The 71,215-nt window shown below is 48.1% G+C and overlaps 1 protein-coding gene and 1 long non-coding RNA gene across 2 annotated transcripts; both read right to left on the reverse strand.

Annotated features, from left to right (window-relative positions):
* Positions 1 to 29,506: 29,506 nt before the first annotated feature.
* Positions 29,507 to 31,655, reverse strand: LOC136011046 (uncharacterized). Its single transcript, XR_010611167.1, has 2 exons — positions 31,468 to 31,655; positions 29,507 to 29,921 (listed from the first exon to the last, which is right to left on the reverse strand). It is a non-coding gene; the product is annotated as an uncharacterized LOC136011046 (long non-coding RNA).
* An 11,246-nt stretch (positions 31,656 to 42,901) lies between these two features.
* Positions 42,902 to 50,607, reverse strand: LOC136009988 (heat shock factor protein 5-like). Its single transcript, XM_065670555.1, has 6 exons — positions 50,028 to 50,607; positions 48,624 to 48,992; positions 46,670 to 46,764; positions 44,608 to 44,967; positions 43,568 to 43,707; positions 42,902 to 42,932 (listed from the first exon to the last, which is right to left on the reverse strand). The coding sequence occupies exons 1-6, from the start codon at positions 50,605 to 50,607 to the stop codon at positions 42,902 to 42,904; spliced, it is 1,575 nt and encodes a 524-aa protein (XP_065526627.1).
* Between the last annotated feature and the right edge of the window lie 20,608 nt (positions 50,608 to 71,215).

Raw genomic sequence — 71,215 nt, forward strand, 5'->3', positions numbered from 1 at the left:
GGACTTTAAGGTAGGAAAGTGAGGGGTGACAGCAAAGTGTGTGACACAGTTTGAAAGCTCACTCTGTCCTGAAGATGCCCAGCCGGAGCTCCCCCTCCTGGCCCTTCGGCTGTGGGAGCAGAGTCCAAGCGCTCGTGTTCACCTGTCACGGCTGCTCTTGAAACGACACAGGGCACCAGAAACGCTGGATTCAAATGCACTTTTAGGAGATAAGGTGAGGAGTGACAACAATGTGTGTGTCACAGTTGTAAAGTTCAGTGTGTGGTGAAGAAGCGCAACAGCAGCTTTCTGGACGGTCCCTTCCACTCTCTTAGTTTCCACACATTCCTGCTCTAACCACTGTGCTGCTCGCAGCAGAGAGCTGGAAACAGAGCTGTTGGATTCAAGTGAACTTTTAGGAGAAACAGTGAAAAGAGACAGCAATGTTTGTGTCACAGTTGCAAAGGTGACTGTGTGCTGTAGATGATCAGCAGGAGCTTTTTTGCATGGCTCTTCTGCTGTTTTAGCACAGTCTAAACGTTCCTGCTCTTCTGTCTCTGTTGCTGCTCAGCTGAGAGCGGGCACAGAGATGTTGGATTCAATTGGTCTTTCAGGCAGGCAAGGGGGGACTGACTGCAATGTGTGTTTCAGAGTTGCAAAGGTCGCTGTGCGCTGAAGATGATCAGCAGGAACATTTTGTTCTGGCACTTCTGCTCTTTTAGCAGAGTCTAAACGTTCCTGCTCTACTCTCTCTGCTGCTGCACAGCAGAGAATGGCACAGAGATTTTGGATTCAAGTGGTCTTTGAGGTAGGAAAGAGAGGAGCGACAGCAATATATGTTTCACAGTTGCAAAGCTGACTGCGTGCTGAAGATGCCCAGCCGGAGCTTACCCTGCTGGCTCTTCGGCTGTGGGAGCAGAGTCCAAGCGCTCGTGCTCGCCTGTCACGGCTGCTCTTGAAACGACAGAGGGCAGAAGAAACGTTGGATTCAAATGCACTTTTAGGAGATAAAGTGAGGAGTAACTACAATGTGTGTGTCACAGTTGTAAAGTTCAGTGTGTGGTATAGAAGCACAACAGCAGCTTTCTGGACTGTCTCTTCCACTGTCTTTGATTCCACACATTCCTGCTCTACTCAATGTGCTGCTCACAGCAGAGAGCTGGAAACAGAGTTGTTGGGTTCAAGTGAACTTTTAGGAGAAACAGCGAAAAGTGACAGCAATGTTTGTGTCACAGTTGCAAAGGAGACTGCGTGCTATAGATGATCAGCAGGAGCTTTTTTGCATGGCTCTTCTGCTGTTTTAGCACAGTCTAAACGTTCCTGCTCTACTCTGCTGCTGCTCAGAGAGAGCGGGCAGTGGAGAGGTTGCATTCAAATGGACTTTTAGGAGATAAAGTGACGAGTGACAGTAATGTGTGCGCCACAGTTGCTAAGCTCACTGTGTGCTGAAGATGATCAGTGGGAACTTTCTGGACTGTCTCTTCTGCCGTTTCAGCAGAGTCCAGACGTAAGTGCAGTATTCTGCTGCTGCTCACAAAGAGCAGGCACAGGAGATGTTGGATTCAATTGGACTTTCAGGTAGGAAAGTGAGGGGTGACAGCAAAGTGTGTGACACAGTTTGAAAGCTCACTCTGTCCTGAAGATGCCCAGCCGGAGCTCCCCCTCCTGGCCCTTCGGCTGTGGGAGCAGAGTCCAAGCGCTCGTGTTCACCTGTCACGGCTGCTCTTGAAACGACACAGGGCACCAGAAACGCTGGATTCAAATGCACTTTTAGGAGATAAGGTGAGGAGTGACAACAATGTGTGTGTCACAGTTGTAAAGTTCAGTGTGTGGTGAAGAAGCGCAACAGCAGCTTTCTGGACGGTCCCTTCCACTCTCTTAGATTCCACACATTCCTGCTCTAACCACTGTGCTGCTCGCAGCAGAGAGCTGGAAACAGAGCTGTTGGATTCAAGTGAACTTTTAGGAGAAACAGTGAAAAGAGACAGCAATGTTTGTGTCACAGTTGCAAAGGTGACTGTGTGCTGTAGATGATCAGCAGGAGCTTTTTTGCATGGCTCTTCTGCTGTTTTAGCACAGTCTAAACGTTCCTGCTCTTCTGTCTCTGTTGCTGCTCAGCTGAGAGCGGGCACAGAGATGTTGGATTCAATTGGTCTTTCAGGCAGGCAAGGGGGGACTGACTGCAGTGTGTGTTTCAGAGTTGCAAAGGTCGCTGTGCGCTGAAGATGATCAGCAGGAACATTTTGTTCTGGCACTTCTGCTCTTTTAGCAGAGTCTAAACGTTCCTGCTCTACTCTCTCTGCTGCTGCACAGCAGAGAATGGCACAGAGATTTTGGATTCAAGTGGTCTTTGAGGTAGGAAAGAGAGGAGCGACAGCAATATATGTTTCACAGTTGCAAAGCTGACTGCGTGCTGAAGATGCCCAGCCGGAGCTTACCCTGCTGGCTCTTCGGCTGTGGGAGCAGAGTCCAAGCGCTCGTGCTCGCCTGTCACGGCTGCTCTTGAAACGACAGAGGGCAGAAGAAACGTTGGATTCAAATGCACTTTTAGGAGATAAAGTGAGGAGTAACAACAATGTGTGTGTCACAGTTGTAAAGTTCAGTGTGTGGTATAGAAGCACAACAGCAGCTTTCTGGACTGTCTCTTCCACTGTCTTTGATGCCACACATTCCTGCTCTACTCAATGTGCTGCTCACAGCAGAGAGCTGGAAACAGAGTTGTTGGGTTCAAGTGAACTTTTAGGAGAAACAGTGAAAAGTGACAGCAATGTTTGTGTCACAGTTGCAAAGGAGACTGCGTGCTATAGATGATCAGCAGGAGCTTTTTTGAATGGCTCTTCTGCTGTTTTAGCACAGTCTAAACGTTCCTGCTCTTCTGTCTCTGTTGCTGCTCAGCTGAGAGCTGGCACAGAGATGTTGGATTCAATCGGTCTTTCAGGCAGGAAAGGGAGGAGTGGCAGCAATGCGTGTTTCAGAGTTGCAAAGCTCGCTGTGCGCTGCAGATTATCAGCAGAATGTTTTGGGCCTGGCTCTTCTGCTGTTTTAGCACAGTCTAAACGTTCCTGCTCTACTCTGCTGCTGCTCAGAGAGAGCGGGCAGTGGAGAGGTTGCATTCAAATGGACTTTTAGGAGATAAAGTGACGAGTGACAGTAATGTGTGCGCCACAGTTGCTAAGCTCACTGTGTGCTGAAGATGATCAGTGGGAACTTTCTGGACTGTCTCTTCTGCCGTTTCAGCAGAGTCCAGACGTAAGTGCACTATTCTGCTGCTGCTCACAAAGAGCAGGCACAGGAGATGTTGGATTCAATTGGACTTTCAGGTAGGAAAGTGAGGGGTGACAGCAAAGTGTGTGACACAGTTTGAAAGCTCACTCTGTCCTGAAGATGCCCAGCCGGAGCTCCCCCTCCTGGCCCTTCGGCTGTGGGAGCAGAGTCCAAGCGCTCGTGTTCACATGTCACGGCTGCTCTTGAAACGACACAGGGCACCAGAAACGCTGGATTCAAATGCACTTTTAGGAGATAAGGTGAGGAGTGACAACAATGTGTGTGTCACAGTTGTAAAGTTCAGTGTGTGGTGAAGAAGCGCAACAGCAGCTTTCTGGACGGTCCCTTCCACTCTCTTAGATTCCACACATTCCTGCTCTAACCACTGTGCTGCTCGCAGCAGAGAGCTGGAAACAGAGCTGTTGGATTCAAGTGAACTTTTAGGAGAAACAGTGAATAGAGACAGCAATGTTTGTGTCACAGTTGCAAAGGTGACTGTGTGCTGTAGATGATCAGCAGGAGCTTTTTTGCATGGCTCTTCTGCTGTTTTAGCACAGTCTAAACGTTCCTGCTCTTCTGTCTCTGTTGCTGCTCAGCTGAGAGCGGGCACAGAGATGTTGGATTCAATTGGTCTTTCAGGCAGGCAAGGGGGGACTGACTGCAATGTGTGTTTCAGAGTTGCAAAGGTCGCTGTGCGCTGAAGATGATCAGCAGGAACATTTTGTTCTGGCACTTCTGCTCTTTTAGCAGAGTCTAAACGTTCCTGCTCTACTCTCTCTGCTGCTGCACAGCAGAGAATGGCAGAGAGATTTTGGATTCAAGTGGTCTTTGAGGTAGGAAAGAGAGGAGCGACAGCAATATATGTTTCACAGTTGCAAAGCTGACTGCGTGCTGAAGATGCCCAGCCGGAGCTTACCCTGCTGGCTCTTCGGCTGTGGGAGCAGAGTCCAAGCGCTCGTGCTCGCCTGTCACGGCTGCTCTTGAAACGACAGAGGGCAGAAGAAACGTTGGATTCAAATGCACTTTTAGGAGATAAAGTGAGGAGTAACTACAATGTGTGTGTCACAGTTGTAAAGTTCAGTGTGTGGTATAGAAGCACAACAGCAGCTTTCTGGACTGTCTCTTCCACTGTCTTTGATTCCACACATTCCTGCTCTACTCAATGTGCTGCTCACAGCAGAGAGCTGGAAACAGAGTTGTTGGATTCAAGTGAACTTTTAGGAGAAACAGCGAAAAGTGACAGCAATGTTTGTGTCACAGTTGCGAAGGAGACTGTGTGCTATAGATGATCAGCAGGAGCTTTTTTGCATGGCTCTTCTGCTGTTTTAGCACAGTCTAAACGTTCCTGCTCTACTCTGCTGCTGCTCAGAGAGAGCGGGCAGTGGAGAGGTTGCATTCAAATGGACTTTTAGGAGATAAAGTGACGAGTGACAGTAATGTGTGCGCCACAGTTGCTAAGATCACTGTGTGCTGAAGATGATCAGTGGGAACTTTCTGGACTGTCTCTTCTGCCGTTTCAGCAGAGTCCAGACGTAAGTGCACTATTCTGCTGCTGCTCACAAAGAGCAGGCACAGGAGATATTGGATTCAATTGGACTTTCAGGTAGGAAAGTGAGGGGTGACAGCAAAGTGTGTGACACAGTTTGAAAGCTCACTCTGTCCTGAAGATGCCCAGCCGGAGCTCCCCCTCCTGGCCCTTCGGCTGTGGGAGCAGAGTCCAAGCGCTCGTGTTCACCTGTCACGGCTGCTCTTGAAACGACACAGGGCACCAGAAACGCTGGATTCAAATGCACTTTTAGGAGATAAGGTGAGGAGTGACAACAATGTGTGTGTCACAGTTGTAAAGTTCAGTGTGTGGTGAAGAAGCGCAACAGCAGCTTTCTGGACGGTCCCTTCCACTCTCTTAGATTCCACACATTCCTGCTCTAACCACTGTGCTGCTCGCAGCAGAGAGCTGGAAACAGAGCTGTTGGATTCAAGTGAACTTTTAGGAGAAACAGTGAAAAGAGACAGCAATGTTTGTGTCACAGTTGCAAAGGTGACTGTGTGCTGTAGATGATCAGCAGGAGCTTTTTTGCATGGCTCTTCTGCTGTTTTAGCACAGTCTAAACGTTCCTGCTCTTCTGTCTCTGTTGCTGCTCAGCTGAGAGCGGGCACAGAGATGTTGGATTCAATTGGTCTTTCAGGCAGGCAAGGGGGGACTGACTGCAGTGTGTGTTTCAGAGTTGCAAAGGTCGCTGTGCGCTGAAGATGATCAGCAGGAACATTTTGTTCTGGCACTTCTGCTCTTTTAGCAGAGTCTAAACGTTCCTGCTCTACTCTCTCTGCTGCTGCACAGCAGAGAATGGCACAGAGATTTTGGATTCAAGTGGTCTTTGAGGTAGGAAAGAGAGGAGCGACAGCAATATATGTTTCACAGTTGCAAAGCTGACTGCGTGCTGAAGATGCCCAGCCGGAGCTTACCCTGCTGGCTCTTCGGCTGTGGGAGCAGAGTCCAAGCGCTCGTGCTCGCCTGTCACGGCTGCTCTTGAAACGACAGAGGGCAGAAGAAACGTTGGATTCAAATGCACTTTTAGGAGATAAAGTGAGGAGTAACAACAATGTGTGTGTCACAGTTGTAAAGTTCAGTGTGTGGTATAGAAGCACAACAGCAGCTTTCTGGACTGTCTCTTCCACTGTCTTTGATGCCACACATTCCTGCTCTACTCAATGTGCTGCTCACAGCAGAGAGCTGGAAACAGAGTTGTTGGGTTCAAGTGAACTTTTAGGAGAAACAGTGAAAAGTGACAGCAATGTTTGTGTCACAGTTGCGAAGGAGACTGCGTGCTATAGATGATCAGCAGGAGCTTTTTTGAATGGCTCTTCTGCTGTTTTAGCACAGTCTAAACGTTCCTGCTCTTCTGTCTCTGTTGCTGCTCAGCTGAGAGCTGGCACAGAGATGTTGGATTCAATCGGTCTTTCAGGCAGGAAAGGGAGGAGTGGCAGCAATGCGTGTTTCAGAGTTGCAAAGCTCGCTGTGCGCTGCAGATTATCAGCAGAATGTTTTGGGCCTGGCTCTTCTGCTGTTTTAGCACAGTCTAAACGTTCCTGCTCTACTCTGCTGCTGCTCAGAGAGAGCGGGCAGTGGAGAGGTTGCATTCAAATGGACTTTTAGGAGATAAAGTGACGAGTGACAGTAATGTGTGCGCCACAGTTGCTAAGCTCACTGTGTGCTGAAGATGATCAGTGGGAACTTTCTGGACTGTCTCTTCTGCCGTTTCAGCAGAGTCCAGACGTAAGTGCACTATTCTGCTGCTGCTCACAAAGAGCAGGCACAGGAGATGTTGGATTCAATTGGACTTTCAGGTAGGAAAGTGAGGGGTGACAGCAAAGTGTGTGACACAGTTTGAAAGCTCACTCTGTCCTGAAGATGCCCAGCCGGAGCTCCCCCTCCTGGCCTTCGGCTGTGGGAGCAGAGTCCAAGCGCTCGTGTTCACATGTCACGGCTGCTCTTGAAACGACACAGGGCACCAGAAACGCTGGATTCAAATGCACTTTTAGGAGATAAGGTGAGGAGTGACAACAATGTGTGTGTCACAGTTGTAAAGTTCAGTGTGTGGTGAAGAAGCGCAACAGCAGCTTTCTGGACGGTCCCTTCCACTCTCTTAGATTCCACACATTCCTGCTCTAACCACTGTGCTGCTCGCAGCAGAGAGCTGGAAACAGAGCTGTTGGATTCAAGTGAACTTTTAGGAGAAACAGTGAATAGAGACAGCAATGTTTGTGTCACCGTTGCAAAGGTGACTGTGTGCTGTAGATGATCAGCAGGAGCTTTTTTGCATGGCTCTTCTGCTGTTTTAGCACAGTCTAAACGTTCCTGCTCTTCTGTCTCTGTTGCTGCTCAGCTGAGAGCGGGCACAGAGATGTTGGATTCAATTGGTCTTTCAGGCAGGCAAGGGGGGACTGACTGCAATGTGTGTTTCAGAGTTGCAAAGGTCGCTGTGCGCTGAAGATGATCAGCAGGAACATTTTGTTCTGGCACTTCTGCTCTTTTAGCAGAGTCTAAACGTTCCTGCTCTACTCTCTCTGCTGCTGCACAGCAGAGAATGGCAGAGAGATTTTGGATTCAAGTGGTCTTTGAGGTAGGAAAGAGAGGAGCGACAGCAATATATGTTTCACAGTTGCAAAGCTGACTGCGTGCTGAAGATGCCCAGCCGGAGCTTACCCTGCTGGCTCTTCGGCTGTGGGAGCAGAGTCCAAGCGCTCGTGCTCGCCTGTCACGGCTGCTCTTGAAACGACAGAGGGCAGAAGAAACGTTGGATTCAAATGCACTTTTAGGAGATAAAGTGAGGAGTAACTACAATGTGTGTGTCACAGTTGTAAAGTTCAGTGTGTGGTATAGAAGCACAACAGCAGCTTTCTGGACTGTCTCTTCCACTGTCTTTGATTCCACACATTCCTGCTCTACTCAATGTGCTGCTCACAGCAGAGAGCTGGAAACAGAGTTGTTGGATTCAAGTGAACTTTTAGGAGAAACAGCGAAAAGTGACAGCAATGTTTGTGTCACAGTTGCGAAGGAGACTGTGTGCTATAGATGATCAGCAGGAGCTTTTTTGCATGGCTCTTCTGCTGTTTTAGCACAGTCTAAACGTTCCTGCTCTACTCTGCTGCTGCTCAGAGAGAGCGGGCAGTGGAGAGGTTGCATTCAAATGGACTTTTAGGAGATAAAGTGACGAGTGACAGTAATGTGTGCGCCACAGTTGCTAAGATCACTGTGTGCTGAAGATGATCAGTGGGAACTTTCTGGACTGTCTCTTCTGCCGTTTCAGCAGAGTCCAGACGTAAGTGCACTATTCTGCTGCTGCTCACAAAGAGCAGGCACAGGAGATATTGGATTCAATTGGACTTTCAAGTAGGAAAGTGAGGCGTGACAGCAAAGTGTGTGACACAGTTTGAAAGCTCACTCTGTCCTGAAGATGCCCAGCCGGAGCTCCCCCTCCTGGCCCTTCGGCTGTGGGAGCAGAGTCCAAGCGCTCGTGTTCACCTGTCACGGCTGCTCTTGAAACGACACAGGGCACCAGAAACGCTGGATTCAAATGCACTTTTAGGAGATAAGGTGAGGAGTGACAACAATGTGTGTGTCACAGTTGTAAAGTTCAGTGTGTGGTGAAGAAGCGCAACAGCAGCTTTCTGGACGGTCCCTTCCACTCTCTTAGATTCCACACATTCCTGCTCTAACCACTGTGCTGCTCGCAGCAGAGAGCTGGAAACAGAGCTGTTGGATTCAAGTGAACTTTTAGGAGAAACAGTGAAAAGTGACAGCAATGTTTGTGTCACAGTTGCAAAGGTGACTGTGTGCTGTAGATGATCAGCAGGAGCTTTTTTGCATGGCTCTTCTGCTGTTTTAGCACAGTCTAAACGTTCCTGCTCTTCTGTCTCTGTTGCTGCTCAGCAGAGAGCGGGCACAGAGATGTTGGATTCCATTGGTCTTTCAGGCAGGCAAGGGGGGACTGACTGCAGTGTGTGTTTCAGAGTTGCAAAGGTCGCTGTGCGCTGAAGATGATCAGCAGGAACATTTTGTCCTGGCACTTCTGCTCTTTTAGCAGAGTCTAAACGTTCCTGCTCTACTCTCTCTGCTGCTGCACAGCAGGAATGGCGCAGACATTTTGGATTCAAGTGGTCTTTGAGGTAGGATAGAGAGGAGCGACAGCAATATATGTTTCACAGTTGCAAAGCTGACTGCGTGCTGAAGATGCCCAGCCGGAGCTTACCCTGCTGGCTCTTCGGCTGTGGGAGCAGAGTCCAAGCGCTCGTGCTCGCCTGTCACGGCTGCTCTTGAAACGACAGAGGGCAGAAGAAACGTTGGATTCAAATGCACTTTTAGGAGATAAAGTGAGGAGTAACAACAATGTGTGTGTCACAGTTGTAAAGTTCAGTGTGTGGTATAGAAGCACAACAGCAGCTTTCTGGACTGTCTCTTCCACTGTCTTTGATTCCACACATTCCTGCTCTACTCAATGTGCTGCTCACAGCAGAGAGCTGGAAACAGAGTTGTTGGGTTCAAGTGAACTTTTAGGAGAAACAGTGAAAAGTGACAGCAATGTTTGTGTCACAGTTGCGAAGGAGACTGTGTGCTATAGATGATCAGCAGGAGCTTTTTTGAATGGCTCTTCTGCTGTTTTAGCACAGTCTAAACGTTCCTGCTCTACTGTCTCTGTTGCTGCTCAGCTGAGAGCGGGCACAGACATGTTGGATTCCATTGGTCTTTCAGGCAGGAAAGGGAGGAGTGGCAGCAATGCGTGTTTCAGAGTTGCAAAGCTCGCTGTGCGCTGCAGATTATCAGCAGAATGTTTTGGGCCTGGCTCTTCTGCTGTTTTAGCACAGTCTAAATATTCCTGCTCTACTCTGCTGCTGCTCAGAGAGAGCGGGCAGTGGAGAGGTTGCATTCAAATGGACTTTTAGGAGATAAAGTGACGAGTGACAGTAATGTGTGAGCCACAGTTGCTAAGCTCACTGTGTGCTGAAGATGATCAGTGGGAACTTTCTGGACTGTCTCTTCTGCCGTTTCAGCAGAGTCCAGACGTAAGTGCACTATTCTGCTGCTGCTCACAAAGAGCAGGCACAGGAGATGTTGGATTCAATTGGACTTTCAGGTAGGAAAGTGAGGGGTGACAGCAAAGTGTGTGACACAGTTTGAAAGCTCACTCTGTCCTGAAGATGCCCAGCCGGAGCTCCCCCTCCTGGCCCTTCGGCTGTGGGAGCAGAGTCCAAACGCTCGTGTTCACCTGTCACGGCTGCTCTTGAAACGACACAGGGCACCAGAAACGCTGAATTCAAATGCACTTTTAGGAGATAAGGTGAGGAGTGACAATAATGTGTGTGTCACAGTTGTAAAGTTCAGTGTGTGGTGAAGAAGCGCAACAGCAGCTTTCTGGACGGTCTCTTCCACTCTCTTAGATTCCACACATTCCTGCTCTAACCACTGTGCTGCTCGCAGCAGAGAGCTGGAAACAGAGCTGTTGGATTCAAGTGAACTTTTAGGAGAAACAGTGAAAAGTGACAGCAATGTTTGTGTCACAGTTGCAAAGGTGACTGTGTGCTGTAGATGATCAGCAGGAGCTTTTTTGCATGGCTCTTCTGCTGTTTTAGCACAGTCTAAACGTTCCTGCTCTTCTGTCCCTGTTGCTGCTCAGCAGAGAGCGGGCACAGAGATGTTGGATTCAATTGGTCTTTCAGGCAGGCAAGGGGGGACTGACTGCAGTGTGTGTTTCAGAGTTGCAAAGGTCGCTGTGCGCTGAAGATGATCAGCAGGAACATTTTGTCCTGGCACTTCTGCTCTTTTAGCAGAGTCTAAACGTTCCTGCTCTACTCTCTCTGCTGCTGCACAGCAGAGAATGGCGCAGACATTTTGGATTCAAGTGGTCTTTGAGGTAGGAAAGAGAGGAGCGACAGCAATATATGTTTCACAGTTGCAAAGCTGACTGCGTGCTGAAGATGCCCAGCCGGAGCTTACCCTGCTGGCTCTTCGGCTGTGGGAGCAGAGTCCAAGCGCTCGTGCTCGCCTGTCATGGCTGCTCTTGAAACGACAGAGGGTAGAAGAAACGTTGGATTCAAATGCACTTTTAGGAGATAAAGTGAGGAGTAACAACAATGTGTGTGTCACAGTTGTAAAGTTCTGTGTGTGTTATAGAAGCACAACAGCAGCTTTCTGGACTGTCTCTTCCACTGTCTTTGATTCCACACATTCCTGCTCTACTCAATGTGCTGCTCACAGCAGAGAGCTGGAAACAGAGTTGTTGGGTTCAAGTGAACTTTTAGGAGAAACAGTGAAAAGTGACAGCAATGTTTGTGTCACAGTTGCAAAGGAGACTGCGTGCTATAGATGATCAGCAGGAGCTTTTTTGAATGGCTCTACTGCTGTTTTAGCACAGTCTAAACGTTCCTGCTCTACTGTCTCTGTTGCTGCTCAGCTGAGAGCGGGCACAGACATGTTGGATTCAATTGGTCTTTCAGGCAGGAAAGGGAGGAGTGGCAGCAATGCGTGTTTCAGAGTTGCAAAGCTCGCTGTACGCTGCAGATTATCAGCAGAATGTTTTGGGCCTGGCTCTTCTGCTGTTTTAGCACAGTCTAAACGTTCCTGCTCTACTCTGCTGCTGCTCAGAGAGAGCGGGCAGTGGAGAGGTTGCATTCAAATGGACTTTTAGGAGATAAAGTGACGAGTGACAGTAATGTGTGCGCCACAGTTGCTAAGCTCACTGTGTGCTGAAGATGATCAGTGGGAACTTTCTGGACTGTCTCTTCTGCTGTTTCAGCAGAGTCCAGACGTAAGTGCAGTATTCTGCTGCTGCTCACAAAGAGCAGGCACAGGAGATGTTGGATTCAATTGGACTTTCAGGTAGGAAAGTGAGGGGTGACAGCAAAGTGTGTGACACAGTTTGAAAGCTCACTCTGTCCTGAAGATGCCCAGCCGGAGCTCCCCCTCCTGGCCCTTCGGCTGTTGGAGCAGAGTCCAAGCGCTCGTGTTCACCTGTCACGGCTGCTCTTGAAACGACACAGGGCACCAGAAACGCTGGATTCAAATGCACTTTTAGGAGATAAGGTGAGGAGTGACAACAATGTGTGTGTCACAGTTGTAAAGTTCAGTGTGTGGTGAAGAAGCGCAACAGCAGTTTTCTGGACGGTCTCTTCCACTCTCTTAGATTCCACACATTCCTGCTCTAACCACTGTGCTGCTCGCAGCAGAGAGCTGGAAACAGAGCTGTTGGATTCAAGTGAACTTTTAGGAGAAACAGTGAAAAGTGACAGCAATGTTTGTGTCACAGTTGCAAAGGTGACTGTGTGCTGTAGATGATCAGCAGGAGCTTTTTTGCATGGCTCTTCTGCTGTTTTAGCACAGTCTAAACGTTCCTGCTCTTCTGTCTCTGTTGCTGCTCAGCAGAGAGCGGGCACAGAGATGTTGGATTCCATTGGTCTTTCAGGCAGGCAAGGGGGGACTGACTGCAGTGTGTGTTTCAGAGTTGCAAAGGTCGCTGTGCGCTGAAGATGATCAGCAGGAACATTTTGTCCTGGCACTTCTGCTCTTTTAGCAGAGTCTAAACGTTCCTGCTCTACACTCTCTGCTGCTGCACAGCAGAGAATGGCGCAGACATTTTGGATTCAAGTGGTCTTTGAGGTAGGATAGAGAGGAGCGACAGCAATATATGTTTCACAGTTGCAAAGCTGACTGCGTGCTGAAGATGCCCAGCCGGAGCTTACCCTGCTGGCTCTTCGGCTGTGGGAGCAGAGTCCAAGCGCTCGTGCTCGCCTGTCATGGCTGCTCTTGAAACGACAGAGGGCAGAAGAAACGTTGGATTCAAATGCACTTTTAGGAGATAAAGTGAGGAGTAACAACAATGTGTGTGTCACAGTTGTAAAGTTCAGTGTGTGGTATAGAAGCACAACAGCAGCTTTCTGGACTGTCTCTTCCACTGTCTTTGATTCCACACATTCCTGCTCTACTCAATGTGCTGCTCACAGCAGAGAGCTGGAAACAGAGTTGTTGGGTTCAAGTGAACTTTTAGGAGAAACAGTGAAAAGTGACAGCAATGTTTGTGTCACAGTTGCGAAGGAGACTGCGTGCTATAGATGATCAGCAGGAGCTTTTTTGAATGGCTCTTCTGCTGTTTTAGCACAGTCTAAACGTTCCTGCTCTACTGTCTCTGTTGCTGCTCAGCTGAGAGCTGGTACAGAGATGTTGGATTCAATTGGTCTTTCAGGCAGGAAAGGGAGGAGTGGCAGCAATGCGTGTTTCAGAGTTGCAAAGCTCGCTGTGCGCTGCAGATTATCAGCAGAATGTTTTGGGCCTGGCTCTTCTGCTGTTTTAGCACAGTCTAAACGTTCCTGCTCTACTCTGCTGCTGCTCAGAGAGAGCGGGCAGTGGAGAGGTTGCATTCAAATGGACTTTTAGGAGATAAAGTGAGGAGTAACAACAATGTGTGTGTCACAGTTGTAAAGTTCAGTGTGTGGTATAGAAGCACAACAGCAGCTTTCTGGACTGTCTCTTCCACTGTCTTTGATTCCACACATTCCTGCTCTACTCAATGTGCTGCTCACAGCAGAGAGCTGGAAACAGAGCTGTTGGGTTCAAGTGAACTTTTAGGAGAAACAGTGAAAAGTGACAGCAATGTTTGTGTCACAGTTGCAGAGGAGACTGTGTGCTATAGATGATCAGCAGGAGCTTTTTTGCATGGCTCTTCTGCTGTTTTAGCACAGTCTAAACATTCCTGCTCTACTGTCTCTGTTGCTGCTCAGCTGAGAGCGGGCACAGAGATGTTGGATTCAATTGGTCTTTCAGGCAGGAAAGGGAGGAGTGGCAGCAATGCGTGTTTCAGAGTTGCAAAGCTCGCTGTGCGCTGCAGATTATCAGCAGAATGTTTTGGGCCTATCTCTTCTGCTGTTTCAGCAGAGTCCAGACGTAAGTGCTATATTCTGCTGCTGCTCACAAAGTCCTCCCTTCCCTGCCTGAAAGACCAATTGAATCCAACATCTCTGTGCCCGCTCTGTGCTGAGCAGCAACAGAGAGAGTAGAGCAGGAACGTTTAGTCCCTGCTAAAAGAGCAGAAGAGCCAGGACAAAATGTTCCTGCAGATCATCTTCAGCGCACAGCGAGCTTTGCCGCTCTTCAACACACATTGCTGTCACTCCTCCCTTTCCTGCCTGAAAGACCAATTGAATCCAACATCTCTGTGCCCGCTGTGTGCTGAGCAGCAACAGAGAGAGTAGAGCAGGAACGCTTAGACTGTGCTAAAACAGCAGAAGAGCCTTGCATAAGAGCTCCTGCTGATCATCTACAGCACCAAGTCACCTTTGTAACTGTGACACAAACATTGCTGTCACTTTTCACTGTTTCTCCTAAAAGTTCACTTGAATCCAACTCTGTTTCCAGCTCTCTGCTGTGAGCGGCACAGTGAGTAGAGCAGGAATGTGTGGAATCTAAGGGAGTGGAAGAGACCGTCCAGAAAGCTGCTGTTGCGCTTCTTCACCACACACTGAACTTTACAACTGTCACACAAACATTGTTGTCCCTCCTCATTTTATCGCCTAAATGTGCATTTGAATCCAACATTTCTGGTACCCTCTCTCGTTTCAAGAGCAGTTCTGACAGGGAAGCACGAGCGCTTGGACTCTAATCCGACAGCCGAAGGGCCAGCAGGGAAACTCCGGCTGAGAATCTTCAGAACACAGTGAGCTTTGAAACTGTGTCACACACATTGCTGTCACCTCTCCCTTTCCTGCCTCTAAGTCCAATTGAATCCTACCTCTCCTGTGCTTGCTCTTTGTGAGCAGCAGCAGAATACAGCAGTTACGTCTGGACTCTGCTGAAACAGCAGAAGAGACAGTCCAGAAAGTTCCCGCTGGTCATCTGCAGGACACAGAAAGCTGTGCAACTGTGACACACACATTACTGTCACTGGTCACTTTATCTCCTAAAAGTCCATTTGAATGCAACCTCTCCACTGCCCGCTCTCTCTGAGCAGCAGCAGAGTGAGTAGAGCAGGAACGTTTAGACTCTGCTAAAAGAGCAGAAGAGCCAGGCCAAAAAGTTCCTGCAGATCATCGTCAGCGCACAGCGAGCTTTGCAACTCTGAAACACACATTGCTGTCACTCCTCACTTCATCTCCTAATAGTCCGTTTGAATCCATCATCTCTCGCGCCCTCTCTCGTTTGAACAGCTGCAGTGACAGGTGAACACAAACTCTTGGCCTCTGCTCCCACAGCCGAAGAGCCAGGAGTGAAAGCTGCGGCTGGGCATCTTCAGCACGCAGTCACCTTTGCAACTATGACGCAAACATTGCTGTCACTTTTCACTGTTTCTCCTTAAAGTTCACTTGAATTCAACAACTCTGTTTCCAGCTCTCTGCTGTGAGCAGAACATTGAGTAGAGCAGGAATGTGTGGAATCAAAGACAGTGGAAGAGACAGTCCAGAAAGCTGCTGTTGTGCTTCTATACCACACACTGAACTTTACAACTGTGACACACACATTGTTGTTACTCCTCACTTTATCTCCTAAAAGTGCATTTGAATCCAACGTTTCTGGTGCCCTCTGTCGTTTCAAGAGCAGCCGTGACAGGTGACCACGAGCGCTCGGACTCTGCTCCCACACCAGAAGAGCCAGCAGGGTAAGCTCCGGCTGGGCATCTTCAGCACGCAGTCAGCTTTGCAACTGTGACACATATATTGCTGTCGCTCGTCGCTTTCCTACCTCAAAGACCACTTGAATCCAAAATCTCTGTGCCCTTTCTCTGCTGTGCAGCAGCAGAGAGAGTAGAGCAGGAACGTTAGTCCCTGCTAAAAGAGCGGAAGAGCCAGGACAAAATGTTCCTGCTGATCATCTTCAGCGCACAGCGAGCTTTGCCACTCTTCAACACTCATTGCTGTCACTTCTCCCTTTCCTGCCTGAAAGACCAATTGAATCCAACATCTCTGTGCCCGCTCTCTGCTGAGCAGCAACAGAGAGAGAAGAGCAGGAATGTTTAGACTGTGCTAAAACAGCAGAAGAGCCATGCAAAAAAGCTCCTGCTGATCATCTACAGCACACAGTCACCTTTGTAACTGTGACACAAATATTGCTGTCACTTTTCACTGTGTCTCCTAAAAGTTCACTTGAATCCAACTCTGTTTCCAGCTCTCTGCTGTGAGCAGCACAGTGAGTAGAGCAGGAATGTGTGGAATCTAAGAGAGTGGAAGAGACCGTCCAGAAAGCTGCTGTTGCGCTTCTTCACCACACACTGAACTTTACAACTGTGACACACACATTGTTGTCACTCCTCATTTTATCGCCTAAAAGTGCTTTTGAAACCAACGTTTCTGGTACCCTCTCTCGTTTCAAGAGCAGTAGTGACAGGGGAGCACGAGCGCTTGGACTCTAATCCCACAGCCGAAGGGCCAGCAGGGAAACTCCGGCTGAGAATCTTCAGAACACAGTGAGCTTTGAGACTGTGTCACACACATTGCTGTCACCTCTCCCTTTCCTGCCTCAAAGTCCAATTGAATCCTACCTCTCCTGTGCTTGCTCTTTGTGAGCAGCAGCATAATACAGCACTTACGTCTGGACTCTGCTGAAACAGCAGAAGAGGCAGTCCAGAAAGTTTCCACTGATCATCTTCCGCACACAGTGAGCTTTGCAACTGTGGCGCACACATTACTGTCACTCGTCACTTTATCTCCTAAAAGTCCATTTGAATGCAACCACTCCACTGCCCGCTCTCTCTGAGCAGCAGCAGAGTGAGTAGAGCAGGAACGTTTAGACTGTGCTAAAACAGCAGAAGAGCCGGGCCAAAAAGATTCTGCTGATAATCTTCAGCGCACAGCGAGCTTTGCAACTCTGAAACACACATTGCTGTCACTCCTCACTTCATCTCCTAATAGTCCGTTTGAATCCATCGTCTCTCGCGCCCTCTCTCGTTTGAACAGCTGCAGTGACAGGTGAACACAAGCTCTTGGCCTCTGCTCCCACAGCCGAAGAGCCAGGAGTGAAAGCTGCGGCTGGGCATCTTCAGCATGCAGTCAGCTTTGCAACTGTGACACATATATTGCTGTCGCTCCTCACTTTCCTACCTCAAAGTCCAATTGAATCCCAAATCTCTGTGCCCTTTCTCTGCTGTGCAGCAGCAGAGAGAGTAGAGCAGGAACGTTTAGTCCCTGCTAAAAGAGCAGAAGAGCCAGGACAAAATGTTCCTGCAGGTCATCGGCAGCGCACAGCGAGCTTTGCAACTCTTCAACACACATTGCTGTCACTCCTCCTTTTCCTGCCTGAAAGACCAATTGAATCCAACATGTCTGTGCCCGCTCTCTGCTGAGCAGCAACAGAGAGAGTAGAGCAGGAATGTTTAGACTGTGCTAAAACAGCAGAAGAGCCTCGCAAAAAAGCTCTGGCTGATCATCGTTAGCACACAGTGAGCTTTGCAACTGTGACACAAACATTGCTGTCACTCTTTACTCTTTCTCCTAAAAGACTATTTGAATAGAACCTCTCCAGTGCCCTCTCTCTGTTAGCTGCAGCAGAGTGAGTAGGGAAGGAATGTCTGCAATCTCTAAGACAGTGGAAGAGACAGGCCAGAAGGCTGCTCTTGTGCTTCTTCAAGACACTGAGCTTTACAACTGTGACACACACACTGTTGTCCCTCCTCATTTTATCGCCTAAAAGTGCTTTTGAAACCAACGTTTCTGGTACCCTCTCTCGTTTCAAGAGCAGTTGTGACAGGGGAGCACGAGCGCTTGGACTCTAATCCCAGAGCCGAAGGGCCAGCAGGGAAACTCCGGCTGAGAATCTTCAGAACACAGTGAGCTTTGAAACTGTGTCACACACATTGCTGTCACCTCTCCCTTTCCTGCCTCAAAGTCCAATTGAATCCTACCTCTCCTGTGCTTGCTCTTTGTGAGCAGCAGCAGAATATAGCAGTTACGTTTGGACTCTGCTGAAACAGCAGAAGAGACAGTCCAGAAAGTTCCCTCTGATCATCTTCAGCACACAGTGAGCTTTGCAACTGTGACGCACACATTACTGTCACTGGTCACTTTATCTCCTAAAAGTCCATTTGAATGCAACCACTCCACTGCCCGCTCTCTCTGAGCAGCAGCAGAGTGAGTAGAGCAGGAACGTTCAGACTCTGCTAAAAGAGCAGAAGAGCCAGGCCAAAAAGTTCCTGCAGATCATCGTCAGCGCACAGCGAGCTTTGCAACTCTGAAACACACATTGCTGTCACTCCTCCCTTTCCTGCCTGAAAGACCAATTGAATCCAACATCTCTGTGCCCACTCTCTGCTGAGCAGCAACAGAGAGAGTAGAGCAGGAATGTTTAGACTGTGCTAAAACAGCAGAAGAGCCTTGCAAATAGCTCGGGCTGGTCATCTATAGCACACAGTGAGTTTTGCAACTGTGACATAAACACTGCTGTCACTCTTCCCTCTTTCTCCTAAAAGACCTTTTGAATCTAACAACTTTGTTGCCAGCACTCTGCTGAGCAGCTGTATGAGTAGAGCAGGAGTGTCTGCAATCTGTAAGACAGTGGAAGAGACAGGCCAGAAGGCTCCTCTTGTGCTTCTTCAACACACTGAGCTTTACAACTGTGACACACACACTGTTGTCTCCTAAAAGCGCATTTGAATCCAACGTTTCTGATGCCCTCTCTCGTTTCAAGAGCAGTTGTGACAGGGGAGCACGAGCGCTTGGACTCTAATCCCACAGCCGAAGGGCCAGCAGGGAAACTCTGGCTGGGCATCTTCAGCACACAGCATATAAAGACCATCTTCCTACAGTGCTTCGTTTATGAACATTCACTAGAGACAGGCACAGTTCTCATGTGCTCCCAATGTAAACCTAATGTACGCACAGGTGAGTAGGCAGAGCACAAAGCTGCTGCTGCGCCTTAGCAGCAACATTGCTGCTCTGCAGCAGTGTCAAAAGCATGTAAACGCAGCCCAGCTTTCTTGCCTACCACAGTAGAAGCAAGGATCTCAAAGAGAAATGAAGAGCTTCTGCTTCTCCAACGGAGGAGCCAGAGCACAATGCTGCGGCTGGGCTTTCACCTGAAGGTTCCAACTCCTGCTCCCACAGAGGAGATAACAGGGCAGAAGGCTGGTGGAGGGAATCATGTAAAGAGAGTGAGTTCAGCTCAAGTGTCAGCAGCATGGTCTATTTCCTACACTGCCTCTTTGAGGTTCCTTCGCCAGAGAAAGGTGCACTGCTCACACACTTCAAAAGTACAGCCTAAGCAGATATAGTCGAGGAGCCAGAGCATAAATCTGCTGCTGGGCATTCAAGTGAATGTTATATCCCCTGCTACCCCAGTGGAGATAGAAGGGAGGAAAGCTGAAGCTCTTAATTTCTCTTTGAGATCCTTGCTTCTACAGTCGTTGGCATGACATTAGTATTATATGAGTAATGTGCCATTCTCTGGTGAACGTACATCAACAAAGCACTGCAAGAAGATGGTCTTTATATGACAAAGGTACTCCACATTGATATGTTGCTGTGTGGAGCACAGCTCACTCTGTGCAAGTGATAATCAGCACCAGCTTTCTGCCCTTCCACCTCTACTGTGGGAGGAGAGGATGGGGGCTTCAGCTGAATATCTAGCAGTAGCTTTCTACTCTGGCTCCTCCATTGGAGAAGCAGAAGCTGAATGCTTCTCTTCGAGAGCCTTGCTTCTACCGTTTTAGGCAAGTAAGCTGGATTGCGTTGAAGTGCTTGTGACATTGGTGCAGAGCTGCCTTGTTGCTGCTGGAACCCAGCATTAGATGCCTTGTGGCTTCAGAGATCCAGCACTGGCTCTACGTTCACATTCTCTGAGCACCGCGTTTCACTCAAGCGAGAATATACAAAGAGGCACTCTAGGAAGACGGATTTTAGATGGCAAAGGTAGTCCACATTGCCATGTTGCTGAACATGGAGCACAGCTCACTCTGTGCAGGAGATAATCAGCACCAGCTTTCTGCCCTTCCACCTCTACTGTGAGAGGAGAGGATGGAGGCTTCACTTGAATATCCAGCAGTAGCTTTCTGCTCTGGCTCCTCCGCTGCAGAAGCAGAAAGCAGTGTAGGAAATGGACTTTAGATAACAAAGGGAGTGCACATTTCCTTATTGCAGACACTGGAGCAGCTGTCTCTCTGTGCATATGATTCCCAGCACGAGCCTTGTGCATTTTCTATCTCCTCTGTGGGAGCCGGGGATGGAACCTTCAGCTGAATGCCCAGCTGCGGCTTTCTCCTCTGGATAATCCACTGGAGAAGCAGAAGCTGTACATTTCTCTTTGAGAATCTTGCTTTTACTCTTTCAACCAAAAAGTAGAGTGATTTGAAATGCGAGTGCTACAAAGCTGCCTGGTGGCTTCAGAGGTCCAGCAGCAGCTTTCTGCTCTGGCTCCTCCACTGGAGAAGCAGAATCTGTACATTTCTCTTTGAGATCCTTGCTTCTACTGTTGTAGGCAGGAAAGCTGGGGTGCGTTGACAGGCTTGTAACAACGCTGCAGAGTAGCCTTGTTGCTGCTGTGGCCCAGAACCAGAGCTTTCTATTCTGCGTACTCACCTGTATGTACAATTAGTTTTACGTTAGAAGTACATGAGCACTGTGCCGGTATCTAGTGAATGTACATCAACAAGGCACTGTAGGAAGACTTTCTTTGGATGACAAAGGAAGAAGTGCACATTGCCATGTTGCTGACTCTGAAGCACAGTTTACTCTGAACTGTTGACTCGCAGCACCAGCATTCCTCCCTTCTATCTCCAGTGGGGCTGCAGGGGATATAGCCATCAGCTGAATACCCAGCAGCTGCTTTATGCTCTGGCTCCTCAAATGTATATGAATTAGCTGTGCTTTTGGAAGTTTGTGAGCACTGCGCCTTGCTCTGGCGAGGGAACCTCAAAGAGGCAGTGTAGGAAATGGACTATAGATGACAAACGTAGTGCACATTTCAGTGCTGCTGACACTGAAGCAGAACTCACTTTGTGCACATGATTCCCAGCACCAGCCTTCCGCCCTGCTGTCTCCACTGTGGGAGCAGGGGATGGAGCCTTCAGCTGAATGCCCAGCTGCAGCTTCCTGCTCTGGATCCTCTACTGGAGAAACAGAAGCTGTATATTGAGAGCCTTGCTTCTACTGTTTTAGGCAAGAAAGCTGGAGTGCATTGAAATGCGAGTGACACTGCTGCAGAGCTCCCTGGTTGCTGCTGAGGCCCAGCAGCAGCTTTCTGCTCTGGCTACTCGCCTGTATATGCATTGGCTGTACGTTCGTGGTCTGAACAGCGCCTGCCTCTGGCAAAGGAACATTAACAATGCACTCTAGGAAGGTGGAGTTTAGATGGCAAAGGTAGCCCACATTGCCATGCTGCTGACACTGAAGCACAGCTCACTCTGTGCAGGTGGTAATCAGCACTAGCTTTCTGCCCTTCTACCTCTACTGTGGGAGCAGAGGATGGAGGCTTCAGCTGAATACCCAGCAGTAGCTTTCTGCTCTGGCTCCTCCACTGGAGAAGCAGAAGCTGAATGCTTCTCTTTGAGAGCCTTGCTTCTACCGTTTTAGCAAGAAAGCTGGGGTGCATTGACATGCTGGTGACACTGCTCCACAGCTGCCTTTTTGCTGCTGAAACCCAGCAGCAGCTTTCTGCTCTGCCTCCTCACCTGTACATGCATTAGCAGGACTTTAAGATTATGTGAGGACGCTTCCTGGCTCTGGCGAATTTACGTCAATGAGGCACTGTAGGAAGATGTTCTTTCGATGACAAAGGTAGTGCACATTGCCACGTTGCTGACTCTGAAGCACAGTTTACTCTGTGCAGGTCATTCCCAGCACCAGCATTCCTCCCTTCCATCTCCACTGGGGCAGCAGGGGAGGCAGCCTTCAGCTGAATGCCCAGCAGCACCTTTATGCTCTGGCTCCTCGAATGTATATGAATTAGCTGTACTTTTGGAAGTTTGTGAGCAGTGCACCTGGCTCTGGCGAGGGAACCTCAAAGAGGCAGCGTAGGAAATGGACTATAGATGACAAACGTAGTGCACATTTCAGTGCTGCTGACACTGAAGCAGAACTCACTTTGTGCACATGATTCCCAGCACCAGCCTTCTGCCCTGCTGTCTCCGCTGTGGGAGCCGGGGATGGAGCCTTCAGCTGAATGCCCAGCTGCAGCTTCCTGCTCTGGATCCTCCACTGGAGAAGCAGAAGCTGTACATTTCCCTTTGAGATCCTTGCTTCTAATGTTTTAAGCAAAAAAGGTGGGGTGCTTTGAAATGCAAGTGACAGTGCTGCAGAGCTGCCTTGTTGCTTCAGAGATCCAGCAGCAGCTTTCTGTTCTTTCTCCTCTCCTGTATATGCATTGGCTGGACGTGCACAGTCTGTGAGCACTGTGCCTGGCTCAAGCAAGGATAACCAAAGAAGCGCTTTAGGAAGATCTTCTTTAGATGACAAAGGTAGTGCACATTACCGTGTTGCTGACACTGGAGCACAGCTCACTCTTTGCACTTGATTGACAACGCCAGCTTTCTTCCCTGCCATCTCTACTGTGGGAGCCGGGGATGGAGCCTTCAGCTGAATGCCTACCCCAGCTTTCTGCTCTGACTTGTTCAGTGGAGAAGCAGAAGCTGTATGTTTCTCTTTGAGTGCCTTGCTTTTACGGTTTTAGGCAAAAAAGTTGGGATGCACTGACATGCTGGTGACACTGCTGCAGAGCTCTCTGGTTGCTGCTGAGGCCCAGTTTTTTCCGCATATTCTATATCTTGGTTGAGGTCTGAGGTCAAGAAGTCACCTCTTCTTCTTCGCCTTGTGATGATGACTCCTGATCAGATTCTGGCCCAGGTGGTGAGTTAAGAACAGTCCAGTAACTAAGGTACAATTCAAAACTACTATTACCACCATCAATTTTAATAATAATGATAAGGGAACCTCATGTTTTAAGCCCAGCCGGCAGCTCAGAACCACGCAGCTGCTCACTCAGTCCCTATCCACTCCTGGAGGGATGGGGAGAAGAATTGAAAGAATGTAACTGCCACAGACTGAGATAAGAACAGTCCTGTAACTAAGGTATAACACAAAACCACTACTGCCGCCACCAATAATAATAATGATAAGGGAAATAATAAGGGAAGTGAATACAACCTCTCACCACCTGCCAACCAATACCCAAGCCGACCCAAGCAGTGATCTCGTCCTTCCGAGTAGCTGTCCCCAGTTTATATACTGAGCATGAGGTACTGTGTTATGGAATACCCCTTTCATTAGTTTGGGTCAGGTGTCCTGTCTCTGCTTCTTCCTGACTTCCCCTCCTCCCTAGCAGAGCATGAGACTCACAAAGTCCTTGGTCAGAGTAAACATTACTTAGCAACAACTAAAACCTCGGTGTTATCAGCAATGTTCCCAAGCTGAAAGTAAAAAACCACAGCACGGCACCAGCTACTAAGAAGGAGAAAAATGACTGCTACTGCTGAACCCAGGACAGGGAAACAACAAGGGGAGAGAATACAAAACTGACAGGATAAAGGAAAAGAAAACAATAAATGCTAGTGATGCACAATACAGTTGCTCACCACCTGCCAACCAATACCGAGCCCGACCCGAGCAGCCATCTGGTCTTCTGGGTAACTCCCCCCAGTTTTTATACTGGGCATGATGTGCTGTTGTTACTGTAAAAGTTGGTTAGAGAAACTCTCTAAGACTCAGTCTGGAGTTTTAGAAAACAGACATTCTTTATTGCATCACCGGGCACACACACAAATGTTTTTCGGAAAGGTGAGCACACCTGATACTTGTCGACAGCGGATATATATTTAACATGCTCATGCATATTCATAGCTTTTCGAGGAACTAATTATAATATTTGCATCCTAATCATGTATGTGCTTTCTTTCTGGATGGGGGTCTTTGGTGGTTGTTGAGAGTCTTCCTCACTGTTTACTGAATGAGCTGAGTGCTTACGCACACTTGCAAGGTCTTAGTGCCGAGTTAGCAGTTGGTACGTCCTTGCTTCTGTTCTCTTCCACTGTTGCTCCACGCTGGATGCCGCTCTGCTATCTTGAAGGCTTGCATCCTTGGTCTTATTTACTGTATCCTTAGTTGTTATCAGTCCCATGATGTTCCTTTCCCCATCAGCCAAATATTTCTTTCTCTCTATGTGTTAGTAAGTTAGAACAGTTTGGTCTATTCTATGATGTTAAAGGCACACAAACTATTGTTAGTTTTAAGGATTAAGGTTATGTTTTCCCCCTTGGAGACTTACTGGATATACATATATCCTTAAGTCTCATTCTATACCCTTTACTCATATTTGATTCTAATACACCATCATGACCAGCAATTAGAAAATTGAACCATGGGTCTTGCAAGAATAAAGACACAGATTATTACTATAATGATCACAAACTAGTTTTTTAACCATATCTAATTTAGTAGCCAAGATGTAAGTCTATGCCATAATTCCTCAAATACCCAGTTAGTATCACCTCTAACAGCCTGATGTAATACCTTTGTCTGCTTCCAGATTTCTGCTAGATCTGTGGATATTCTGCCATTCTGGTATATGTATGTGCCAAGAGCCACACAGTTCTGCAATCTTACCTGGAATAGACTACACAATCTACAATCTACAATGCCTGTATAGCACCTGTGAGTACAACACACAACGTACATTTTCCAGTCCATCCTTGGGGAAAGGGCCTTCCTAGCAGTCTTATTACACAATCAGTACCACCCTTCCCGTTCTGGAGCATTCCAATAGCCAGTTATGGGTCCCTTGATCTGGAGTTACATTGTCCAGCTACAGCCTGGGTAAAGTCCTACCAAGATATTGCCAGAGCTAAGGGTTTTACCCAGTACGAACAGGTATTATCTGAGATCCTGTTTTCCCTGCAAAAACATATCACCAGGAACAAAAGGCAATGGGTAAGGCCGCCCATATAAGCAGTTCGTTTGGACTCAAATGATTCCTTCCTGGCTGTATTTGGAGCCTTGCTCCAGCATCTTGAAAGGGCACATCCAAATGCAGTCTTAGGTAGCAAAGGTGGGGCAGATTGTCATGTTGGTGACACCATTGTGGAGCTCATGCTCTGTTGGTGATTCCCAGCACCAGCTTTCTGACCTGGCTCGTCGCCTGTATATGCGTTAGCTGGATGTTCGCACTCTGTGAGCATTGCTCCTTAAACTGGAGAGGGAGCACAGCAGAGGCACTCTACAAGGACAGAGATTTAAATGGCAAAACTGAGGGGGATGGCCCTGCTGGTGGCACCGCTGCAGAGTTCACACTCTGTTGGTGATGCCCAGCACCAGCTTTCTGACCTGCCTGCTTGGCTTTAAGAGGAGGCTAGATATTTACACTCTGTGAGCCTTACTCCAGGACACCCTTGATCGTGCACCAAAAGAGACACTGTAAGCAGATGGAGCTTTTGGGAACAAACCAAGGGCAGATTACCATGTTGGTGACACTATTGCAGAGCTCACTTTGTGTAGGTGATTCTCCGCACCAGGTTTGTTTCCGGGCTCCTCCACTGTGGGAGCAGGGGGTGGAGGCTTCACTTCATGAACTCTGCTCTGGGACGCCTGAGAGAAGGCACCAGAAAGACAGCACGCAGATGGAGTTTTAGTTAAAATAGCAAGGGCGGACTGCCATGTTGTAGCACCATTGTGGAGCTCACACTCTGGTGGTGATACCCAGCACCATCTGTCTGATCTGGCTCCTCTGCTCTATAAGTAGGAACTCGATATTCACACTGACAGCCTTAATGTATAGGTGATGCCCAGCAGGAGCTTTCTGACCTGGCTCCTCTGCTGTATATGCAGCAGCTGGACTTTTGCATTCTGTGAGCCTTGCTCTAGGAACTTGAGAAGGCGCATCAAAGAGGCACTGCAAGCAGATGGAGTTTAAGATGGCAAAGCTAGCAGGGAGTGCCCTGTTTGTGGCAAGGTTGCGGAAATCACACTTTGTTGGGTGATGCCAAGTACCAGTTTTGTGTTCTTTCACCTCGGCTGTATATGCAGCAACTGGACGTTTGCACTAGGATCCCTACAGGGCACACCGAAGCGACACAGCATACAGGTGGAGTTTTAGGTAGCACAGCTAGGGCAGATTGTCACGTTGGTAACACTGCTGTGGAGCTCATGCTCGGTTGGTGATACCCAGCACCAGCTTTCTGATCTGGCTCCTCGCCTGTGTAGGCAGCAGCTGGACATTCGCACTCTGTGAGCCTTGCTCCTGGATCTCAAGAGGGTGCACCAAAAGGACACAGCACATAGGTGGAATTTTAGGCAGCAAAGCTAGGGCACATTTACCATGTTGGTGACACTACTGAAGAGCTCAGTGTGTGTAAGTGATTCCCAGCATCAGCTTGCTTTCCAGGCTCCTCCTCTGTGGGAGAAGGGAATGAAGGCTTCCCTTTGTGAACTGTGCTCTGGGACGCCCGATAGAGGGCACCAGAAAGATAGTGAGGAGATAAGAGTTTTAGTTAAAATAGCTAGGGTGGATTGGCATGTTGGTGGCACCGTTGCGGATTTAAAAGTGTGTAAGTCGTGCCTAGCGGCAGCTTTCTCACCTGGCTCCTCTGCTTTGTAAGCAGGAGCTGCATGTTCACGCTCTGTGAGCATTGCCCCTGGAACTGGAGAAGGAGCATAGAAGAGGCACTGTATGCAGAGGGAGATTTAGATAGAAAAGCTAAGGGGGATTGCCCTGCTGGGGCACTGCTGCGGATCTCACACTCTGTTGGTGATGCCCAGCACCAGCTTTCTGACCTGTCTGCTCGGCTATCAGGTGGAGGCTGGACGTTTGCACTCTGCGAGCCTTGCCCCAGGGCACCCGTGATCATGCACCAAGAGACACTGTAAGCAGATAAGAGTTTTAGGGAGCAGAGCTAGGGCAGATTGCCATGTCGGTGATACTGTTGAGGAGCTCACTGTGTGTAGGTGATTCCCAGCACAAGGTTTCTTTCCGGGAACCTCCAGTGCGGGAGCAGGGGATGGAGGCTTCACTTTGTGTACCTTGCTGTGGGACACCTGTGGGAGGGCACCAGAAAGACAGTATACAGATGGAGTTTTAGTTGAAAAATGCAGGTCAGAATGTTATGCTGGTAGCACCTTTGAGAGGCTCACACACTGTTTGTGATGCCCAGCACCAGCTATCTGATCTGGCTGCTCAGCTGTATATGCATTAGCTAGATGTTTGCATTCTGTGGGCCTTGCTCCTGGATATCGAGAGTGAGACCAGAAAGAAAGCCTGGTCTGGGCATAACCTTCACACACTGAGCTCCTCAATAGTGTCACCAACATGGGAATCTGCCTTAGCTTTGCTGCATAAAACTCCATGTGTGTGCTGTGTCTTTTCCGTGCGCCCGCTCTACATACGGGAGCAAGGCTCACAAGAGTGTGAATGTCCAGCTGCTGCACATACAGCAGAGGAGCCAGGTCAGAAAGCTGGTGCTGGGCATCACCTATACACAGTGAGCTCCTCAATGGTGGCACCAACATGGCAATCCGCCATTGCTATTTTAACTAAAAGTCCACCTGCGTACTGTCTTTCTGGTGCCTTCTGTCAGGCGTCCTAGAGCACGGTTCAGAATGTGAAGTCTCCATTCCCTGCTCCCACAGAGGAGGAGTCTAGAATGAAAGCCTGCATGGAGAATCAGCTCCACACAGTGAGCTGCGGAACAGTGGCACCAACATGGCAATCCTCTGTTGTGTATGAGGCAGGGACTCCAGGTGTGATGCAACCAGAGATGTTTATTGAATGAGCTTACAGGCTTTGATAGTATTCTGGCTAGCCATCCTCAGCTAGGATCATCCTCATCCTCATCCTAGCCTTTACTGATCACACGCCTTTACAACCAATCATCTTTGCTTAAGCAACTGTTTTCTGGATAAGGCAAGTGCTTGCCCAGACATAGTCTAACATGTTCTATCTGCTGCTACAAGCATTACAAGTGCGTGCCTAAACATGTTCCCCCTGCAGCTGCTACATTGCAAGTGCTTGTACAAACATGTCCTTGCTGCTGCCAAGCATTGTTACTTTTGGCCCACATTTCCCCCTTTCTGGTTTGCTAAGCTTTGCAGAGCCAGCACAGTATGTGTTTGTGCAAGCATCAGTTGATTTACACTTTGGTTCATAAGTCACTGAATACAATAAAACAAACATGACAAGCAGATGGTAATAATCAGTAATGCTATAAGCCCTATTACAACAAAGCCAGCTATGTGTCTAAGCCAAGGACCAAAATTTCCCAACCAAGAAAACAGTCCACAAGGGTTCCAGCCTTGGTTTCGTTGCAATTCCCCAGACAGTTCCTTCAACTCCTGGGTGCTTTTGTGTGATACGTGGATTGACTCCACAACTCGTTAAAGTAGTAAAGTAGGTATGCTTTTTATTCGGCGCTGAGGTGCATGGGGATAGTTCCTCCAAAGTATGCACACCCAGGGTCGTTTGTCTCTTTCACCAGACTGCTAAAGAGCATGCGTGACAGCCAGAGGTGAAAAGCTCAGGCTCGAGGAAGATTCATTTACTTCATCTTGAGACCCTCGCCCACGACCACTAGGAGGCACTGTGTAGGTGCAAAGGACTTCTTAGCTCATTATAATACCAAGCGGGGATAGGACATGAATATGTATAGGCGTGTTGTGCAACCTCATGCGTATGTGTAACTTTAGAGGAGAAATGCAAAGGGAAATGATGCTGAGGCACGCATGCCTTTGGAGGAAACTTTAAAAGGAAACTTTGGAGGAAACTTTAAACTTTATTCAGCGTCTCAGTGCTGAATAAAAGCATACCTACTTTACGACTTGAACGAGTTGTGGAGTCTATCCGCGTATCACTCTCACACCTGAATTACAGCCACCTGCAATTCCCATTTCTCACAATGCAAACCCAAAGTAACCCAGAGATGTGGGAATGTTCAACCCAGGATTCACAGAGCGGCTGGGACCATATCCCCCAGGATCATCCCAGGCTTACCTTTCATCCTTTGGTACTTTGGATATTCCCTAGTTACTGCTCCTATGATTCGATGGGTCCATGCACTGTTTTGGGCTATTTCCTTTCGGATACAAAGATACATCAGATATAGCACGAAAAATACAATCAGTATCACAATTATAGTTTGCACGAGGGAGCGGACCCATCCAACTGCGGATGCGCTGCTACAAACAGACCACTTCAGTCACCGTGAATAATGCCACCGTGATATCTTTATTCCACTCTCAAATCAACCATATGCTCATCCTTAATGATGCACTAGTTCTTTGCATTCAAATATGCATATAAACATCCAAAAGAGTTACTGTAAGTTTTTATTAAAAAACCCTTAATGTTCATGTTGTTTTCCCCAGTACAGGTATATTTTCCTTAAAAAGTACTGCATGTATCAAAAACATAAGGTTTATCCCATCATTGTCAATTGTCTTTGAAGAACTGTCAAACATCTTCAACTGGAATGAACTCCAGAAGAGCCTCAAGAAAAAGCTTTTAGTTTTCTAAATGTATGACAAGAGGCTTAGTATTTTGTGGCATAGACAACAGACCATTGACAAGTAATCCTTGCGTTTACAGCATTCTTTCAGGAATGGTATCAATTCCAAATCTCAGCTGAGAATTCACACCCTGCACAAAACTAACCCAAGATCACAAGATACATTACTTGCAGTACTTGAAGCTCCATCGACATTCAGGTTTTTAACAGCTCTTTAAAGACGTAATGGTGCAGATCAAGTACAAGCTTTTTGCCTCAGTGTAATACACATTTAAATTAAAATAAATAAAATAAATAAAAAAAAATAAACCAAGGAAGACAAATATCTTTACATTTTATTGTTCAGAAAAAGAATCTTAAAAGAAAGCATTCAGTAGCCCACTTGTGCTTAAAATATTCAATGCATCAGAAAGCCAAAAGGAAACAAAAACCACACACATTTTGGTACACCGTGATCAGAAAGGTAACACAATAAATGTTCAGGAATTGCACTGTATTTAAAATGCTCACTAGAATCTGATCCACTTCTACCTGTGGCTACTGAAGCTGCTCAGTTCCTTTTCCTCTTCAACTGCCAACGTGTGAAGGCCCTTCAGGTATAAGTGATGTGAAGAAGGTTGTGATAAAGGACCAAGCAGAAGCCATGAATCCAGGCTCCTGCATTGTATTGGCATCTTCACCTGCATCTTCTCCACTGTCTTCATCAATCCCATCATCCATAAGTCGTTCCTTTAAAAACAGAAATTGAAGCAATTCAGCTGCTTCTTTTCAGAGCTCTAACACAAGGTCACCAGCAGCATCTTCCCACATTAAGCTCAGAACAACCTCCTGAAGAATAACTAGCATGAAAAGAGTCTGCGACTGAAGTAGAGACCATCAGAAATTGTCAGCCTAGAAAAAATACAAGATTTAAGCCGTAGGCACAACACTGAGACCCAAACTGAAAGCTTTGGGGTTAAACTGACTACATTTCATTTAAGTTGACTTTCTGTCCAGGCATTACAGCATACTTTATAATATAATACATAGGAGTCTCAGAAGACACGTCTGCTCTTCCTCACCATCTCTTCAAGATCAGGATTATTTGCATGTTGCCCATCACGATTCACATCCATGTTAATGACTACCTGCTGTTGGCCTCACTCCTGCCTTAAGGGGAACCATCCAGCTTGGTGTCTGTGTAAGAAAAACGAACGGCTGAAAAGCAATCTTTTGAATGGAACAAAAAGGTTTTTCTGCTATACCTGCTCCCTAAACACAAATGTCCAGACCCTGCTCCTAAGCCTAATGTGTTAGGACAAAAACCAGGACCTGGGTATGTTCTATGCAGATTGCTCTCAGAATAGTCCCTTCAACAGGGATATCCTCACTTATTTACCCACCTAAAATTCCTTCTCTGTAAAGTCTCACTGGGCACCACTCTCTGGTGACCGACACACCAGCTCCCTAAGCGGCAGTGTCCAGACCCTGCTCCTAAGCAGGTTGTTAGGAACGAAACAAAAACCTGGACATGTTCCATAGAGGGAGCCCTCAGGAACAGTGCCACCAACAGGGATAAACTCACTTATGTACCCATCTAAAACTCCATCTGTGTAAAACTCCATCTGTGTAAAGCCTCACTGGACAGCACTCTCTGGTGACCGAGTCTTCAGCAGCCTATGTGCCAATGTCCAGACCCTGCTCCTAAGACTAATATGTTAGTACAGAAACCAGGACCTGGGCATGTCCTGCAGATGGTGCATTCTAGAACAGCCCCTCCAACACGGATATCCTCACTTACTTACACACCTAAAACCCCATCTCTGTAAATTCTCACTGGACACCACTCTCCACTGAGATGCTTTGGGGGATGCTCCGGTGACCCCCTCGCGGACACACCGGGCACCCCCCGCTGCCTCCCCGCCCGCTCCCCTCGCGCTCTCCCGGCTTCCCCCCCTCCCGCTCCCACCGGCTCACCCCCACTCGCCCCACAGGAGATGCGCTCCCGCCCCACGCCTCTGACCGCCACCTGCAAGCCGAGGGCAGCGCGGGGCTGAGCTGGCCCCGCCCCGCCGCCTCCCCGCCACTTACGGGGGCGCTGTCGGAGGGGCGCACCCCGAGGGCACGGACCCGGAGCCGCCGCTCCCCAGCAGCGCTCCCAGGCGGTGCAGCCGCTCCAGGGGCTCCTTCTCTTTCCCTGTGCGCCACACGCGGCCGCTACCGCTGCGAGCGGGGCCCCCGCCGGCCCCCACCGCCCGCTCCGCTCCGGGACGAGCGGAGCCGTTCCCGCCCTCACCCGGCCGCGGCTCCGGGCGTGCAGCTCCCCGCCGGTCCCGGGGCCAGCGGCTCCACCCCCACAGCAGCACCACGGGCACCTTGCCCGACCGCTCTCCCGGTGCCGGTGCGGGCACCCCCGCAGCCACACCGCGCACCGGCAGCTCGCGGGTCCCAACGCTGAGCGACCGGGGCCAGGCGGAGCGGGGCCTGGGGGCGGACCGGGGAGCGCCAGGGGGCGGTGCTGCCTCGCCAGACCCACCGGCAGCGTCTCGGCCAGCGCCGCCACAGGCGGGAGCGGCAGAGCCGAGCGGGGCGGCGCGAAGGGCCCCTGCGGGAGGCCCCGGGGGCTGGGGAGAAGTGGTGGGCACGGACGCGGGCAGCGGCGGAGGGACGGCTCCGAGCCGGAGAGAGCCAGCGGGACCATGCCTCCCCCGCCCGGCCGCCGCATCCTCACGGCCGAACCGCGGCCGAGCCCTCCGCGAGGAGCCTCCTCCTCCCTTGAGCCCTTTTCCCTGCGGCTTCGCCACTGCTCGGCGTCCCCCGGGCCCCGTCCCGCCCGCTCCCCCCGATGAGCGCCGCCCTTGTTCATCGCGAGCAACCCGCAGGCTCGTGTCATCCCCCTCCCCCTCGTAGGGCTGGATCCAGCCTTCCCCGTGCTGCTTTCGGGGGCTGCTCCTGGGCACCGCGGCTCGGAGAGCCCTTGGGGAACCTGCAGCGTCAGTCTCGCTGGGAGGCAAACCGCTGGGCCCTGCAGCAGCCGCTCTTGTGCTCCGCAGCACGCTCGCAGCATCCTTCATCCCGAAGTTCCGTAATAAAGGGATGGCTTCGTCACATCAAGTGCTTCCTTTTGTTACAGTCCGCATGGAAAACAAGCAAGATTCCTGCCTTCCCCACACTGCGCACTATTAACACAAACCGCGCCGGGTCAACACTCGGCACCCAGGGGTGATGCAGCTTCCCGAGGGAGAGGTCTCCTCTGTACTGGTCACTCCAGGACTCTCGCTGCTGGAATACCCCACGGTCACCGTGGTGGCCCGGTCACGATGGGCTTCTCCACTGCAACCACTACGGGTTTGTGCTGGCGGCAGCAGCGTGCCCGTGGCCACTGGGCACCCAGGGATGCTCCGGCAGTTGCCGCAGGGGGACCAGCCTCTGCCCAGCCGGCTCGAGGAGGTCCTTCACGGGCTGCTCTTCCTCTGTGCCTTTCGTCCAGAGGTGGAGCATGCGAGGGGTCACAGCTCAGCCTGGGCAACGGAAAAGGGCGTCACGGCCACCTACGAGCAGCAGAGAGTGACCGACGTTCGCAGGGTGGAAAGACAGCCCCTACCATCTGCCATGGGCTGATCCAGAAAGTACTGCAACAGGATGAAGCCCCACAACATCTGCAATACATTACACCATCATGGTGTGACACCATACAGCAGCAGCAGAAGCTTTTTAGACAGGGAGGAAAATAATCCAAATCCTTCCCAAGACCGGTTTTGCCATAGGACGAGGCAAGTTCAAGGGACCTGACCGGGAGATTCAGGTTTGGGGAATAAAACGGCAAGACGGACGTCACCAGATCCCCACAGACGTGATCAGCAAGGAAACAGCAATGCCTCCACCAACCAGTAAGAAACAAACACGAGCTTTCTCAGGTGTTGTGGGGTCTGGAGAATGCACATCCCAAATTACAGTCTGGATGTGAGCTTTCTCTATCACGTGACCCGCAAGAAGAATGATTTCAAATGGGGCTCAAGAGCCTGAGGGTTTGGGTCCCTTTTCCAATTGCCTGGTCAACACCTGCTTACCTACAAAGTGACCCCAGTTACTTGGCTTCCCTACCCTCTAATTCCAGGCTACCAGCTCCATTATCCCAGCATCGGAGCAGCCAGGTGATAACATGCTCACCTGGACCACAGCCAAAATCCTTCTGTATATCCCACAGCTCACTCAGGGACAGGGAGCGAGAGCTTCCCTCTGGTTCTGCCTCCTCCTCTCTTTCTAGCGCTGGCCCTGCACCGTCCTCTGTCACTACACGAGGTGACTTTCATGTTCAGTTCTTCTCTGTAGAGGGGCAACTGATAACGGCACAGATTGGTTCTTTGGTTCAGCCCAAGTGCCTGCTACCGGGGCTGGAGTGGCTGCTAGTGTCTGCTGTCAGGGCTGGACTAGCAGCAGCACCTGTCACCACGGCTGGAATGGCTAGAGTGCCTGTTGATGAGGTTGCAGTAGCCGCAGTGCTTGTTGCTGGGCATGGAGTAGAAGCACTGCCTGCTGCTTTGCCATGAGATCCAGGGACCTTTTCTCCTTGAGGGTACTGGATAGTGCTGAGCAGGGCTCGGTGGGCACGGGGCAGGCCCCAGCACGTTGTGGTGATTTTGCCTCTCTGGTATTGCCAGGACGATGCTTTTCCCAGCTAATGGAGTAGTTTTCCTGGATTTTGCACTTGTTCAGGGGTGAAGTTCCACAGCATTGCAGGGGCCACTGGCCTAGGTACCTGCACATACGATCCCACACACCCTGCCACCCATAACTGTACAGCCTCGGGGAAGATGTCTGGGGGGTATGCTCACATCATTGTTTACCCTTAAGCAAGACCTGAACCATATGCAGCAACGCGCTGGTTCCCAGCAAAGGAGCAGGTTGGTTTCATGGGTATTCAAAGGACACTTAAAGTGTCTGAAATTCTCAAATACTACCGTAAATAGCCTGGTGGGGAGGTGGAAGATGTGGGACATCTCCCCCATAGGTTGGTCCTCCGAGGAGAAAAAGCAAGAGGTACAGTTACTAATAGTTGCCACAACGTGGATTCCAAAGTACAGAGGGGATGGCAATGCTGAGAGCACAGACCAGATTAACAGCTTCTAGTACAAAGATGTCAGCACTATTCTTAACATCAAGACACAAACACGGCTATTTAAACTATAAGATTTATTATCACTATGAACACCAAGAATGCTATAAATAACAATAAATTTATTAAGAAAGCTATAAATAACATACAAATTTCTCAATAAAGCTATAAATAACATACAAATTTGTGAAGAAAGCTATAAATAACAATAAATTTATTAAGAAAGCTATAAATAACTGTGGTGGTTTAAACCGATCCACAGAGCTCGTCTACTCACCCCCCCCCCCCCCCTCCCCCGGACCTTCCCCGCTCCCGGAGGGATGGGGAGGAGAATCGAGAGAATGTAACTCCCAGGGGTTGAGATAAGAACAACCCAGTAACTAAGGTGTAACACAAATCACTACTGCTACCACCAATGATAATATTGATAAGAGAAAATAACACGAGAATACGTACCACCGCCAAACGAGTTCGACCCCCCTGAAGAGAGCGTGTGCCCTTCCGGGTAACTCCCAGTTACCTCCCTGGGCATGACGTGCTGTGGTATGGAATACCTCTTTGGCTAGTTTGGGTCAGGTGTCCTGTCTCTGCTTCCTCCCGGCCTCCCCTCGTCCCCAGCAGAGCATGAGACTCACAAAGTCCTTGGCCAGAATAAACATTACTTAACAACAATTAAAACCACTCAGTGTTATCAACTCTCTGCCCAGGCTGGAAGTCAAAACACAGAGCTTGCACCAGTTACTAAGAAGGAGCAAAACGGCTCCTGGTAGACCCAGGACAGTATCCACCCCTTATTCCATACCATTCACATCATGCTCAGATCCCACATTTTCAGTATACCATCTCTCTCACATATATATATATATATATACATACATCCACACACACACACAGACAAAGAAATAATTTCTTAGTGCATGGACCAATCCCTATAATGCCGTCGAGTCCATTCTGTCCATGATGTCAGGTTCCATCCCTTGTAACAGTCTTTCAGGGCAGGAAAGGCTGTGTGCAGTGTTGGATTGTTGCCTGCTGATGCTGATTGTTCCTTCACTGCAGAACTTGTCTGGTTCTATCAGAATTCATTCTCTGTTGGGATGATGGTTGGAGGGAAGTCAGGGCCAGTCGCTGGTGACCTGAAGACATCTAATTGATGGGCTATAAAAGTATTACACAGCAGGCAACAGCATACAATTAAGTTCATTGACTGTTTTCCCCTAAAATCAAATCCCCTTGAGGTATACATCGGACTTCCCCATCTTCCCGCATTACCCACCAAGTATATCTGGGTCCCTGAGCAAAAGCAATCCCACAAGTGGGTTTGCCTTTACCTGAAGCAGGAATAACCCAAACTGTCTTCCCCAGCAAATTCTTCATGTGCACCACAGGAACTTTGTCCCCCTCTACAATATGTAAAAGTTCTGACTGGGCTGGGCCAGCTCTATTGACCAATCCTCTAGTGTTAACCAACCAGGTGGCCTTTGGTAAGTGTGTATCCCAATGCTTGAAAGTTCCCCCACCCATTGCTCTCAGTGTGGTTTTTAACAGCCCATTGTACTGTTCGATTTTCCCAGAGGCTGGTGCATGGTATGAGATGTGATATACCCGCTCAATGCCATGCTCTTTGGCCCAAGTGTCTATAAGGTTATTCCGGAAATGAGTCCCATTGTCTGACTCAATTCTGTCTGGGGTGCCGTGTCACCACAAAATCTGTTTCTCAAGGCCTAGGATAGTGTTCCTGGCAGTGGCGTGGGGCACGGCGTATGTTTCAAGCCATCCGGTGGTTGCTTCCACCATAGTAAGCACATGGCGCTTGCCTTGGCGGGTTGGTGGGAGTGTGATATAGTCAATCTGCCAGGCCTCCCCATATTTGTACTTCAGCCATCGTCCTCCATACCAAAAAGGCTTTAACCGTTTGGCTTATTTAATTGCAGCACGTGTTTCACGCTCATGAATAACCTGGGCAATAGTGTCCGTTGTTAAGTCCACCCCTCGGTCACGGGCCCATCTCTATGTTGCGTCTCTGCCCTGATGGCCTGAAGTGTCACGGGCCCACCGGGCCAAAAATAATTCACCTTTCTGTTGCCAATCTAAGTCCATCTGAGCCACTTCAATCTTAGCAGCTTTATCCACTTGTTGGTTGTTCTGGTGTTCCTTGGTGGCCCGACTCTTGGGTACATGTGCATCTACATGGCGTACCTTCACCACCAGGTTCTGCGATATCTTGCCACACAGTGCAGCAGCCCAGATGGGTTTACCTCTGCGTTGCCAGTTGCTTTTCTTCTATTGCTGCAACCACCCCCAGAGGGCATTTGCCACCATCCATGAGTCAGTGTAGAGATAAAGTACTGGCCACTTTTCTCGTTCAGCAATGTCCAGGGCCAGCTGGATGGCTTTCACCTCGGCAAAGAGACTCGATTCGCCCTCTCCTTCAGGAGTTTCTGCAACTTGTTGCCGAGGACTCCATACGGCTGCCTTCCATCTCCGATGCTTTCCCACAATACGGCAGGACCCATCAGTAAACAAGGCATACTGTTTTTCACTTCCTGACACTTTGTTATATGGTGGGGCCTCTTCAGCATGCATCACCTCCTCCTCTGGTGACATTCTGAAATCTTTGCCCTCTGGCCAGTCCATGATGACTTCTAGAATGCCTGGACAACTGGGATTTCCTATTGGAGCTCGTTGTGTAATTAGTGCACCCCATTTACTCCATATAGCATCAGTTGCATGATGTGTAGAGGAGACCCTGTCTTTGAACATCCAGCCCAGTATGGGCAACCGGGGTGCCAGGAGGAGCTGTGCTTCAGTGCCAATCACTTCCAAAGCAGCTCGAACCCCTTCATAGGCTGCCAGTATCTCTTTCTCAGTTGGGGTATAGCTGGCCTCAGATCCTTTGTACCCCCGACTCCAAAAGCCGAGGGGTCGACCTCAAGTCTCCCCTGGAGCTTTCTGCCAGAGGCTCCAGGTAGGACCATTTTCCCCAGCTGCGGTGTACAGTACATTTTTAACATCTGGCCTGGTCCGGGCTGGTCCGAGGGCTACTGCGTGAACTATCTCGCGTTTAATTTGCTCAAAGGCTTGTTGTTGCTCAGGACCCCATTTAAAATCATTCCTCTTCCGGGTCACATGATAGAGAGGGCTTACAATTGAACTGTAATTTGGGATGTGCATTCTCCAGAACCCCACAGCACCCAAGAAAGCTTGTGTTTCTTTCTGATTACTTGGTGGAGACATTGCTGTTATCTTGTTGATCACATCTGTGGGGATCTGTCTACGTCCACCTTGCCACTTTATTCCCAAAAATTGAATCTCTTGTGCAGGTCGCTTGACCTTACTCCGTTTTATGGCAAAACGGTCTTTCAGCAGGATTTGGATTATTTTCCTCCCTTTCTCAAAGACTTCTTCCGCTGTATCGCCCCACACGATAATGTCATCAATGTATTGCAGGTGTTCTGGAGCTTGCCCCTGTTCCAGTGCAGTCTGGATCAATCCATGGCAAATGGTAGGGCTGTGTTTCCACCCCTGGGGCAGTCGGTTCCAAGTGAACTGGACACCCCTCCAAGTAAAAGCAAACTGTGGCCTGCACTCTGCTGCCAAAGGAATTGAGAAAAATGCATTGGCAATATCAATTGTGGCATACCACTTGGCTGCCTTTGACTCTAATTCATACTGAAGTTCTAGCAAGTTTGGTACGGCAGCACTCAATGGCGGTGTGACTTCATTCAGGCCACGATAGTCTACTGTTAGTCTCCACTCTCCGTTAGACTTTCTCACTGGCCATATGGGGCTATTAAAGGGTGAGCGGGTCCTGCTGATCAGTCCCTGACTCTCCAGTCTACGAATCAGCTGATGGATAGGAATCAGGGAGTCTCGGTTGGTGCGATATTGCCGCCGGTGCACTGTTGTGGTCGCGATTGGCACTTGTTGTTCTTCGACTTTCAGCAACCCCACAACAGAAGGATCCTCTGAGAGACCAGGCAAGGTGGACGGCTGCTCAATTTCCTCAGTCTCCAAAGCAGCAATACCAAAAGCCCATCGGTACCCTTTTGGGTCTTTGAAGTACCCTCTCCTGAGGTAGTCTATGCCGAGGATGCATGGAGCCTCTGGACCAGTCACCATGGGGTGTTTTTGCCATTTCCTCCCAGTTAGGCTGATTTCAGTCTCCAGTACAGTCAACTCTTGGGATCCTCCTGTCACTCCAGAAATATAGATGGGTTCCACCCCTTGACAGCTTGATGTCATCAGGGTACACTGTGCACCGGTATCTACTAAAGCCTTATACTTCTGTGGGACTGATGTGCCAGGCCATTTGACCCACACAGTCCAGTAAATCCGATTATCCCCTACCTCCACCTGGCTGGAGGCAGGGCCCCTCTAATAGTTATCACAACTTTGAACACTTAAGTCATATTGAAAGGGATTATTCTTCGTTATCACAGGAGCTGGAGTAAAGTCAGCTCTTCCACTTCATCTGGGGGCCTGCTCACCAGAGACTGAAGCCGCAGTTCTCATGGGATGATGAGTCTTGGGCCTTGCTCCCCTCTTCAATTCACCCACCCGTTCCTCCAAAGCTGAAGTAGGTTTTCCATCCCACTTCGTCATCTCTTCTCTGTGATCCCGCAGGTAAAACCATAGGGTGGCCCGTGGTGTATACCTCCTGTATCTTCTCTCTCGAAGAATAGGACGCCTTTTGTTAATAGCTGAGACATGTGTTGGTACACGTGAGGAGCTGGATAAATCAGATAGATCGTCCCTCAATTGTTTGAGATCCTGGGACAGTTTTTCCACAGCTGAGATGATGGAAGGGGTGAGGTTGTCTTCGAACTCTCGGAGTTTATGAATCATTTCATCCACTGTTAGTGGTACTATATCATTCCAGGTTACTGTTTCCAATGAATGGGCATATGATGATGGTGCATTCCGTGTTAGTTTTCGCCACATGGGTCGTGTACATTCGACTTCATCTGGGTCTATGGGTACATCCCCATTATTTGGCTTGATGTGGTAGATCATCTCTACGATGGCTGATTCCCTCAGAGACTGGATGCCTTTGTCTAAAGTAGTCCACTTGGCCGAACGACTCATAACATCGTCCTTGTATGGAAACCTTTCTTTCACAGCTGCCAAGAGCCGCCTCCAAAGACTGAGGGGCTTTTTCTCTCTTGCAATTGCTTTGTCAATTCCCCCTTCTCTAGCAAGTGATCCCAGCTGCTTGGCTTCACTGCCTTCTAGTTCGTGACCATCGGCCCCATTGTCCCAGCATCGGAGCAACCAGGTGATGATGTGCTCCCCTGGTTGACGGGTAAAATCTTTTCGCATATTCCGTAGCTCGGTTGAGGTCTGAGGTCGAGAAGTCACCTCTTCTTCTTCTTTGTCGTCATGTGATGATGACTCCTCCTCAGATACTGGACCAGGTGGTGAATACATTGTTTCTTCATCTTGCTTCACCCTTCTTGCCTCCTTTTTGCTTTTTCTCTTGCTTACAGGGGCAACCGATATTGGTACGAATTGGTCCTCTGGTTTAGCTCCAGTGATTATCACTGTGGTTTGAGTAGCAATTGTACTTGTCGCTGGGGGTGGTGTAGCTGCTGTGCTTGGAGCTGGGGTAGCCGTGCTGTCTGTTGCAGCCAGAGTTTGGGTAGCGACTGTACTTGTCACTGGGGGTGGTGTAGCTGCTGTGCTTGGAGCTGGAGTAGCTGCGCTGACTGTTCCTTTGCCCTCAGATGCAGGGGCATTTCTTTCCTTTGAAGGTGCTGGATAGTGTTGAACAAGGCCCTGTAAGCATAGGCCAAGCCCCAGCACGTTGCCATGATTTGTCTGTCTCTGGTATGGCCAGACTGACCACACACCTCATTGAAGTGTTTTACTAATTCTTCTGGATTTTGCACTTGTTCGGTGGTGAAATTCCAAAGTACTGGAGGAGCCCACTGACCTAGATACTTGCCCATACTATCCCACACACCCCGCCACTCATGGCTGTCCAGCCTCAGGGAAAATCTCTTGGTCCTCCTATATCGTCGTTTAACCCCAGACAAGGCCCAAACCTGACTCTGCTTAACTCTTGAAATCAGACGAAATGGTTGTGGGCAAAACACACTCTGTATGCGTGCCCACATGGTAATCCCCATCACACTCAGCAAACAGGTCTCAATATTAAAAGGCCATTCAAGAACTTCAAAACTCTCAAATGATGCTGTAAATGGTCTGAGAGGGGGGCTAGGAGGGTAAAAGAATGTCTCCTTCACAGGTTGACCACCTGAGAAGGAGAAAAAAGATGTGAAATTGCTAAGCACCTTTATTATATACCTCCCAAAGTATAAAGGTGGTGACCACACTGGGAACATAAGACCGATCAGTTTCATGATCAATGATTCTATTGTATTACAAGTCATTATAATAAAGTACAGTGAGACAAAAACCTTAGCCCAAGCCCCACACTTGAAAAACACCAACACAGCAAATACCGGCTGTATGTAATGTACAGCGTTCTGAACCTGTGAGATCAAGAGGAACAGCTTTGAGAGCCAATAAATCAGCATTGTGACGAGTGACTATTAATCCGGTCAGATCTGTCGTTGTCTCAACACTTCGTGCCCCACGCTGGGCGCCAAAAAGAACTGTGGTGGTTTAAGCCAATCCACACAGCTCGTCTACTCACCCCCACCCCCGACCCTCCCCGCTCCCAGAGGGATGGGGAGGAGAATCAAGAGAATGTAACTCCCACGGGTTGAGATAAGAGCAGCCCAGTAACTAAGGTGTAACACAAATCACTACTGCTACCACCAATGATAATATTAATATGAGAAAATAACAAGAGAATACGATACCACTGCCGAATGAGTTCGACCCCCCCAAAGAGAGCGTGTGCCCTTCCGGGTAACTCCCAGTTACCTCCCTGGGCATGACGTGCTGTGGTATGGAATACTTCTTTGGCTAGCTTGGGTCAGGTGTCCTGTCTCTGCTTCCTCCCGGCCTCCCCTCGTCCCCAACAGAGCATGAGACTCACAAAGTCCTTGGCCAGAATAAACATTACTTAACAACAATTAAAACCAGTCAGTGTTATCAACTCTCTGCCCAGGCTGGAAGTCAAAACACAGAGCTTGCACCAGTTACTAAGAAGGAGCAAAACGGCTCCTGGTAAACCCAGGACAATAACATACAAATTTGTGAAGAAAGCTATAAATAACAATAAATTTATTAAGCTATAAATAACATACAAATTTATGAATAGAGCTATAAATAACAATAAATTTATTAATAAAGCTATAAATAACATACAAATTTGTGAAGAAAGCTATAACAATAAATTTATTAATAAAGCTATAAATAACATACAAATTTTTTAATAGACCTATACATAACAATAAATTTATTAATAAAGGTATAAAAAACATACAAATTTATGAATAGAGCTATAAATATAAATTTATTAATAAGGCTATAAGCAACATACAAATTTGTGAAGAAAGCTATAACAATAAATTTACTAAGAAAGCTATAAATAACATATTTATGAATAGACCTATGAATAACAATAAATTTATTAATAAAGCTATAAATAACGTACAAGTTTGCTAAGAAAGCTATAAATAACATAGAAATCTATTAATAAAGCTAAAAAGAACAAATTTATGAACACCACTATAAATAACATAAATTAATAAAGATATACATAACACAGAAATTTTTTAATAAAGCCATAAATAACATACAAATGTACGAATAAAGCCATAATTAACATACACATGTCTGAATAAAGCTATAAATAAAATATAAATTTATAAATAAAGCTAAAAATAACAAATCTATAAATTACATACAAATTTATGAAGAAAGCTATAAATACCATACAAATTTATGAATAAAGCTATAAATAACAAATTTATGAGAGAAGCTATAAATAACATACAAATTTATGAAGCTATAAATACCATACAAATATATGAATAATGCTATAAATAACATACAAATTTATGAGTAAATCTATAAATAACAAATTTATGAATGAAGCTATAAATAACATATAAATTTATAAATAAAGCTAAAAATAACAAATCTATAAATAACATAAAAATTTATGAAGAAAGCTATAAATACCATACAAATTTATGGATAAAGCCATAAATAAATTTATGAATGAAGCTATAAATAACATACAAATTTATGAAGCTATAAATAACATGCAGATTTATGAATAATGCTATAAATAACATACAAATTTATGAATAAAGCTATAAATAACACAGAAATTTATGAATAAAGCTATAAATAACATATAAATTTATGACGAAAGCTATAAATACCATACAAATTTATGAATAAAGCTATAAATAACAAATTTATGAATGAAGCTATAAATAACATACAAATTTATTAATAAACCTATAAATAACATACAAATTTAGGAATAAAGCTATAAATAACACACAAGTTGATGAATAAAGCTATCAGTAACTTCAAAGTCAGGAAACAGAAGAGGTGTGATCCTGAACCCAGGCCCCAGTTCTGTGCCAAGCGCTGCTGCCGCACTCGCAGGAGGGAACCAGCCAGCAGCTGCTCCACGTGTTCACACGCTCCTCACTCTGGTGTCTTCCTCCAGAAGCAGCCCCGCTTACACGCTCCACCTTCCGGCTCGTGGGGATCTAGGAAGCAAACGACACCCAGGAAGTATCAGGCCTTGCCTATGGCTCACCTGGCAGCACGCACAGCAACTGTGCTGCCATCGGGGACAGTCCAATCTGGCCAAAGGCGGCCTGCCACTTGAAAATCTGAGGGTGCTTTTCTCCTGTGTTTCAGCACATGTATCAGCAGGCTGCTGTGAAATTTATTTAGTGAGCTGAGCCAGAAAGGTTGGACTCGTGCACTCACTTCGGCAGCGTGCGGGGCTTTTCCCCTCTTACTTCAAGGTCACCTCATTAGTCAGTGCTCCCTTTGTGGCACTCTCAGCCTCCAGCAAACATAGCCACAGCCTGCATCTCAGTGTTGTGTACTGTGACGTGCAGGGCTCTCACACAACTCCCACAGCTTCAGCTTTTATTGACTGATAGAATTTATTCCCTTCTCCACCCAGGAGTCCTCAGCACCAGCTTATCTATAGAAGCGTGTCGGGAAGTACGCTAAGAGCTCGCACGAGTCTAATAGTTGAACTGAAGGCCCAGTGAGGTACTTACACTGCAGACAATAACTCAGCTCTTGTGATCTCCCCTTCCTGGAAGAGTTTCAGAGCAGCTGTCTTGGCCACCTCTAACAAATGTAGGATCTCTTACCAGGGACTCACCCTGCTGTGAGCTGTCTTCTCTTCCTGCACTGAGGTTTTGCAGGGGACCCTGGCTCTTCTGCAGCTTTCTTCACTGCCTCGGATCCTGAAGTCAGCTTGCTCTCTTCCATCACAGATCCACATTTAACACTCGCATTCTCCTTCGAATAAACACCCCAAAAAATTAAATAAACCCGATAGTTTCTGGTTATCACTGTAGGCACAAAACAAGAACAGTTCTTCTCCACTCCAAAAGGGCACCTGAGAAGTGCTGAGCACACGATGACTGTTTTGAACCCAGAATTAAGGTTGCCAAACTGAAATTCAAGCTCTTACAAAATGGCAGACTGGGCAAAACACAGAATCTGAAAATCAGAATCCGCAAACTTAGGGGACATGTCCTCACTGCCTTAACTTTGCCCTCAGTTATCAAACCAGCCACAAGAAACAAGCCAGAAGAAACCCAGGAGCACTCCTTGTTCCCAACACGTGCATTACTAACGGCAGATCCAGCTCAAACAACCTGACAGAGCTGTGCCATGCAAAACTGCGCACGCAGCCACGCATTTCTGGGTGGGAATCTCTTGCTAATGAGGCATCGGTGATTCCAAAAATCACAGTCTCCACCTTGAGTCTGCTCTTACTCACTGTTAAATATACAAAAGGCGAAGCCTCTGCGCATTAACAGAAATATAACTTTGACAAAGTTGTGTCTTAACAGTCCAAAAGGCCTCTGCAAACACAGAAACTGAACACTCTGGGGACAGCAGATACCGCCCAACACGCCTCCTGCTCCCACAGGGTACCCACTGCACTCTGCCATTTGTTCTTGGAAACGTGCTGTCTTTGTGTATGGCATAAGGATTGCTAACAAGGCCTTGTGAAAACCCTTTGGCCAGCAATGCCTTCGTCTAACATTCAAAACACAACTCCTAGGCATAAAAACTAAGAGGAGGAAGGAGGACTCTAGCTCACTACCTTCGCCAGCCAGAGCCCACATTTCACGAGTGAGGAGCTAAACTTGGTCGTTCCTGGGGAGTTTTACCTCCATTTAGCACTACTTGCTCTGCACTAAACAGTGCTTCCACAACAAACATTTCGGACTGGTGAGCTGGGTTGTGATCTAGTCCTTCTCCCTGTTCTTCAAGGGCTCCCTGTGTGGTCACAGAGTCTTGCGCCGTTTCAGCAGCGGCAGCGCTTTCTATGGCCGCATTGATGTAGCTTTCAAGCAGCTCTCCATCCCAGCTTTCTGCAGGCTCCGGTGTCAGTACATCAGCACTGCGTGATGCACACATCTCATTGAAAATCTCAAACACATCTTCATAACTTAATTCCAGCAACTTCTCCTCGTCATCAGATGCATGATGTGCCCCATCAGAGGGCAGGCGTTCAGCTGCAGAAGGTGGCTGCACTTCAGGACTCTGCGAGAAACAAAATACAGGGAATTTCTAGATCAAAAAATCACAACCATTTTCAGTCAGGGCTGATGGATTTTACTGCTTCTGAGGGCTGTGCAAGTGCTTACTGATGGTGAGGACATAAGCAGGGCACGATGATCAGTGCTGTAGCTGGCTGCATCCCTCAGCAGGACCTCGGGGAAGTGTGTGCCCCAGAGCACGCACGAGGTAAACTGATTATTGGCCAGAGCTCAGTGAGATCCACAGCCAAAGCACTGTCTTCTGTACCATCTGCACCGCCCCTGCCACCCTGCTCCAGGAGAAGTGACCGAGGCTACACTAAGGCTCAGAAATCTCAAGCCCTTTTGATCCCTTCTGCACACTGCTCGTGTGCAGGCACTGACCCGGCACCACTGGCTTACACACCTGCTTGCATTTGGCCTGCTCGCACGCAAGGGATCTTCCACCAACCTCTGCCCAGATGCACCAGCAGCTTTTGACTGGCAGTTCCCTGGCTGCGGCTGCATAATCCAAGCAACCATTAACCAGGAAGTGGTTAACCAGGAAGTTACCAGGCCACTTACTGGTTAAGTAACCAGTCCATCTCTTCTGACTCCACGGACTTGCTTCTCCAAGGAAGACCCTTTTGGCAGCGTATTTCTATTACATTTCAATCTAGCCACACCACCACCCCCTGATGACTCCTTTGGGACCATGTGCTATCCCAGACTCTGGTCTCAGCCTTCAGACATCAGAACTGATGTGACTGTGACTTCCCATTACTCACACTGATCCTCACGTGCTGGAGGGAAAAGCAGCTCACAATGGAAGTGAGAGGACAAAGATGCACTGCGTGGAAAATAAACACCAGCCTATCAATGGCATGGCTGAGTGTTGGCTATTTCTAGCCTCACAGCGACGTTACCCTGGCCATAACCTGCCCACCTCGGGTAAGCTCATATTAAAACAGAAAAATGTGCAAAAAGGACAAAAGGTTGGTATTTGCAAGACAAGAAACTGGATGATCAGGCTTGCACAGGTCAACCCTTTTTCAGCACACACCAGCAGAGCTTGCTTTGCTTATCCCCTGTGAGGAAAAAAAGTACCTCCATGCTACTGGAATGCGAAAGGAAGCCCTGGCGTTTTTACTGAGGTTCTTTTGCTATTGGATAAGCCAGGCCACCCAATGAGGTGCAGTTTCCACCAGAATTCTAGAAAGCCTTGACAGGAAGCACTGGAGCTCTCCTAGACAGGATATCTCTGAGCTGGGGCCAATTCCAAATGTCAACTTGGTTCTTCTCATGCATCCAATGAAACTCAGGACTGCCACAAGCTGTTTGGGGCACAAAAGTGGAGCTGATTCCCAGTATCATAACATTAAAGAATCCCATTTTGTGCAGGCAAGGACTTTCTTCAAAGACAAACGGAGACTCATGAACTAAAGCAAATTATGGTGAAGTCAAACATAACACTTTTACGGGAAAAAACACTCTGCCGATGAGGAAGCCCACTGTGCCGCTGCCCTGAAACCTTACCTGCATTACAGCACTGCCCCTTCCGTGTTTCAACGCAGCGCTTTGAAATGGGCATTGGCAAACCATGTTACTTTCCCTTTCCAAAGCAGATCCAGTCCCAAACTTCTCTCCTTCCTGCCGCAAGCCCAGAACCCTGCGGTCCATGCACGGGGTCTCCTCCCTTCCCCCTGCTCTCTGTGTGCTGCACTCACCTGCACGAAGCCGCAGTCGGTGGACGCCGCAGCTGCAGCACTGGTGCTGACAGTCAGAGGCCCTCCCTGGGCAGGAGGTGAACACTGCGGGGTGGCTGCAAAATTCAAACACAGGCCATCAGACTGACAGAACTGGTGCCCAGTGTGCACAGTTCTGTTGCTTACTTGCGTTAAACACTGCAGTAACCGCTCCGTAGGATAATTCCCTGAAAGGGATTATGACCTCCCCACTGACTGTGAGACTGAGCTCTCCACCTTAAAACATATTTCTTCTGAAGTATGTAGACACAGATCAAACATACGTATTGTGGGATTAACCAACACACACACACACACAAAAACTTCATGTTCACTCCTCTCTATCTTAATACCACCTTTTTGATTTGGCTGCTTGACTGTCTCAACACACCACACCACAGAAAGGGGACTCACACAGGAAGGGCCTGCACGTTCACACACACGCTGGAATGAAAATGGGATCTTATTCCAAAAAGCAGCTCTGCAGATGAAGCAGTTTCTGCGGGTCTCAGGTTTTGGTGACACGCAGAGAGAACTTACAAGGAAAGGCACTGCTGGCAGGACAGACAATCTTTAAAATTTGCAGTCCTTCTGGGCGAGAGAGAAATCCTTGATGAGATCAGATCTAGGCCCATGTTCGCAGGAATTAAATGGTACGAGTGTGACTTGAGATGGCCACGTGATCAGACCCGTTTCTTTGCAATGCCTGACACCTACGCGGGATTCCTCACGAGACAGTTGCTATGATAACCAATATGGATTTGAATACCTATACCTATTGCCCTTTTTCATACGAAGTCCATGAACTTTTGTCCAGTTTGGAGCAACAAACACAAGAGCTAAACAACATGGAGCGAGCTAGTGGACATCCTTCCACAGCAGCACGAGACATGTGTCTGACTCCTGTTACTTCAAAAGTTCATTCTCAGCAACCTTAGGGTGAAATCTGGACATCTTTCAGAAGAACACTCTGTGGCCTGCAAACATATTACAGTTCTGCATAGTGCCAAAAATCTAAGGATACCTGGGCTTCACTCCCTGGGAACATCGAAGGATGTGGACAAACCCAAGAAATCCACCAAAGAAACCTAAAGGGCTACTGTAAAAACAGTGCAAGAGAGCAAAGGAGAGATTGGCTCTAACCTGCCGGAGTCATCCTAAGGAAACAAACATGCAGTACAAAGAGCCTAGTTTCTAAGAGAAGAAAAGGAAGAACCCAAAGGGAAAAAGTGCTTGTGAAACAGGAGGCAAGTGGAAAACATAATGTCCAGATCACAGGCTATAAGAAGCTACAAGTAAAGTAGAAATTGCACAACTCTTGCACTTAGTAGAGCTTATAGTGAAGTCAACGCGTGAATCAAACGCGCTGTGATGCCTGTACATCAAGGGGAGGAGAACAAACATAACCGTGTAGCAGCCCAGACTGGTGACCAGTTCTGAACGGGTCTGAAGTGCAGAATGGTGCACAAAAAGAATGGTTTGCACTCACAACACCTTTTCCGGGGGGGTTTTGCCAGCTGCAGCAGTGCCTGATCTAACAGCAAGAAAAAGTGCACCTGTGGAAATCCCATTGATGGGCTCGGCCGGCAAAGGCAAAAGGGCCAATTCATTTGTAATACTTCAAGTCTTCCAGGTGAATCAAGATTCCACACACACCTGCTTCACCCACACACTTTTGTCCTTCCCTGCTCATTGCAGAGAAGGCATTTCTAAACTCTTCTGTCTCTGATACAGTTCACCTCATCAGGGCCAGATGAAATGAGCGGCTAAAGCACATTCTGTCACCGGCTGGTAGTAAGTAACGGACAGGGAACACACATCTCACTGCAAGCACGCACGTCAGATACACACACAGTGACAGAGCACTGGGGAAAAACATTTCATGCATCACTTTGCAGTAACTTCTCGAGCAGCAAGTGGAGAACTTTTGCCGTACGTGTTGGATCCGGGGCTTGCAAGCACTGCCCTGGAGATGCGCAGCTGCCGGGTTCTGGAAGGGAAGCAGCAGCTGGAGCCCCTCGCTGAAGCGGCAGAAGCGAGAACACGGTCTGGAGAGTGTACGTGACCTCGGTGGAACACTGGTGGAGGACGGGAAAGGGAGCCCCCTGGCCTGGGAAAGCTGCGGAAGCCATGTGCCCTGGCAGCGACCCAACAGAACCCTGCCACGGTCTGGAAGGGACCGGACGCTGCTGGGAAGCCGTTGCCTGGAAAGCAGGGGGCTGCTGGCATGAGGCCGCTCTGTCAGAGTAAGGAAAGAAGCTGGCTGGACAACGAGGTTGAGGAACGTCTCCTGCAGTCACCAGTCCTGCAAAACAAAGGGAAACAAGGACTAAGGGAAGGAGTTTTCACTAGCCCTGAAGGGCAGGATGAGGAGCCAAGGCTCCACAACGTTCCCTGGGAAGACCACCTTTGCTCCAATGCCCTTAATCCAGAAACAGACTCTATTCTTACACCTAAACAAACAGTAACTGCTGTAGCACTACCGCCTGAACACACAGGAACATCAGTGCTGTGCCAACACACAGTCATCTCTGGAGCATTCAGTCTCCTGAAGCCCTCAGGAGCAAGTGATCGCTACTTAAAAATGTGCTATTATAAGTCAAAATGGGCAGGAGCTGACTAAACCGGCACAAGTCGTTTAGGAAGTGCTGTGAGTTACAGCAGGCAGCGAGTTAAAATAAAAGGGGAATCGTGAAGCACGGCTCTACCAAACTCCAGTGCTGACAGCACACGGGCAGCCAAGGCAAGGGCAACGTCCAAATCCTAAACGTGACTCTGAGAGCCCTTGATCACAAGTCCGTCAGTTTGTCAAGGAGAACAAAGCCAAAGCCAGCATTTTTCCAAGTAGCTCAACCAGTTCAGTTGAGTCTAAAAAAGCTCAGACTTTGCCGTTTTATTACTTCCAAGACATTCCCTTTAATCTTCCCTGGTTTCCTCTCTCAGCCAGTTACTGATTCATGAGCTGGTACTTGCCCTCATAGGGTTACCCATCGCTTCACACAGGTTTAACAACAGCTTATGGAGCAACCCCTCAAGGAGAAGTAACGTTCATCTGGTAGGGCTGTGCCCGCTCCACAGACAGGGTGAGGGTGCTCTTACTGCAGCCCCCGACAGAGGCCCTCTTGCAGCCGAGGGGCAGACTGAACCACACGCGAACCTCGCTCCCCGTGCCTGCTGGCAGCACATCTCCCTGCGTGAACAGCAACGGCTTTCCCGCACCAGCGGCGCTGAGCGGCCGTCAGCAAGGTCAGGCAACCCTGCTCCCTGCGGGGGTGGCGATCTACAAACCCCACAGCACCCAGAGCATCTCGGCCCGCAGCCCGCGGCCACCCCAGCTCACCGGGCCTGGCAGGCTCGCCGAGCGTCGAGGGCGGGCGCTGGGAGCCCTGGGAGTGCTGGGGCGGGCGGCTGGGCAGCTCCAGGCCGGCCGCCAGCTTCGCCTTGTTGGCGCTCGTCAGGCGCTTGAGGCGCACGAGGAGCTCGGGGCGGTCGCGGCGGAAATGGGGGCTGTGGAAGTGGAGCAGGGGCCCGGCGGAGCTGCCGCCATCGCCCCCTGCCGGGTCCTGCAGGGTCCCGGGCCCCAGCCCCAGCTTGCAGAACCCGTACAGGTTCAGCTGCCGGATGAAGCTGGAGAAGTTCCTGGTCTTGAAGAAGTCGGCGCCCAGCGCCGCCCCCTCGCCGGCCGGCTCCGTGCCCAGCAGCTCTCGCTCGAAGAGCCGCTGGTCGATGAGCAGCCCCTCGCCACGGGCATCCCAGCGCACGGAGCCGCAGCGCGGGTTGTTCACCAGCTGCCAGAGCTTGGCCGGGAAGTGGTTGGGGTTGAAAGCGCCGGGCAGCCGCTGGCCCTCCATGGCGGTCCCCGCCAACGGTCGCCGCGGCCGCTCGCGCTCCACCGGCCGCCGGGCAACGCCCGGCTCCATCGGCCCGCGCTGGGAGAGCGACACTGGCCCGCGGCCGGCTTCAGCCCACGCTGCCCGCCGGGGCCGGCCCCGCCACCCCCTCGCCTCGGCACACCGCACCCGCAGCCCCGCCAGAGCCCGCCGGGCCTGCAGCGGCTCCCCGCTCCCCCAGCCCCGCCGGTCCCCTCGCCTGCTCCCCGGTCCCTCAGCCCCAACAACAACAGCATGACAAGAACTTAAAAACCAAACCTGCAGCAACGAGAGAAAAGCTCAAATCTCATCACTATGAACAGCTCTCCAGCAAACTTTGCTCCTCTAGAGCTACACAGGGAACAGGGAAACACGAACCAGCAGTGATGCACAATGCAAGTGCTCAGCACCCCATCAGCGATCCCCAGCCGGTCCCGAGCAGCGATCTGCGCCTTCCGGGTAACTCCCCCCAGTTTCTATACTGGCCATGATGTGCTCTGCTATGGAATATCTCTTTGGCTGCTCTGGGTCAGGTGTCCTGGCTCTGCTTCCTCATGGCTTCCCATGCCCCTCCTCACTGGCAGAGCAGGAGAGACTGGAAAGTCCTTGCTCGACCAAAGTGCTACTGAGCAACAGCTAAAACACCGGTGTGCTACCAGCGTGATTCCCAGAACCAAGCCAGCCACAGGGAAGAGAATCTATTCCAGCCCAGCCAAAACCAGGACAGTATCCACCACTTATTCCATACCATTCCCATCATGCCAGGTCACGCGATGTGCCAGGACAGAAAGCTCATGCTGTACATCACCTGCACAGGTATAGCTTGGGAACAGTGCCAGCAACATGGGAATCCACCCTTGCTTAGCCACATAGAAGTGCATCTGCATGCTGCCTACAGAGTGCACTTTCAAGCGCCACTGAACCAAGCTCCCTAAGTGGAAATGTGCAGATCCTGCTCCTACGGCTAATGTGTTAGAACAGAAACAAATAACTGGACGTTTTCTACACAGACCCTGATGCTAAGCCTAAGGTGCCAGGACAGAGAGATAGTGCTGGGCATCAGCTACAAATGGCGTTTTCTGCAACAGTGCCATCAACAGGGAAACCCGTTGGGGTGTCAACCCCCTCTCCTTTTTTGGTTTCTTTTTTCCCTTTCTTTTCTCTCCCCAGATTTTTTTTCCATGTTTTTTTGTTCCACTCTTTTTAACCCCACCGTTATTTTATCCCACTCTCAAGCAGCACAGAACCAAGCTCCCTACGTGGAAATGTCCAGATCCTGCTCCTACAGCTAATGTGTTAGCACAGAAACAACTGGACACGTTCTACAGAGGGAGTCCTCCGGAACAGTGCTACCAGCATGGATATCGTCACTTGCTTACACACGTAAAACTCCATCCCTGTAAAGCCTCACTGAACAGCACTCTCTGATGATCCACAAAGCAGCTCCCAAAGTGTGAACGTTCAAATTCTGATGCTAAGAATACAGTAAGAAACAGAAAGCTGGTGCTGGGCATCACATAAACATAGTGTCTTCCGCAACAGTGGCACCAACATGGTAATCCACCTTTGCTTAGCCACCTAAACCTACACCTGTGTACTTCCACGCAGGGCAGCGCTCTCAGACAGCCCGTAAACCAGGTCCCTATGTGCGAATATCCAGACTCTGCTCCTAAACCTCATGTCTTAGGACAGAAGCAAATAGTTGGACACGTTCTACACAGAGAGCCCTCTGGAAGGGTGCCACCAACGTGCATATCCTCACTTACTTATCCCACATAAAACTCCATCTCTAAAGCATCACGGGACACCACTATTCAGTGACCAAGACACCAGCTCCCTGAGCATGAATGTCCAGACTCTGACGCTAAGCCTAAGGTGCCAGGACAGAGAGATGGTGCTGGGCATCAGCTACAAATGGCGTTTTCTGCAACAGTGCCACCAACAGGGCAACCCATTGGGGTGTCAACCCCCTCTCCTTTTTTGGTTTCTTTTTTCCCTTTCTTTTCTCTCCCCAGATTTTTTTCCCATGTTTTTTTTGTTCCACTCTTTTTAACCCCACAGTTATTTTATCCCCGCGTTTTCCCCCTTACAGTTCCCCTCCTGCTCCCATTTTCACACCCCACACACTATTTTTAATGATTTTTTCCCCACAGGTTTCTCTCTTTTTTTTCTCTCCCTCCAGAGTTCTTCGGGGATTTCCCCTCCCCCCCCCCCCCATCCGTCCCCCCCCTTTTTTTTTTTTTAGTTTTGGAGGGTTTGTTTGTTTGGTGGGTTTTTTTTTTTTTTGGGGGGGGGGGGCGGGGGTGTATTTGTTGTTTTTTGTTTATTTCGAAGGTTTTCTTACTTCTGCTGGAGGTTTTTCCATGGTGTTTTTTGTTCCACGCTTTTTTGCCCTACTTCCCCCCCCCCCACACACACACACATTTTCCTCCCTCCCCCTTTCTCTCTCCCACTGTTTCCCCCAGGTTGGTAGATTTTTATCCCAAGGTTTCCCACACACACCATTCCCTTCCCACTTGTTTCCCCACCCCCATTTTCCCTTCTGGTTGGTGGGGTTTTTCCTCAGTTTTCCCTCGCCACTTTTTTTCCCCATCCCTCCCCCCCCCCCCCCCCCCGGCCTTTTTTTCCCCCATTGGTTGGGGTTTCCCCACAAGGATGGGGATTTTTTGACACCTCCCCCCTTTTTTTCCTCATACCCCCCCCCCCCCCCCCCCCCCGGGGTTTCATTTGATTTTGGGGGGAGGTTGTTTTTAGTGATGGTTTTGAGTGAGGAATTTTTCTGCCCGCCTCCCACACCCCTTTTCTTTTTTGGCCGGGATTTTCTTCCCAAGTTGGTGTGCAGCTTTGGGTGCAGTTTTCGTTTGGTTGGGTCTGTTTTTTTTCTTTTTTCCATGTTCCTTTTCCTTTCCTGGATTTTTTTTTCCACCTTTTTTTGTTCAACATTTTTTAACCGCCCGAGTTTCCCCCCCACCATTTTTTTCTTTCCACCAGTTGGTGTGTGGGGGGGGTTTCTCCCCCTGCCTTTTTCTCCTCCCCTCCACACTTCCCTCCCCCCCCGCCCCCCCCCTTTCCCTCCCCCACGGGGTTCGGTTTTTTGGTTGTTTTTTTTTTTTTCTTGGGGCTTTCCCCCTTCCCCTTCCTTTTCGTTTGCTGGGTTTCCCCCAGGTTCGTGCTTTTTTTTTTGTTTTGGGGTTTTTTTGAGGGGTGGTGTGGTTTTTGTGGGGTTTCTGGGATTGTGAAGTTTTGGGTTTTCTTTCTGTTTTTTTCCCCCCAAAGATTTTTTGGGATTTGTTTTTTCTTTATCCCCTTTTTCCATTTTTTTTAAGTTAAAATTATTCTACTTATATTTTGCTGGACTTTATCCATTTTTTTTTATCAATGCATTTTATCCGCTTGTTCCCCTCCCCCCCCACCCCCCGCCCTTTCTTTCTCCCGTTCTGGCTGGTGGGTTTTTTTTCCACACAGTCCGATCCTATTCACCCCCCCCCCCCCCGCCACTTTTCCCCCCTCTCCCTTCTCCCCACCAAATCTCCCCCTCCCCAGCTTTTTCTTTTCCTCCCTGGTTGGTTGATTTCTTCCCCACGGTGTTTGGGGGGAGTTGGTGCGCCCCCCGCCCCCCCTTTTTATTCTGGCTGGGATTTTGCTCCAAGTTGGTGTGGAATTTTGGGTGGAGTTTCTGTTTGTTTGGGTTTTGGTGGGGTTTTCCCCTTTTATTTTCTTCTTTTTTCTGGTTTCTTTATTCCTGGATTTTTTTTTCCCACCACCTTTTTTTTTCCGCATTTTTTAACCCCCCAGTATTTTCCCCTTTCAACGCCCCGCTTTCTTATCTCCACCTGTTGGTGGGGGCTCTCTTTTTTTCCCAGTTTCCTTCCCCACCTTTTTCTCCTCTCCTCCACACTCCGGGCTCCCCCCCCCCCCCCCGGATTGGGGGTTTTTGGCTGCTTTGGCTTCTCCTTTTGTTTCCACAGGTTAGTGTTTTTTTCTTTTTTCCTTTGGTGAGGGGCTGGGGGTGGTGTGGTTTTTGTTGGGTTTCAGGTTTTTAAGACTTTGGGGTTTCTCTCCCACCCCCGTGTTTTTCCCCCAGGGATTTTTTGGGTTTTGCTTCATTCCTTTTTTCTAGTTTATTAATATTTTATTTATATTTTGCTGGATTTTATCCATATTTTTTGTTCCACTATTTTACACACACACATGCTTCCCCTCCCACTTTTTCCCTACCCTTTTTTATCTCTTCTGGTTGGTGGGTTTTCCACACTGCCTCCCCCCGCCCCCCCACTACTACTTTTCTCCCTTCCCTTCTCCCCCCAAAACCTTTCCCAACTGGCTGGGGGCTTTCCCCCCTCACAGACCCGTTGGTGCTCTTCCTTGCAAGAGGAAACACGCACTCCTGTCCTCTCCACACCTACTCCTATAAGACCTGATCCTGGCTGGGAAAAAGATCACTGCTTTTCCCCACCCCAGGTTTTATAGGCTGGAGCCTGCCCTGATTTAAACAGCATCAGCTGGACACTGAACTGGAATCAGCTGATGGATGGAGCCGGTCCTCATTGGTGCTGGTGGGAACACAGCCAGCCTCAGGTGCAAGTGACCAAGGGGACGTGATAGGAGAGCCTTACTGGAAGGGGTGGAAGGGGAAGAGTTCAGCATTGAGTTTGGGGGTTCCCAAGGAGTTGGTTGTGTAATTGGGGCTCACCTAATGGCCCAGCAGCCTTGCAAAGCATGTCAGGGCTTCGCAACTTGTTCTGGATCAGAAGGGAGAGTGATGGATGTGCAGGAAAGTCACCCCTTCCCGTGTGCTTTTCTTGTCCTTCACATTAACAATACATTTACTCAGAGTACCAGGAATTTCGCAAACTCTCTGGGATTCTCCACAGACCCAGATCTTCCCCGGTTCATTATGTGAGATGTGGAAAAACTTCACTCCTCTGGTAGAGGTTTGCAGTGTTGGTGTTACTGCAGATGCAGGGAAAAGTCAACTTGAAAGTGGGCACCTAAAAGTACTGTATTTGTAATGCTGCACTGCCTCAGGAAAGGCATCTCATTTGGACAGAGAACATTGTTGCAGTGAGTAAGCATTTCTGTGGATTTCAGTAGACATAGTTTCCCACAGATTTAAATTGTCATGGAAAGTTGCACACTTCCGAGAACAAATACTCTGTGTGCTTAGTTAGCAGTTTTCTTAGCAGCCGAGATCGGGTTGCTGTCAGGTATCGTTTTCTGCTGTGTGCTCCTGTTCAACTTCACAGCGAGTGTAAAAGTTGTTCTTAGGAGAAAATCACCTTTCCACTGAGAATGACTCTTTTTTGCTGTGCTCTCTGTTACTGGCTTCCACTGTTCTGCTGCTGCACTGTTCAGGTTCTGAACACATGGAGCACCCCTTCCTTCTCTCAGTTTTAGTAATAAAAGGTCTACAGGCATAATGATTTGCTTGTGCTTTTGTGCATTTTCTGAAGTAATTTTTCCTTCTATATGATTCCCCTTTTCCAATTGTGCTTTCTTTTTTTTCAACTGTTCCGGTTACAATTAAGGCTGAAGTAAGGAGCCACGCTGTTAGAAGCATCCAGTGGTTACCAAGGAAACCGATACTTCTGACCATCCCGTCCAGTCCGTCCAGTCCATTTTCTACAGTTTTCAGGGTCTTTCAGATTTAAGAGGATTCTCAGTTAAGTGCAGCAGCTCTGAAATGGAACAGAATTGTTATGGATGGTTCAGTGAAGTTCTCTGCTCAATGAAAGCAAAAAGGGGAATACGGCACTAAGGGACAGAACGTATGAGACTAACATTGATAGCATCTATAATGCACTTGGGTACAGCGGTAATACTGTTCTTGCAAAGTTGTGCAACAAGAAGTGGTTAAGTCCAGATCTGGTGAAGAAGGACATGGAGCTGTTGGAGCGAGTCCAGAGGAGGCCACGAGGATGGGCAAGAGTTGGAGCGCCTCCCATACGAAGACAGGCTGAGAAGGTTGGGGCTGTTCAGCCTGGAGAAGAAAAGCTGCACGGAGACCTAAGAGCAGCTTCCAGTGTCTGAAGGGGGCCTACAAGGGTGCTGGAGAGGGACTCTTCATCAGGGACCGTATGACAGGACAAGGGGTAATGGGTTCAAACTTAAACAGGGGACGTTCAGGTTGGATGTAAGGAAGAAGTTCTTTACTGTGAGGGTGGTGAGGCACCGGCACAGGGTGCCTACAATTGTGGTAAATGCTCCATCCCTGGCAGTGTTCAAGGCCAGGCTGGACAGAGCCTTGGGTGACATGGTCTAGCGTGAGGCATCGCAGCCCCTGGAAGGGGGTTGTAACTGGATGATCTTAAGGTCCGTTCCAACCCAAACCATTCTATGATCCTGTAAGCCAGAAAAGACTGAGTTGAAAAGAAATTTAAAACATAGTGTTTTTTACTTTCTACAGGAGACACTAGGCAATATTTAAAAAAATAAAACACGTCAAATTTTTCCATGCATCTCATAATGTTACAGGAGACTTGTCCTCTGTGCATATATATATATTATAATGTGAATTATCCAAATAAAATAAATTCTTATGAGAGATTGATATGCGGATTGACTCCACAACTCGTTAAAGTCGTAAAGTAGGTATGCTTTTTATTCAGCGCTGAGGTGCATGGGGATAGCTCCTCCAAAGTATGCACACCCAGGGTCGTTTTTCCCTTTACATTTATTCTCTTAAGGTATACATACGCATTAGATTACTTGATACGCCTATATGTATTTAGTACCTATCCCCGCTTCGTACTATACTGAGCTAGAAGGTCCTTTGCGCCTGCACAGTGCCCCCCTCTGGTCATGGGCAGGGGTCTCAAGATGAAGTAAATGAGTCTTCCTCCTGCGGGTAGGGGTCTTCAAGATGAAGTAAGTGAGTCTTCCTCTTCTTAAAAGTTTTCACCTTTTAATCTTCACGTATGGCCTTAGGGTTTGGTCGGTGTCCCAGCCATAAACCATCTGCTTCTCCCCCTTATCAATAGACTCAGGCGTCTGCTTTTCCTTGTCAATAGTTGCTTATCAGTAGAACCAGGCCTCTGCTTCTCCCCTTATCAGTAGTTTGTGCCTTGTTCTGCTTAGTAGGCATGATAGGTGTTTACAACAGACAATACTTTTGTTTAAGCAAGTGAATTCCTCTAACCCCTTTATACACTCCCCTGTATATTAGTCGGATTTCCCTGTATTATCCCCTTGTACATTGGTTAAGTCTGTATCAATCCCCCCTTTTCTTTGACGTATGTAAATTCTTTTACTATATTATTTATGACACAGCTATCCACGTTCTTTCTATCGATTTATGAAGTGATTTCAATATGCATTGTATAATGCAAGGTACAATCATTAAAATGAGTAGTCCTATAGCTAAGATTAGAAGGCCTTGTATTTCCCTGAATCATCCTGTAACTCCCAAGTTATTTAGCCATTCATCCAATCCGCTTCCAACAATTTTAAGCTCTTGCATATTTTCTCGCAATTTTTGCAGCTTAGCATGAATTGATTCAGAATGGTCAGGTAAGTTCATGCAGCACATACCTTCAAAATCCTCACAACCATGGCCATGGGCCAATAATAAAAAATCAGTTGCTGCTCGGTTTTGTAAAGATGCGTGTCTTACACTATCTGTGTCTGTGGCAAGTGAAGATATCACATCTGAAGTTATATTTAATTGCTTAGCCGACCAACATGCCAAACGATGTGTATCTGCCAATGCTTACTCGCAGCTATACCTGGTACAAATAATGCCGCCAAAAATATTGCTGTGTGATTCCAGATTCTTAAAGTGGAATCGCAATTCGGGCCTAATTGCTCAATGGATCGTTTGTCTCTGTGGAGGCTGCCCTTCATGTCCTGGACTAAACGCCTTTTGGAGGCTGCAAACAGGGACAATTTACCTAGATAACATGGTCCTCCAGAGGGTTTGGAAGGAATTCCTGGCCATGCTCGGTCTCCACATATCAAGAAATATCCTGGGGGTAGAGCTTTGGGTATTTTATCATTGTATCGTAAAGTTGGAGATGATCCTGAGCAGTAAGCGGTTATATTATGATACCATGTCTTCCCGCTAGTTACCTTGGTCTCAGGGACTTCGCTTGACCATGTATCAAAAGTTATATAGCTCCCAAGAGTTGGAGTTCTTGCACTGGGATAGTGGAACGATTTAAGTTTTTTATTATTATACCCATTTGGGCTGATGCAACTGTCCAGTTGGTCCCTCGAGCTCTCTTGACCATTTTGATTACTGTGGTAAGATTTAAAATTGAATCATTCCTTACCCATCCTTGAAAATCAAAGGGGCTCAAGTATGGTATACCAATTAGGCACGTTTGGCAAGGATTTCCCACCTGTGCCAAGGTCAGACAGAAGTCAGTAACCCCAGTCTTATTTGCCCATGTGAGCCAGACATTTGTGTTTGACCCCAATATTGATGTTTCTTTTTCTATGGCTTGGACCATGGTATAGGTATAAAGGATTAATTAATATCAATAACTGTTTCATTTTAACTAACTATGCTACTTAAATATGTGTCTATAATAACTGGGCCAAGCTTCATGCAGTATGTGTCACACTTGCACTACACCGTCCTTACCTCATATCCAGGTAATAAGTGATATCCGGATTTATATTCTGATTACAATTGCAACATTGTGTTGACACCCATGGATCACTCTATCTTTCGCGAGTTAGTTTTAATTTCAGTCTGTTATTACCGCTTGATGTGATTTTCCAGGGAGCCTTTGGAGCCTTCTTGACTCGAGTATGATGAATCTAGACGCTTTGTTCTCTACTTTTGATAGCTGTGAAAGTTGTGAGTAGTACTTGGAACGGCCCTTTCCACCTTGGTTCGAGATCTTCTTCCCCTGTGGGTCTGAAAGATTTTATATACACATAATCTCCAGGTTGTATATTATGTGTGGGACTATCCAGTCCTCTGTTTCGAGTTCCAGCCACATATTTTTCAATTTTTCTGAGTCGTTTTCCTAACTCTATTATATAGCTATTCATAGTCTCTTCTCCCACTTGGAGAGACGTTCCCTGTTGGACTCCATATGGTCTTCCATACAGAATTTCAAAAGGGCTCAGCCCTTCTCGAGTTCTTGATTTTGTTCAAATTCTCAACAGAGCTAATGGAAGTGTCTGGGGCCAGGGTAGGCTGGCCTCCTGACCCAATTTCACAATTTGTTGTTTAATTAGGTGGTTCATTTTCTCCACCTGACCACTTGACTGAGGGTGGTAGGGAGTATGAAGTTGCCAATCAATACCTAAATGTTTGTTAATTTGTTGTACCACTTTTGAAACAAAATGTGGTCCTCTGTCTGAAGATATAGTGGCTGGAACTCCATAACGTGGTATTATTTCCTGCAACAATATCTTTTTTACCTCCCGGGCTTGTGTGCCTCTAGTTGGAAAGGCTTCTGGCCAACCTGAAAAGGTGTCTGTTAGCACTAACAAATGTCTATACCCCCTTTTTCTTGGCAGTTCTGTGAAGTCAATCTGCCATTGTTGGCCTGGTCCATTACCTCTGCCAATTTGGCCTATTTGAAGTTTGGGAGTAATCTTGGGGTTTGTTTGAAGGCAAAGATCACATTGTTGAGTTACTTGTTGGATGGTAGCATATAAAAATTAGAATGATTCTTAACAGTCACAAGCACACACATATATACAATATATACAAGTACAATATATACAAGTACAGTCCTTTGAGTAATGTCTGGATGGATTTCAGAATGATAAATGCCTTGTTCTGTATCAAGGCATATGTTCTCAGTATCAACTGCATTTCTTCTCAGGCTTTCACAGTTCTAGTTGGAAAGGCTTCTGGCCAATCTGAAAAGGTACCCGTTAGTGCCAACAAATCTGTATACCCCCCTTTTCTTGGCAGTTCTGTAAAGTCGATCTGCCACTGTAGTCCTGGTCCATTGCCCCTCCCAATTTGACCCGTTTTGGGTTTAGGATTACTTTTGGGGTTTGTTTGGAGGCAGAGATTACACTGGTGAGTTACCTGTTGAATAGCAGCATACAGAGTTTTAGCCATAATTTTGATTATCAAATATTTATACAAGGCATCCACTCCCCAGTGTGTTTTTGATGTGCATTCTTTACTAAGGACCATAACAGAGATGAGGGAACAATTATCTTCCCCTGTGGTGTACTAGCCCACCCTTCCTCATTAAATATTCCATCTTGATCTATAATAAATTTCTGATCTTCCTTATTATAGTTTGGCTTACCTTCCAGAGAAATTTTCCCATCAGGAATGAAAGCTATCTCACCTTTTGCCGCTTTTTTTGCCTCTCTGTTCACCGGCTCATTTCCTTCCTGTAATTCTGAGCTCACCTTCTGGTGTGCCTTGATGTGCATAATTGCCACCTTCTCAGGTAGTTGGAACACTTCAACAGTCTCAATATTTCTTGTGCATATTTGATGTTTTTTCCTTGTGAATTCAACAGTCCTCTCCTTCCAAATGGCACCATGTGCATGCACAACTCCAAATGCATGTCTTGAGACTGTACAGACATTTATGTTTTTTCCTTTTGCCAGTTCCAGAGCTCTAGTCAGAGCAATCAGTTCCACCTTCTGTGCAGAGGCGTTTATGGGTAATGGTCTGGATTCTCTTATTTCAGCATGCCATTTTCCACTGATGACATAGCTGCTCCCATCAGTAAACCAGGTTTCTGCGTCGTCTAAAAGGGTATCTTTCAGATCCGGGCGACTGGAATATGTGGCCTCAATAGTCTCCAGGCCATCGTGGTGTACTGGTTCTCCTTTGTTTCTGCTGATGAAAGATGCTGGGTTGACAATGTTAGTTACCGCTATCTCTACATCATCTTGCTCCACCATGATGGCTTGATATTTCAGAAACCTTTGTGGGGAAAGTCAGTGCCTGCCTTTCAGCACTGCAGACACTGTATGGGACACCAGCACAGTCATTTTCTGGCCCAAGGTGAATCTTGGATGTTTAGTACAACTGCTGCAACGGCCCTGAGGCATCCAGGCCATCCTTCAGCTGCAGAGTCCAATTGCTTAACTGCTCGCCTGTACAGGCCCAAGTCCTGTGCTAGTATTCCTAAGGCAATTCCTTGTTTCTCATGGGAGAAAAGAAAGAATGGTTTACTCACATCTGGGAGTCCTAAGGCTGGTGCCGACATTAAGGCGTTTTTTTAATTGGTGGAAGGCTCGAGTGGCTTCCTTTGTCCACTGAAGATTCTTGTTGTAGTGCATATAGAGGCTTAACAATTAGTCCATGATGGTGGATCCGCAATCTACACCATCCTGTCATACCGTCCAGGCCACACAGGCCTCCTCTCTCTGGGTAGCTATTAGGATGTACTGCAATAACTTCCCTTCTTCCTGTGGGGCTTCCTAGGACTCCAAGTCTTTTGAAAGTTGTTCTCCAAGCAGGGTGGGACTGTTCTTAAATCCCTGAGGCAACACCGTCCACGTGACCTGGATTTTGCACCCACTCTTAGGGCCTTCCCGTTCAAATGCAAAGATTTTCTGGCTGGCTTCATGGAGAGGGAGGCAAAAGAAAGCATCCTTCAAATCTAGAACAGTAAACCAAGATAGCTCTGAAGTTAAGCATGTTAGTAAAGTGTATGAATTTGCTTCTACAGGGTAAGGATCCTCAGTTATTTTGTTAACAGCCCATAAGTCCTGTATCACCCAGTATTACCCATCAGGTTTACAAACAGGTAAAATAGGGGTGTTAAAATCAGATTGGCACTCTTTTAGCAGTCCTAGCTGTAGGAAATTTTCAGTCATTTGGGCAAATTCCTTCCCTATCTTCCCTTTTCAGGGGGTATTGTTTAATCCTGACTGGCTGTTTTCCCTCCTTGAGCTTATCTGTATCGGGGGTGCATTTTTGGCCCTTCCAGGTATGTTTGTAGCCCATACCCCTGGGAATACCTGATCCAGTATATCTTCAACCTGACTTCTCCCTCGACATGATTAGTGGTCAAAACTAAGCTTTACCATCTCTATATACTGTTGGTCGTTTACTTTTAAAGTGATCTCGCCTCCTTTGAAAGGAATGGTCGCTCCCAAGTGTTCTAACAAATCTCTCCCCAAAAGAGCTTTTGGGGAGTTAGGCATATACAAAAAGGTATGGATGCCTCATTGTTTTCCCAATTGATATTTTAATAGTTTACAAAAATAAGCCTTTTCACCTTGGCCCCTTTTACCATAATATAATCGTCCCCAAAGTCATTAAAGCTTTGTTTAAAACTGAATACGTTGCGCCCATATCAACTGAAAATTCCACTTCCTTTTCTTTCTTTTGTCCCCTCGCTCCATTATAACCAGTGGATCTGCTGGGGAAGATTCCCCTGGTCCCCGTCAGTCTAGTTGCAATTCAGTCACCGGAGCCACCCCATGGCACTCCCTGCCCAGGGCAGTCTCACTTCCAGGGTCCAAACTCCTCATAGCACGCACACCGATTCGGTTCCACAGAAGAGGAGCCCACTCCCCCACTTCTGCCCGACATTTCTCTTCCACCAGTTTTAAAGCAACCAGCGCAGCCGTGGCTATAGCACGACCCAGTTTTTTCTTTTCTACCTGTTCCCGATTCCTATACACTCTCCATGCTTCCTCCTTCACTCCCGTCCACATTTATTCAACAACCCCTCAGTCCCATCTGTCAACATGTCTGTTTGCCTGCCCCAGCACCCATCCCATGCTTGAACACAGGAACTGCGGGAGCTCCCCTCCTTTCCCCCTTGGTTTTCCCTTTTTTTTATTTATTTATTTTTTTTCCACAGCTGCTCACCCTGCTCTGCAGGGGTTACAGATGCCTGCCTCTGCAACAGCACTTCTGGTTTAACCCCTTCTTAACTCTGTGAATGTGCTGCTTGTTGCCAGTGACAGCAATTTCCTCCTGCTTATCAATACCTGATAGGACAGAGGCAGAGGGTGCTCCTCTCGGAGGTACCTGTGATATATATAATTGGCCTGATTACTGTCCCAATATCACAGGCTGAACAACATCTCTCCACCTTAGCTTTCTGGTCTTCCCTGTCCCTTTTCCAAAACCAAAATTAGGGATCTGGCAGAGCTATATTAATTTCACATTCTGTCTGCCACTCCAGGTGGTTTCTTCAAGTGAAAAACATATCTGCATACATTACTTCATCCCATTTTCCTGGCCACCTCAAAACCAACATGAATTGTAAAAATGTATTATAACTCAGAGTTCCATTTTTAGGCCATTTCTCCTGATCTTCAGCCTTCCGGTACCTGAAGGAGGCCTATAGGGATGCTGGGGAGGGACTTCTTCGTCAGGGACTGTAGTGACAGGACAAGGGGTAACGGGTTAAAACTTAAACAGGGGAAGTTTAGATTGGCTATGAGGAGGAAATTCTTTCCTGTTAGGGTGGTGAGGCACTGGAATCGGTTGCCCAGGGAGGTTGTGAGTGCTCCATCCCTGGCAGTGTTCAAGGCCAGGTTGGATGAAGCCTTGTGTGGGATGGTTTAGTGTGAGGTGTCCCTGCCCATGGCAGGGGGGTTGGAACTAGATGATCTTGAGGTCCTTTCCAACCCTAACTATTCTATGATTCTATGATTCTATATAAAGGCCACCATTGGTTACAATATTTTATCAACGTTTTCTTGTTTATCGAGAAGACCCTCCCAGTTCTTTCCAATGTGCCAAAAAATAACCCAATGGGCTTTTCTTCAGAATTCCCTTGTTTTGACCCGCTCCCATTTCAAACAATCTCTTACAAATCTCTATAGCTTCTCTTTCCCAGTGCTCTGCAAATGCACTTAAAAAAAATGTGAGAGCACCTACACACAAGTTTTATGATATTCTCAGGGGATTCAGTAAAATAATATCTCTGGGTTCTGCGGATCAACTCCCCCGTCGTTAGATCACAGTTTCGGTTCCAGCAAAATTTACACTGCCCTAGTATCCACGGCAAGTTCCACTGTTCAAAAGTTATTATGCACTCATATGTGAGGTTACGAAGTTTTTCCTAATATCCGCTGTGGATTGCCCCAAAAAGAGAGACATTAATTGTTGTATTCCCATTTTACTTTCTCCTTTGTAACCACGTCTCCTCAGACTTTCTTTGACACCTTTTGCAAACCCTTTCTCAGTTTTCCTTTCTAACTTCCAGGAAGTACTCTGGGATTTTGTGGCTTTTCTCCACAAAGTAGTATTTTTATTTCTGGTCCCAGAGAATAACCGATTGGGTAACTATAATTTCCTACCCGCCAGGGTTTCGTAAGACTCCCCGAGCAGTATCTGCCTCACCGGTACCCTGAGTGACTATAAAAGTGGGATCTACACCAAAAGCACTGCCACAATATATGCCACCCGTCACATACAGTTGCGCTCCCACAAGGCACACAGCCACAATATCCACTACGGGAGGGGTAGCCGGACCTTCCCCCACTTTCTAAGCTGCTTAATGATTATACACAGACAAGACACAGGACAGAAAAACATAAACGCTTCCTCTGTCTCCGGCCGCTCCCCTTGCGGAGACACGGAACCGCGGATTAGGACTCCACACTCGCTTCGTAGCTATGCTACGTCTCAGTCATGCAGAAACACAAACCCTTACACATGAGATCCCACACACTCACACTATGGTTCCACTTACCCTTCTCCTGCTTCTTATGGTAGCAGGTCCATCCTGGTTCCCAGAATTCGAGATGCAGCAGAGACCTGGTGGGTTTGCCTACCCTTCACCTGCTTCCCTTAGCAGGTCCATCCTGGCTCCCAGAGCTCGGGATGCAGCAAAAATGCAGATTTGCCCGATGCGCCTTCAGGATCGCTCGATGAGTCCCCCTGCTTGCAAGCCCTACCTGCCAAGGGGAACTTCGCTGTGCGCCAGACGTCTCTGTGCTAGCATAGGAACAAACACATAACCACCAAAATGGTTATATGAGGTGCTTTACTGCAGCGCTGGGAAAACAGGGGCACGCGTCCAAATCTGGCTTCGACCTCGTCACATCGCGTTTGCAATTTATACTCTAAAAATCTCGTAACTAATACATATTCAACACGGATTACAACATTAACTAATACACACGCATCAAGCATTACCACATCAGTCTATTATGACATTAGCCTCTTCTGCGCTTGCGCAGCCCCCTCTGGTGGTCGTCCTGATGAAGTAAGGAGTCTTCCTTGCATGAAGTAAGAAGTCTTCCTCGCTCTGTGCTTTTCACCTTTCCGTTCTTTGGACATATCCCAGCCACTATGTGGACGCCAGCATTCTCTTATCCTCACTTGACTACATTTGGTATGTCCATAATTTCTGCTTCAACAGAGTTTCACAATACTTTCTTAAATCCACCCATATACCCTTCACCATATACGGTTATGTTAGCTGTTGCTACCAAGCCTACCATTGTAACATTGGTTATTAAGTAACCATGGTACGAAACTACAGACAAAACTGGAAAGTTACAACATTTCCAAAACCACACTATTGATTTATAAATTTCTCAAATAAAATCATTTCTACTACTTATATGGTTATCGTAAAAATTTCGCCCTCTTCTAACATTTCCCCCCTTTGAAAATACTTCACTCAACTTAAGTAAGTATTTTCATTCTCTTATGTAGCTGTCTCCTGATAAGTAGGTGGAGATGTGGAGTACTTTGCATGTTCCCTAGTTACTGCTCCTATAATTCGATGGGTCCGTGCACTGCTTCGGGCTATTTCCTTTCGGATGCAAACATACATTTGATATTTTAAGATTAAGATTAAGAATATAATCAGTATCATGATCACAGTTTGCACGAGGGAACGGACCCATCCCATGAGGTGAAGGCCGAAACTATCAAAGAGTGCTCCGACCCAATTTTGTTCAATATACTCTTTTCCTTTTTCCGCTTCTTGTTCAACTTTGGTCAACTGAGAAATGTCTTATTCTATTTCCGCAGTTGCATTAGGAATATGAATAAAACAATGGTCTATTCTGTCTTTCAAATATTCACAAACATCATGTTCTTTAATCAGTAACATGTCCAATGCCATTCTGTTTTGCAAGGCCATTTTAGTCGTTGCTTGCAACTGCAAATTCATGTCTCTGAATCCCTTCCTCGTTGCTCTGGCTAATCTTTCTGTCTGACCAATCAGGTCATAAATCATTTCTCTATTCTGATATGCTGCAACTTGAGCAAATAAGGATTCCATAGCCCATCCTACTTTAGTTCCTGTGGAGGGTTCCTGTCAAGTATGGCTTTCCATAGAGGATCTCATAGGGGCTTACTGACATTCCACTTCTGGGTTTTATTCTGATTCGTAACAGAGCTATAGGTAATGCTTGTGGCCATTTTATTTTGGCCTCTTGACATATTTTACTGATTTGTCTCTTTATTGTTTGATTCATCTTTTCTACCTGTCCACTAGACTGGGGCCTCCAGGGGGTATGTAAGTTCCATGATATCCCTAATACTTTACTAACTTCTTGTACTATGGTTGCAACAAAGTGTGGACCCCTATCTGACAATATCCCTAAAGGGACTTCAAATCGTGGAATGATTTCTCTAAGCAACCATTTCACCATTTCCTTTGCCTGATTGGTGTGACAGGGAAGGGCCTCCGGCCATCCAGAAAAAGTGTCAACCCCTACTAGCAGATATTTGTACCCTTGTACTTTTGGTAGTTCCGCAAAATCAACCTGCCAATAATCTCCTGGTTCCACTCCTATCCTAATTCTTCCCATCTTAACTTGTCTTTTTGCTACTGGATTATTTTTCAAACAAATTTCACATTTTGACCTCACTGCTTTTGCCACAGTTAGCATCTGTGTGGTAATTATTCCTTGTTTTAAATAAGTTACCAATGCTTCTGCACCCCAATGACATTTCTGATGTTCAGTTTGTAGGATTTTTCGCATTATTGCTGGTGGTACTATTACCTGTCCAGTTGTTGTTGTATACCACCCTTCAGAATTCTTTTGAGCCCTTAGAAGTCCTGCCAGCTTTTCATCGTCTTTTGAATATTTTGGGTCTTGTGGAAGATAGGTATGCAGTGGGCTTACCTTGAGAGGTATCAGGGCCATCATGTTCCATACCTTCCAGGCAACTTGTCGAGCTGTCCGATCTGCCAGTGTATTTCCTTCGGATATCTTCAAAGTTCCTCCTTGGTGTGCTTTACAATGCATAATGGCTACCTGTCTGGGTTTTTGTACAGCAATTATCAGTTTCAGATACCTGCAGAGCTTTCGCTAGTCTAACGGACGGCGCCTAGGCTTACCCCAGGAGCTCCCTATCCCCAACCAAGCGCAGCTTTTGCTGCATCTAACACAACCGCAGGGTTGGGCAGGAGGTGAGGTTCACACATGTATATATATGTGTATATGCATATATAGACTGCTCGGCCGCACACTGGTGCCCAGGACCTGCCGGTGGTGCTTCCTGAATCCCTGCCAGTAGTTAGCCCCAGGAAACAGGCAGGGAGCTGGAGTCTGTGAGTTGGGATGAGAAAAGGGTTAAAGAGGGGGTGTTTAGCTACAGTAGGACTTGGAGCACCTCTTGGAGTACAGGGACACGCATGGGACAAAGATGCTGTTCCTTCTTCGTAACAGAAGCAGGATGCTGGCACTGATAACTGCAGTGACAAAGAGTATTTAGACCAGGAGCAGGTGGTTCATAGAACCACAGCATGGTTTGGGTTGGAAGGGACCTTAAGATCATCCAGTTACAGCGCCCTGCCACGGGCAGGGACACCTTCCACTAGAGCTGGGTGCTCCGAGACCCGGTGTCCAACCTGGCCTTGAACACTGCCAGGGATGGGGCAGCCACAGCTTCTCTGGGCACCCTGTGCCAGCGCCTCAGCACCCTCACAGGGAAGAGCTTCTGCCTCATCTCCAACCTGAACTTCCCCTGTTTCAGTCTGAACCCATCACCCCCTGTCCTATCGCTGCAGTCCCTGATGAAGAGTCTCTTGCCACCATCCTTGCAGCTCCTTCAGACACCGGAAGCTGCTCTGAGATCCTCCCCCCCTCCATCACCATCATCTGCCCCTCACCCCGGCCCCTCTTCTCGCGGGGTGGGGGCGGCCCGTTTCCACTCCGGGTCCGTGCTGGCTGGGAGGCAGCCGTCGCAGCGCCCTGGGCCCCGCCATGTGCGCGGGGCGCAAGCGGAGGAAAGCGGTGCCGGGGCGGGAGGCACGACCCGTAACGCGGCTCTGCCACGGCAGGGTGCGGGCGGGCCCGGCTGAAGCGGGAGCTGGAGCGGCTGCTGCCCTTCCCCGAGGAGGTGGTGGCCGGGCTGGGTCAGCTCCTGCGGCTCAGCGCCGGCTCCCTCCGTGCTAAGAGCTCCTTCAGCAGTAAGGAGCATCGCCGGCGGGAGCTGCATCCCCCTTTGTTACTCCCTACAGCTCCTTTTCTTTCTCCTGTCCTCACGGGGTCTGCTCTCTCTTTGCCATCTCAAGCCGCAAGGCTTCGGGATGCCTCGTGCCTGGGCAGGAGCAGAGCTCGCCCTTGTTTGGAATTAGAGGGATCTGGATGGATGAAGATGGTTTTGTCTGTGGGCTCTTGGGCAGGAGCAGGGGGCAGTGATTTGTGCAGCCCAGGTGGGAAGTTGTGCTTTTCCAGGGGCTCTTCCTGCTCTAACAGGCTGGTGGAGCGCTCAGTGTGCTGGCAGTGCATGACAATTACCTGGCGTGTGGTTACACTGGGTTTGGGAACCTGTTAAAATAGATGGTGTTAAAGGCACGTCTGCGTTCCCCTGGGCTATCATGGTTGCAATTAATAAACACCCCATCCCATAAACATCCAACCAAAGGCCAGGCTGGATGGGGCTTGGAGCAAAGTGCTCTAGTGGAAGGTGCCCCTGCCCATAGAACTGGGTGAGCTTTAACGTTGCTTCCAACCCAAACCAGGGGTTCTATAGTTTAGGCAACCCTGGATTTTCCTGGTGAAATCAGAGCGGCTTGAAAATGCTGCCTATGGCCTCAGAAAGAGCCTCATTTCTCCCTTTAACTCCATAGCATTGGGTGTATTGGATGCCAGTGGATGTACTGAATGCCAATGGATGTATTGAATTACTGCTCTCTTTTAAGCTGCACTTGTAGGATCAGCAAGTACATGAAGATGAATGGCCTCAGAGAGGAGTTGTTTGCCTTGCAGCGTTAGGTTAATTTGCTTGTCTGGCTGTGCCAGCTGTGGTTTCCCACTGGCTTTGCTCTGGAAAGGAGCTCTGCTGCATTAGCCTTTGCAATGCTGAATATTTGGCCCGAACCCCATCTGCTCTGAAGCAGGTCCTGTGCTCTAGGACCAGGCAGAGGTCCTGGACTAGACAAGGCTGCTCATGGCTGGTCTTGTTGCCAAGTTGTTAGAAGAGGGCGAAATTTTTACGATAACCATATAAGTAGTAGAAATGATTTTATTTGAGAAATTTATAAATCAATAGTGTGGTTTTGGAAATGTTGTAACTTTCCAGTTTTGTCTGTAGTTTCGTACCATGGTTACTTAATAACCAATGTTACAATGGTAGGCTTGGTAGCAACAGCTAACATAACCGTATATGGTGAAGGGTATATGGGTGGATTTAAGAAAGTATTGTGAAACTCTGTTGAAGCAGAAATTATGGACATACCAAATGTAGTCAAGTGAGGATAAGAGAATGCTGGCGTCCACATAGTGGCTGGGATATGTCCAAAGAACGGAAAGGTGAAAAGCACAGAGCGAGGAAGACTTCTTACTTCATGCAAGGAAGACTCCTTACTTCATCAGGACGACCACCAGAGGGGGCTGCGCAAGCGCAGAAGAGGCTAATGTCATAATAGACTGATGTGGTAATGCTTGATGCGTGTGTATTAGTTAATGTTGTAATCCGTGTTGAATATGTATTAGTTACGAGATTTTTAGAGTATAAATTGCAAACGCGATGTGACGAGGTCGAAGCCAGATTTGGACGCGTGCCCCTGTTTTCCCAGCGCTGCAGTAAAGCACCTCATATAACCATTTTGGTGGTTATGTGTTTGTTCCTATGCTAGCACAGAGACGTCTGGCGCACAGCGAAGTTCCCCTTGGCAGGTAGGGCTTGCAAGCAGGGGGACTCATCGAGCGATCCTGAAGGCGCATCGGGCAAATCTGCATTTTTGCTGCATCCCGAGCTCTGGGAGCCAGGATGGACCTGCTAAGGGAAGCAGGTGAAGGGTAGGCAAACCCACCAGGTCTCTGCTGCATCTCGAATTCTGGGAACCAGGATGGACCTGCTACCATAAGAAGCAGGAGAAGGGTAAGTGGAACCATAGTGTGAGTGTGTGGGATCTCATGTGTAAGGGTTTGTGTTTCTGCATGACTGAGACGTAGCATAGCTACGAAGCGAGTGTGGAGTCCTAATCCGCGGTTCCGTGTCTCCGCAAGGGGAGCGGCCGGAGACAGAGGAAGCGTTTATGTTTTTCTGTCCTGTGTCTTGTCTGTGTATAATCATTAAGCAGCTTAGAAAGTGGGGGAAGGTCCGGCTACCCCTCCCGTAGTGGATATTGTGGCTGTGTGCCTTGTGGGAGCGCAACTGTATGTGACGGGTGGCATATATTGTGGCAGTGCTTTTGGTGTAGATCCCACTTTTATAGTCACTCAGGGTACCGGTGAGGCAGATACTGCTCGGGGAGTCTTACGAAACCCTGGCGGGTAGGAAATTATAGTTACCCAATCGGTTATTCTCTGGGACCAGAAATAAAAATACTACTTTGTGGAG

The sequence above is a fragment of the Lathamus discolor genome, chromosome 3, assembly GCF_037157495.1.
Source record: "Lathamus discolor isolate bLatDis1 chromosome 3, bLatDis1.hap1, whole genome shotgun sequence".
In the NCBI taxonomy this organism is placed as follows: domain Eukaryota; kingdom Metazoa; phylum Chordata; class Aves; order Psittaciformes; family Psittacidae; genus Lathamus; species Lathamus discolor.

What these genes read in the sequence shown, in the direction of transcription:
- LOC136009988 (XM_065670555.1), bottom strand. Translation starts at nt 50,607, where the DNA reads ATGGAGCCGGGCGTTGCCCGGCGGCCGGTGGAGCGCGAGCGGCCGCGG. An exon ending in CACTGTTTAGTGCAGAGCAA is followed by an intron (nt 43,708 to 44,607) that starts GTAGTGCTAAAT and finishes GTTTATTCGAAG; the next exon opens with GAGAATGCGAGTGTTAAATG. An exon ending in AGAAGACAGCTCACAGCAGG is followed by an intron (nt 42,933 to 43,567) that starts GTGAGTCCCTGG and finishes TTTGCTTCCTAG; the next exon opens with ATCCCCACGAGCCGGAAGGT.